We start from the raw sequence: 71,250 nt of genomic DNA on the forward strand, positions 1-71,250 counted from the left end.
CCAGTGCCCCAGGCTGGTCCTGGGAAGAGGGGCTTGGGTTGCTGGAGATGCCAATTTTTAGATGAAATACAAAACTGCTACTCTCGAGGAGCTTAAAGATGCCAGGACACTTTGTGCACATTGGCCAGATCTCGGGTTGTGCATACTCAGAAAGTCTTTTCAGCACCTTGCTGTTCTGTCCTTCTGAACGCACCAGCCCACATCAAAATGTCTCTGTTAGGTGGCTTGGCTGCTCTGCACGTGCCAGATGGTGCAGGGCATCACGCCGCCCCACGCACTTGCAGGATGGTCCTCCTTTTGATGGAGCTGCGGTGGGAGTGCATTTAACTACCGACATTTGCTTGATTCCTGACATGGCTGGAAGCTGGATCAGGGTTGGTGGTGGGGGAGAAGCCACAGCAGCTGCAGGTGCTATACAAAGCCGGATGAGAGAATTCCCCAGCCCCCAGATGAGCTGGGCTCTTGGCAGCACGAGAGAGCGCTCCAGGGACGTAGGTGTCTACATGGAAGTTATAAGTCCCTAAACTCTTGAATGGGCTCCCTGACACCCAGCCTTCATGTTGCAAAGTTTGGGAATGTGGATAATAGCTCTGTTCAGACACAAAGAGGGGAGCTCCAGACTTAAGGATGCTTGCTGGGTAGTTACCTGTGCCTGCAAGCCACCACGTTTTACTCCCCCCAACACCGAAGCACGTCTGTGACTGACACCACACCTCGGGCAGGCACGAGACTGACCCATCATCCCTCCGCAGGCCCAGCAGCAGCTGCGTTGGAATAGCTGGGAGTGGGAAGGCCACTGCAGAGTTGATCTGCGAGAGGATCCTAAATACTGGGAAGCAACAAGTTGACCGAAGCGATCCCAGAATTGCACTGAATATATCCATGCTGAACACTGGCTGGTTTAACTTTTAGATGTTTGTGGCTAGTCTCATTCCTTAGAGCCACCTCTGAACGTGCTTGATCTTCCCTCTGTCTGAACCCCGTCCTCAGACTGGCCAGCCGGGAGAAGCGATATGGAAACGTGTCTGTTCTCAGGCCTGCTAATTCCTGCAGGCTGCCAGGAATTTAAGCCTCTCAGACCCCTTTTAAAAACCTCAGCCCTTTTACTGAGACTGCCAGCAAAGGGCAGGCATAGATGGTGAAGGCAGTTGGTGTAATATTAACACTATATGCTAGACAGAGATGCCCAGCTCTTTTCCTAAAGGCAGCTGAGCAGCTGTCAGATTGGTTGTGAATAAAAGACTGGCATTGTGGTCAGACCTGACCCAGAGGCGAAAAGTTCGACTTTCTGTTACCAAACCCCTGAGCCAGCTGCTTTCCCCCTGGACCTTGGGGTGAAAAAAACCCAAACCCTCAAGACCTTTGCAGGGTTTCTCAATGTGGAGTATAAATGCCACTGCCTCAGAGGGCTTCAACCTTTGGCTGGATTGTCAGGAGTGGGAAATGCATGTGAAGGGCTCTCTCAAAAGTCTCCTAGAAAAGAGTTTTGCACATGTCCTCACTTGCCTAGGGGCTCTTTTACCAGAACCAACCCACGTGAGGGTTGAAAGAAATAGATGTACATCGTTAACTCAAGCTATGGGAAATCAAGTCTACCTCCAGAGCCCTGGCCGTGTATGAAGCAGAAGACAGAACATGCAAACCTCCAAGGTGTTAAAATGCATGATTGAGGAAGAGATGAGGGCAAGAAGAACAAAAGACGTCAGTAAGAAAAACAAGTGCTTCTCTTCCAGGATGACCTCTCCTGCTCCTTTCCCCCCCACCCCAGCTCCCAACTTTTGCCTGAGAGCTGATGAGTACTGCGGTTCTTCATCCAACGAGGGGGAGCATTCATGGTTCACTATTGCAGGGAAAGAAGAAGGGTGTGTGAGCATGTCTAGGTGGGGTGAGTTGCTGCCAGGTAGCTGCAAAGAAGCACTTGAACTTTAGTAAATCTCAAGCCCTGTCTTCCAGCCTTCTGCAGCTTGGGCCCTGGGTGGATCCTCCCGGTTTGCTCCTCTTAAACAACTACATGCCAAGAGGGAGGAGAAATAAATGGGGGGAAAGGAAAGGAGATAAGTGAGAGCACTGCCTCCTGCAAATATTGACACAGCCATTATAGGCACGTATAAAACTCCCATTTGTGTTATGCAAGCGTTATATTCTTTGAATACTTCTGTCTTGAGGAATTCTTTATTTCGCTATAGAAGAAAAATGTTTTCAGATTCTCTCCTGCCGTTCAGACCTGCAACCCAGCGAGCCCTTTTGCCCTTGAGAGCCTTAACATTATTTGTTAACATTTTTATGATGCCAAATGGTCTGTGCTAGAACGGGTGCCATTCTTTAGCTGGGAAACCATATGGCATGCCGAGTAATAAATAAGGTATTGTGATAGTTAATGAACCTAATTGCTAGCAACGGCTTTAATACAAAGAATGTGCTGCTGAGAATTTAGCACCACATTAGAGATGCCGCAGAGCTCCTCTGACTTCTGAGGCTTAATTTAAGTTCTATATTGCAAACTCCAGAAAATAATTCCAAACCCTCCTGCTGGAAAAGCAACCTGCTGGTAGACTGTGATTATACTGAATTACTAAAATCGCAATCAATTTTATACACACAGTTAACCCTTGCTAGGGACTTCTCCTCTCAACGGTCCGATATTAAGCCACTTAAAGATAGATGGAGTCCAGCTGAGTAAAAGCATCGCTGTCATCGGCACGCACATTTCTCTTTTGGTCACATCTCCCTCGGCCAGAAATGTCCCCTCTTTAAGGATCTCTCCGTGTCCGAGTCAGCCTGGCTAGAAGCAGGATGATAAGGGCAAGAGGCGATTCTCAACAACCGTTGCTATTTTGTGCAATAACTCAAGGTTATGAAGTAGCAGGGAGCAAACCGTGGCAGTCGAGTAGCCATGCATGGCATAGAAAGCAAATGCTGAGCTGGTGATTGGGCTCTTGTGAAATATTTCCTCACTCAGAAATGGCACTGCTAGAAGCATGGCAGAACAAGGAGCAATGGGCTCAAGTTGCAGCAAGGGAAGCTGAGGTTGGATATTAGGGGAAACTTTCTCACTAGGAGGGTGGTGAAGCACTGGACCAGGTTACCTAGAGAGGTGGTAAAGTCTCCATCCTTGGTGGTTTTTAAGACCCGATTAGACAAAGCCCTGGCTGGGATGATGTAGCTGGGGCTGGTCCTGCTTGGAGCAGGGAGTTGGACTAGATGTGACCTCCGGAGGTCCCTTCAACCCTCATTGTCTATTGCTCTATATGCATGATGCCATGGGAGGCCTTTGGCCCCTGGCTGCCCGAAGGCCCGGAAAGGCTCCTGGCCTTGAGGGCTGAAGGAAACCTGAGCATGGCTTCAGACTCTATTTTTAAAAGTAGGACACCAGTGACAGCCAAAGGAAATGGTGTATGACCATTGGGCCTGAGAAAGGCTGCCTGGTTTTGCCCAGAAGTCATCTGTGGAGCGTGGCGGGTATGGGCAGCTGCACAAAGACTTGCTCTGCCTTCCCAAAGGTGTCCTGAAAGGTGCACGGGCAGGTGCCAAAGCTGACCGGTGGGCCCAAGTCCAAGCCCACTGAGGTCGATGGAAAGATGAGTAAGCCAGCATTTGGGGAGGGCTGTAATCCCTCCAGGTCCAGGACACAAGTTAAATCTGAATGCCAGGAAGAGGCTTCCTCAGGGCACAGCTCACTCCAGGCTGCGGGATTTCTTCTGCCTCTCCCTGAGAGGGCTGGCATGGGCCATAACAGGCAAGACAGCTCTGACCCAGCCAGATAGTCTCTGCCTTCCTCTGCTTTGTGGGAGCCATCAAATGGTCTCTAATGGGCCACCCCAAGGGATGCAGGGGTGGGGGCAGAGAAGGGGTCAGGAAGTGAGTTTGTGCTGGGCCACTATTTGCTTGAGGATAGCTGAACATGCACCCCTGGTGCCAGGGGGCATGTGATGTCTCCCTGGTGGCACGGAGGCCCTTGCACTCCCAGCTGCTGTGCTTGCAACAGGGCCCTTCACCCCCGAGGTAGATGCCAGGACTCAGAGGGTCACCTGCAGCACCTCATGCCTCAAGTCAAAGCAAGGCTGGGGCCGACTGCATAGCTCCCCTCCCTGGACTCTTCACCTGCAAGGGTTGGCTGCAACCCACAGCCCCTCCGGCTGTATCAGGAACAGCGTCAGGAACAGACGAGAGCCAAGGTGTGACTCGGACCTCATCCATGCATGCTTGCATGGGAGAAGTAGGTCATGCCTGTGAGGCAAGACTCAGAAAAGCAAGGAACAGGGCAGGGAGGTTTCACACCTGGGGCCTTTTTTCTCCCCAGAGAAAGGACAGACAGTACGTGCCCTCTCTGGGAACCAGCGTGGTGCTGGTAGGTGTCATTGCTGCTTGCCAGGGTGAATCTTGGAGTGGGAGCCATCTCCAGATGAAGCACTGTGGCTTTCCCCATATGGGCAGCTGACCAGGACAGCTTGATCCTGCCTCCATACGCATCTCTTGTAGCTTGGCCTCACTGCTGTCCTTCACGCTGAGCACATGGGATGTTATCAGTAGGGATGTGCAGCTGAGTGAGGCACAGCTCTGTTCCTCTGGGATGTGTTCCCAGCCCTCGCCATTGGCATCAAAGTGGGGTCATCAAGAGAAGCTATGCAAGTCTGTGACCCGTCTCAGGCCACAGCATACCTGTACAGTAGTGGCTGGAAGTCCAGGGCTCAACATACACCGTTATAACCCACACAGCCAGCTTATTGCCAGGGCATCCCAAAAAGCAGAGAAGAAGTGGGGGGGACCATTATTTATTACTCCTTAAACTCCATCTCTAGTGCCACAGCATCTGCAAAGCCTGCCATGTCTAGGACCAAAGGAATGAAATAATATATAAAGGGAAGAGAGGTGGGTCTGGAAGAAGACTGAGCAGCGAGCTTCCCTCCTTGGAAAACGTGGCACCTATGAAAGAATAACTGAGTAACAGCCACTGCCACTACCTTCAGGTGGGGTTGGCTTATGAGAGTTTGTTGGCAGAGTAGTCCATCCAGTTTTTCTTATGGTCAGCATCACCATGGCAGAGAGGAGGATCACACACAGACCCATGGATTGGGATAGACCCAGCCTGCTCAGAGCTGGGAGAGCTTTTCTTTTTACTATAACGTCCTGGCTGAAAATGGGGGCTTTGCCAAAAATAACTTATCAGGGCAATGGAAAACAATGGCAAACATTTGGGTTTTCATACATAGCCAAAAATATCTTGATTTGGCGCAATCAAAACTGTCCAGCTTTAAGTCAACAACTTCAGAGCTCTGAGTGAGACCTCTCCACAGCTCACAGAATAAAAGCAAGCTCCAAGCTGCAATAATTATCATGCAGGTCGGAGAGAGGCTGCAGGCTGGGTGCAGGGGCCTTGGCTCCTGTTGAGGATTGCTTGCTCTGCCTAGTGATGCCAGTGGTCCCCAGGGCTGGACACAGGTGTGGATGAACTGGGCAGCTGCCCAGGGTCCAGACAGAAAGGGTGAAATTATTATTATCATTATCTCTGCTGAAGGGGGGCCCAATATTAAAAGTTCACCCATGCTGCAAGGAGTCTAGGCACACTGCTGGTGGTCCCGTGCGTGTGATCAATGGTGTATCAGCATCAATAAAGGTAGTGGTGCAGCACTGGCTCAGGGATTGCACGGTGCTGCAGCCACCAGACTCCTTGGCTGGGCACGTAGCACTGGGGCTCAGCTCTCTGAGGGTCTGTCCCATCTCCTGCCCCCAAGCAAAGTGGCTGTGAAATGTGGTGTTCAGACCCAGTAGCATTTTCCACCCAACTCCTCACCTCCTCCATGGAAAAAATTAGCCACGCCACTGACCTATGGCACATGGGATGCACATGGAGTCCAACCAGCATGGCTTATCCCAAAGTCGGCTGCCCTGGAGTCAAGGTCTGGGTTAGGAAAGGGAGCTCCCTTGGCTCTTAGTGCCTCCACCCACCCTTGGGAGCTCCCCAGTATCCCCACAGCTGGGATTGCTGTATTTTCAGGGATCAAAGTGACCAGCACCAAGCCCCGAGATGGACCCCAGAGGGAAGCATGGTCTCAGTCTGGCAACCTAGCAGCTCAGGGTGGTTGGTGCCCAGCACCCAGGATGGGGAAGAGATGCGAGTTTTCCTCCCTCCTCTCTCTCCAACTTGCTGTACCACCTCAAGCTAGTCCTGCCTGCACCCTGCTTCATGGGGCTGCAGGGATTCAATGCCCATCTGTCAAGCACTTGGGGTCTGCAGAAAACCACTCAGTGCAAACTGTACTCCATGTTTTATTTGCACCACAACCTTTGTGTAAGTGAAACGGATTCAGCGCATGTGCTAATTACGCCGGGTATTATGGCTGAGAAGGAAGGTGGTGGGGGCCAGTGCCGATGGTACAATCAAATGAGGAAAGTGCCAAGATAAAGAGTCTCATCGTGTGGATTTAATACTGTACATAAATACACTTTACAATCGCAGGAAGGCTCTGTGCTAGGAGGAAACCATTGGAATATTTTATAGTGATGCAGATCGAGTGAAAAGACTGTGAATAAATAAAAGGGAAGATAATTATTTGATGGAGTTCTCTTAGGATATGCCACAGCAGGGAATAGTTACGGAGAATACATATTACTAGAGAGACACAGCTATTAAAGCATCAACTAACCTACCCCATCCATTCCTCTCCTCCAATTTTCTCCTGTGACAATTTATAGGTTAGATTGAAATCTATGAAATCTATGAAATGTGCAGAACTAGAGCGAGCTAGCATGCCAACACCTATTCTCAATGACTGAAACCCTCTTTGCATGACATTTATACTCCATTGCCTGTCCAGCCCTCATCCTGCAATTTTAGATTTAGTTTACTATAAATGAAGAGTCAGTGGGTGCATCTACATCTGCGCTTTACTGCTGAATAGACTAATTAGCTCTGTAGTAAAGTGTCACATGGTGTGTGTAGACAAAATGGGGGGCCTAAATTGAAGTGGTGGGTTTAATCACACATCCTACTGACTAAGCTGCCTCTCTGGTGGGGAGGGGAGGGTGAGCTGCTGGCAGGCAGAGCGGTCCCTGGGCTGCGGGTGGTGGGGGGTGTTGGTGCTTCCATCCGCAACAGCAGCAGCTTCCCACGCCAGGCAGCACATGCCTGCAGGCACCCGGCTCGAGCACTTCTAGGGGCACCACAGCTGCAGAGGGAAGCACCAGGCCTCCTCCATGCAGCTTAGGCAGGCTCTAGGGAGTGGGGGGCAGAAATCAGGCTTGCTGCTTTTCTTGGGCAGAACCTGCTTCCCGGGGCTGCTGCCAGGCTGCCTGCAGGGCTTCCTGCAGAGCCATGGGGCTGCATGGAGCCCAGTGCTTTGCTCCGCAACAGTAGGGGCAGCAAACTAAAACTCCTTGAAGGAGTTTTAGTTTGCTGTGCCCCAAGTCATTTAAGGTTCATTACACCGGCAAATTTCCTACGGTGGGCAGAATTAATGCACTATATGTCACTGAGGCATGCAAACACCAACACCATTTAAGTCATGCAAAAGCATTTAGCCCACTTTAAAGTGTTGTGCACACATGCCTCTTGTTTCGTCTACACATGGCCCCAGTCTACATGTGTACCAGTGCTAAGGCATAGTAAACTTCTTATCTCTGCCATAGGATAACACTGTCAGGGACAGTACAAGCTTATGGCAGAGTACTTTACTGTGCTAAAAGCCATGTGCAGATGCTGATGGCAGATATACATTGTACCAGGTCATCCCAGCCAGCCAGGGGCCCACTATGCCCTGGCTCAAACTGCTGCTGTCCCAGGATCATGTGTAAATGCTGTTCTCAGGAGCAGTTGACTCTGGCTCAAACTCCTCTGGAGTTTCTTGTGTTGCATTAATTGCATGTGTAGATGCACTCACTGAGCATTAGCTGGGTGGAAGACAAATTGCTTCTCTACCATCGGGATAAATGTCACATCTACTTTGTATTACCAGAAACAAGAGGCAAGGCCAAATTGCACTTTCCAGACTAACCAGAGTTGATATAGCTATATAGCACAAGCTTTTGTGAGCTGTAGCTCACTTTATCACATGCAGGTCATGAAAGCGTATGCCTTATATGTATATCTATTTTGGTTAGTCTATAAAGTGCAAATCTACCTTGTCTTTTACTTGACTTGAGACTAACACAGCAAACTATGTCTCTCTGCTCAGACATATGAGGTCAGCTATGTGCTAATGGCTTATAGCTTGGGCAGCATGGTCACAATCTATTGCACTTCTCAGACCCAAAATGTGGCTAGGCCATCAAGCATCCAGGAGGAAAAGCATCCTGACAAAAGAAGAAGGATAAACAGAGGGGTCCTGATGCTGTAGCTTAGAATGGTGGCTTCTTCCCTGGCCTAAAACGTGTGCATCTTCCCTGGAGTAATGGGATCTGAAAGAAGTGAAATGGATTCTAGTGTCTTGGTGGCCTCCTTATATTACTTCTGAGCATGCTTGGGATGGTAAGTTTAGATTGGAGATAATTTTTCAGGCTAAGATGGAGGCACCTCTGTGACACCTAAGAAATTTAGTCATCCCAAAAGGATTCAGAGTCTTTTTAGGTTACAGTAAAATGCTATTTCCAGGCTGTGGAGCATTAGAAGCATGATAGAAGTCCATCCTCAGTGTTTTGAATGGTAACAAGTATTGAACATCTTCCTGCACATCCTCTTTATTGGTTGATCTACTAGAAAATACAGTCAGTGCATTAAAAGTGACAAATTATACTCTTTCATTCCAGAAGGATATCCCACCCATATATATATACATGCCAGTTAGACACATGGGCCATATGTTGAGGGGATGCTTGGTTCCCCAGGGACAACTAGCGGGAGGGCACTTAGTTGTACCCAGGAAATGCCTCTACCATGCACACTGTGTCACACAGCAAGTTACCTCAAGCCGGGTACTGGAGGATGTGGCTAGCAGTCTTACCTGGGATCCTGGGGGATCTCTCGGGGCTGCAATCACATCACTCCTGCCATGCAGAGCCTGGCTGGCAGCAGAGTGTGGTTCCGGCCGTCAGGCTTCGGCTTTGGGCAGCACATGCTGCCATGGTGTGTGCCACTGTTTTTTAAGCAGGTTTTTTTGACCCCTTGATAGCCTGCTTTTTATGATTTGCATGTAAATCCCAAACTAATCACGCATCATTGTGCACAAGATGTCCTCTTCACCAGCCTCCAGTGCATATCTGGGGAAAAAGCCAGCTGTTTCAGGAATTTGTTCCATGTTTTCATGGATCGGCTAACTTTATGGTGTGACTTTTGTGGGCAAGGAAAATTCCTAGCACAGCTGGCCAAAAGTGAAAATGGTAGGATACAATGATATTTGCCACTGCGAAAGACTGAGCAGCCTCAGCACCTGATGGCGTACACTTGTCAGGCCCAGGAGGAAATGTATGATTCAAACAGATTCTTCATCAAGCAATACTGCAAATGCGGAGGATGCCTGTGATGTTCTGCCCAATGCTACATGAAAGTAAAGAGCTTGCAATACTGAGCACCTCAGACTTAAAATTGAAGTACATTTTTTATCATTATTATCATCAGGTGCCTGAGAAAATGGCCACAAGTACCTATGGGACAGATGCTAAGCAGAGGCAAGCTGAGAAGATGCTATCATAACAACGTGCTGTAACAGGGAAAGACTGTTGTAGTTCTAACACACGGTAAGCACTGGACATAGTTCTGGGCCCACTCATACCAGGCAGTAAATATATTAGCAGTAATAGTAACTTGTAAAGTTAATTGTTGTTTGGTAAGAAGTGCCACCCTTAAATTCTGGAATTATAAAAGAGGCAGAGTGGGGGAAAAAAAGATATTTAAGACTCTGTAATTTCTAGTCTAATGTTCAATATCCCTGCAAAGGATGCTGCCAGGTGAACATTCACTCATGCTCCTTTCTAGCCACACCATTTTGTTTAAGAAGGCTCTCAGAAATGCACACTGCTCTATAAGGCTGCAGTTTTCAAACAAAATATCCCATTCAAACAATGGAAGTGTTGGCTCCAGCCCCTTTCACATCTCAGACTGTTGTAACGAGTGATTTCCTTATTCATAATGGCCCAAATCCAATCACCCCTTAGGGCAGCTATGTAGTATTTATGTGGGAACTAGGAAAGTGCCATAACTACTTAAAAACTAGGCTGAAAGGAGGGGTTCCTCTGTCTCCCCAGTCATTGTTTTTTTCTGGAACTAATATATTGGAATGCCCCTGGGCACAATAAAATAACCAAAGCTCATATTTGGCTGAAGCAAATTCCTGTATTCATTTATAGTCATTAACATTCTGCAAAAACACAGTGCATAATTTAGCAATGCATAACTTAACAGGAATGGTCAGCCACGATCATAAAACTAATCCAACAAGATATGTTGTTGTGAAACATTTGCTGAAGAATTTAACAAAGTGCTTTCTTCATCAAGAATTCTGATTTTACCCACTAGTTAACATGGTATTTCTTGCTAAATGTGATTGTCATCTGTCAAGATCACATCCTACAGCCACATAAATGGCCAAAAAGGATGACTTCATTTTTTGGGTAATATTATCAATCTGCAAAGGCATAACGAAAATGCTTTAATGCAAGAGTTTGCAATACAAGGAAATAATACTTTAAAATCCAGGAATATTTCACCAAGCATGGTTGACATAAAAGGTCAGTTTTGTGATACATCTTATGAAGATGAGGTTTATAGTGCCTTGATTTTATTCACATGACATGACAGACTTAAAATAAGAGGCTTTCAGATGGCAGAACCTGGAATCTATTTTTTTTTTTTAAGTTCCAATAGAGTTGCAGTTTTTAAAGCTCTTTGGGTGGAAGGGAGGCAGGGAGAGGGGAGTTATGGGCTTTGTGTTGATCCACCGTGGCGTCCAACAAACACAGCAATACAACCGCAGCCAGTGATTCTCTTACGACTGCTGTGGAACCACAGTCCATCTATCAGAGAGGCATCCACTCAACTTAGAGCGTCTGTGGGATAAAGATTATATCACATTCATTTTGAAGTGGATTAGCGGATTATCTAGTATGGAATTGTTAATCTAAATATCGAATAATGATTACTCTCACTGAAAACCGTAGGACAATAGAAAGGAATCTTAGTTACAATTTCATGTTTGAAAACTTCTACTTCTAGCCCTTGGATCTTGTTACGAATTAGTTTGCTAAGTGAGAAAATCCATTTACTCTCAGGTCCTTACTCAGGACTATTTCAATAAAAATAGATGTGGCTGATTTAGTCTCTTGCTAGCATGTAATTCAGTTTTATAGCTAGATCTTGGCTCATTTTCTGCTTTCGAATCAGAAATGCTGATCCATTGAAAAGCAATCATTTTGGAGGATGAGGTCTATTCTTCTGGATGACTTCATTGGATTCAGGCCAGAGAGAAGGAAGGAAGGAAGGAAATTTACTCTTAGCTCCAGTAGAAAGGATACTGATATGAGGTATCAAGAACTGAATGGTTGTTTTTTCTGGATCGAAGCAAGTACTTGTAACTGGATTTAATTCTTTCCAGGGGAGTGCTTTAATAGCAATTCTGGGATGGTACTCTTTTTTTGGGGTCAATTATCAAAAACAAAAACCAATCAAACAAAAATTCTCTTTTCATCTTGGTAATCATTTGAAACAAGTTCTGAAACCACAACATTCCTTCAGAAATTCAAATTTTATTTCCCTACCACATCTGTAACATCTGTAACATCAATTCATATTTCATTGATTCCCCATTATACCCTATGGCTGGATCTCCGAGGTGGCTCCAAAGCTTCAGAGCCACTTCGGCCGGTTTGAAGTGGGAACCCTGTCCAGAGCTCTGGATCAGATCCCTGGCATCCAAAGTGCCTGGATCCGAAGCTGGATTGAATAGCTGCCTACTTGCACAGGCCTAATCTGTATCAGCGATATCACCTTCTATACTCTGCCCACATCTGGATAGCCATTGTAAAGCACTGAATACTCAATGACTCACATACTCATTGACTCAAATACTCAATGAGCACATCTATATGTCACCACATGGTGACTTTGCTATGGCATTGTGTTTTAGTACTTCATTTTGGAAGTACTAAAGTATGGCACAGTAACCTCCCATACTGCACCATGCGGGTAGCACACACTTTCATTTCCCCACTACATTGCCATAGTGATGTGCTATAAGTGGGGAGCGCACCACTATGACGATATAGCTAGCAGTCGCGTGTAGACCCATGCGATTGCTATGTCGCCATAGCACACCATACAGTAAAGTAGCACGTTGATACATCACCATAGGGCGATGTGTAGGTGTGCCCACTCTGCTTATATCTGTCTTGGGGTAGATACCCTGAGGCAAGGAGTGCTATCCAAGTCCTCAAGGACCCTGGCTATGGACTGGAGCACTTGGAAGGCATGAAGGACTCTGAGGGCACATGGCCAGGCCAGCTGCCTTGCCTGGAGCACTACCTTGAGGACTATGTAATAAGGTGAGAGCCCCAGATTGTTTATCTCCCTAGACCTGATGTTGTAGGCTGTGTTGGAACATCTTCCAAAGTGTCAGTGAGGAAGCTGGCATGTCGGCAGAGCTGGCCAAGAACTAAAAAGACGTGCTTCCCCAAGCTGGACTAGGTGGTTATGAAGCAAAAGAAAAACATTGTCTTTTCCTCCAGGTATCTGAGGTGGGTCCTTGAGAAGACTGTACACTCACGATCATTTTATGAGCATTGTACCCAACTTGGGAGCATGGGATATCTGATGTTGCTTATGACCTGCAGATGTAGGGGTGGGAAACAGCTTGGTCACAATTTCTGGATTCATGCTCACTCAGATACATTCATATGGGCTCACATACCAGTTCAGCCCAGGGGAGTTGCACCATACTAAACTTGCTCAGTAGTCACATAGATGTTTATGTATCTACACTGCACATAAGGAGGAATATCACCTATCCATAAGTACAAAAAGTATCATGGATATAATTGAATAACTGCCATTGGGGAATATAAAGTGAAATAAAGTTCTGCTCTTAGTATCTGGTCCACAAAAGGAGCAGCAAATTAAAACTTTAGCTTGAATGGTGGCGGTCCATGTGGAGGACCTGAAAGTCTAAGGTTCAAGCTCTGCTGAAGCGGCACTGAGAACATCACAAGATGGAACTTGATTAGCATATTTTCTATTGAATCAGATTCACTCAATGAAAATAACTGCTTCAAATAAATGGATATTTTAAATGCATTATAATTTATCCAGGACAGGCTCAATAGTAAAGCCTCATGCACTAATGGGCTGAAAGCCTGAAAGGTAATGCTGTGATGAAAAACAAAAATGACTAGTTATTCACTGTTACTGAGCAGATGTCATAATGTTTGGCACATAATATCACATCCCAAGGGTTTATCTATTATTATTATTATAACTTTGTCCCTACAGAGCGGGGCTGTTCATACTCCAAGAAGATACTAGCCTGTTCACCAGGAACAGGTAAAAGATTTTTCATTCAGGCATGTCGAAGCCAGTGTTAGCCATGATTGAACTTTTCAAAATTAACTAAGGGAGTTAGGCACCTAACTTCATTGATGGTTCAACAGATAGAAAATATTCAATGCATTACAATGATTTATAAGCTGTTGTAAAGTTTTGAACCTTTCATTTGGTTATTGTGTTGCTTCCATTTTACTATCTCCTTTAAACTGTCATTCCTCTTTTAAGTGTCACAGTTTTTTTTTGCCCTCTAGTCGCAAAAAAAATATTGTAGTGTAGTTTAGAGACAGCCAAGCTACTCTTAAGGATAAAAACAGATGTCAGATTTCTTCCGGGGTAAAGCCTTTTAATCTGATATCCTACACTTATACAAACGTGTTGTCCCACTTTAAGTACCTCTGAACTATTGGAGATAACACTTTTTTCCTAGGACAATCCTGACTAATTTAAGCCAAACCCCATTAATTCTAGGGATAAACTATGCATGAAAAGGGTTATGTTGGTTGCAGGCTCCGACTCTAATCAATCAGAACCACCTCAAATGTGTCTTCTTTTTTTAACATACGTGAATCAATTTAAATATTGGAAGTAAACTAGTCATAGCAGAGCAGAGGTCATCAGGGTCTGAATAATGTTAGTGAATTTAAGGCTGTATCAGGCATTTCTACTCTAAATGCAACAAAAACTATGTAGCTAAAGGTTACTGTTTTCTTCCTTTCTCTGTTTTCTGTAACATATGTTGTGAATGAAAACAGGGGGAATAAAGGATAATATCACAAGTCATTAAGGTCGTTAAACAGAGACAAGATATTTCAGGGCGATGTATTAGCTGTGTTAGTCTGAAGACATGTCTTATCAAGGTGGTATAGCTCATTTCAAAGCCACAAAATCTCTATTCTATTCTATTCAAAACCAGAAATTCTCTGAGAAATCTGAGCTTTTTACCTGATTCTGGAAATATTACTACAAAAACTAGTGTTAAGATTGTGAGGTTATAGTAAGTTATATAACGTTCCACTTAGAGACCATCACTGGCACATTTTGCTTATTGATTTCCTTATGTATTTTCATTTAGAAGTAAATGCTTATATTTTTATAGCAAAACATTGCCAAAAAGCAAGTAATTTTGTAGCTGATATCTACAGAATAGAAGGCTTATTTATTTCTATCTTTTTTTTCATGTTTTTATTTTTTGTCTGGAAAATATATAGTGGTCAAAACCACATGCAAAAACCATTTCCTTTATATTCAGCTCTTCATTTATTTGCAAATCAGGTTTTCCTACAAAATATGTCAGCAGAATTTCTGTAATGATCCATCATCACCTCAGTGCACTACAATAATCATTTCTGGTTTTAATAACTATTTGTTTGAAAATCTGTCTTTCTGACCTTTATAATTCTGTCTAAGAGCCCTTGACTAAAAATGTCTTCTAAAGGTGAGCAATAAGCTTTCATCTGATGTACCAGAGTCAATCAAAATAACAGAAGAATGGTCTTCATCCTTCAGACATTTGATACTGTACAAGGTAAGGTAATGAGTAGAGTTAATGACATAATGTGTCAGACAGCTTTAGCTTCTTTTTTTTTTCCTCAACTAATATCATTTAGTAGGACATATGCTGTATGGCTGGGGGTCCAGTCCCCTTCTCTGTCTGGTGGGTATGTATACCCAGATTCTCCACCTACTATGCAAACCAACTTACACTAAATTCATACTAAGGCAAATTGTGGAATAGACTACTATCAATCTTGTTTGATGCTGTTCCACTTTGTATAAAATAATTAAATCCTAAAAGACAGAACATGAATGACTCTAGAGTTGACGTTGAGACTACTCAAAAGGGTCATCCATCTTTCAGACCTGCTTTAATGAATATTTATGATTTGAATGCAAAATGGACAGTTCCTACAAATGAGAGTGAAAGCCAGCAGCTGTTAAATGCTCTATAGCATGGTGGTTCGGTTTTCCAGGGGAGGAGGCAGGACTTCTGAGAGAAATGTGGGAGACTTGTACATCTAGGTAAGCATAGAGCTGGTGTTTTTCCATTTCTTTACACTTCAGCCTGCTCCAGTGGACCAAAATGTTATTCCATCACGGTCTATCCATTTTATCCAAAGACTATTAAATCTAACTCGCAGAAAAGCCATTGGGAACAGGAGCCAAGCTAAGTCCTTCTTCCCCAGTACAGGACAGTTCATTGCACTGAATCATGTTTTCTTTGGCTTCCTCTTCTTTTGGCCCTACGTATTTTCCCATGTTTCTTTCTCAGTGAGTCAGTCTAAGAGGAGTCATGGAGATTACTCTGGGCAACATCTAGGTATGGCCCCAATTATTAGGGCACCTGGCTGAGACTGACAGGTGGAGCAGAAATGCGCCCTTACTGGCAGCAAAGGCTTTTGCATATGATTGTGAAGTTAAGTGATAATAAATAGTACCCTTCTGGTGTATATTTAGACAAGTATAAAATGTTTAAACATATCTTTCTTTCTTCCCAAATGTCACTTGTTATTTTTAATAACACTAAAGCTCTGGGCTGCTCCCGCTTAGGGTGGCCACCTATAACTTCACGTCATTCCAAAAATAGGACCACAGTACATATGTCTGTTCTCTTGTATTAAATAATCTCTATATTCAGTTACATGGCCATCAAAGAAGAGGACCAGAAAGACCAAAAGTGATCCATGATGGACACAGATATTCATCAGAGTCAAAAAAGACTCATGTATATCCAGCTCCTGAAAGGAAGGAGACAGAAGAGGGCATAGGGATTGGAAGGAAAGGGATAGAACGATGCCTTTCTGAGTCTGGGTCAGCCTGAGCAGCTCTCCCTACTAGTTTCTACTACTTACAGTATCATAAAATCTATGTTTTATTGGTTTCTCTCTTTTTTTAGGAACAAACATTGCCCTGAGGAGGTCAAGGCCTTCATGGAAAAAGAGAATCAGACGGTTATCCCAGAATTTGTTCTCCTGGGACTGTCTGGCCTTCCAGAACTACAGGCTTTACTGTTTCTTGTATTCCTAATGAGCTACATAACTGCACTGATGGGAAACTTTTTCATCTTCAGCTTGTCATTGGCAGATCCTGCCCTCCACACACCCATGTATTTTTTTCTTAGGAATTTGTCCTTCCTGGAGATCTTTTACATCTCTGTAACCCTCCCAAAGATGCTGGCCAACTTCATCTCAGAGGATAAAACCATCTCACTCATTGGCTGTGCCACACAGATGTATTTTCTTCTATTTCTTGGGGGAACAGAATGTTTCCTTCTGGGTGTCATGGCATATGACCGCTACGCCGCTATATGCCATCCCTTACGCTATTCATGCATCATGAACAACACAAGGTGCACAGTGATGGCTGCTGCGTCATGGCTCAGTGGTATATTCATGTCCTTTGGTGAAACCTCAGTCATATTTATCTTTCCTTTTTGTGGCTCCCATGAAATAAATCATTTTTTCTGTGACATCCCCCCAGTCCTGAAGTTGGCCTGTGGAGACACCTTTCTGAGTGAAATGGTAGTCTTTGTAGTTGCCCTGATATTCATAACTTTTCCCTTTGTCTTGATTCTGGTTTCCTACCTTCTTATCATCACTACCATCATGAAGATGCCCTCAGCTGAGGGCAGGCATAAAGCCTTTTCCACCTGCTCCTCACACCTGGTGGTGGTGACACTGTTCTATGGGACTGGCATTGTTATGTATCTGCGCCCTAATTCTGCATATGCCCCAGATATAGACAAACTGCTCTCTCTTTTCTACACAGTCGTTACCCCCATGTTAAACCCTATCATATACAGCCTGAGGAACAAGGAAGTGAAGGGTGCTTTGAGAAGGGTGATAGCCAGAAAGTGCTTTCTGAACTCAGGGCGTTAACAATAGTACAAATCAGGAGACTGATCAAAAGCCAGGAAATGTGAACATTTTTATTTTTGTTGTTTGGGGGTATTTTTCTATTAAAAATGACATTTTGCTTAAGATTTCTTTTTCCCCTCATGCTAAATTGGAAATGGTAGATGTTTACTCTTCTAGTGAAAACCATACAATCTAAAAACATTTCTGTAATCAAGACGTGGGTCATCAAATAGGTCTCCTTTTTATTAGCCAATGTATATATTTTTCAAAATCCTCCTAAATTGTGGCTTTAGGTTTGCAGTTTTTTGCTTATTTTCACTCCCCAACAAACTCCCAAACCAAACAACAATCTTTCATGAACATTAGATTTTTCTTTTCTGAGTTTTTAAGGGAAAAGTCAAATAGGATAGTTTGGACAGGAATGTAGAGAGATACCTGCAATGCCTATACACTAGTATCCATAATGGCTTGTCTTTATACACTTTACATACAAGTTCAGTCTCTTCTCTATTTTGAATACTGTGGAACCAAAGATTTGGGAAAAAGAGGGGATGGAAGACAAGAGGCAGATTTGCAATGTGTAATAGCTATTATACGTGCATCTTTCTGTAATTGTTTTTATGTTGTTTGTTTAATATTTATGTAGAAATGAGGATTTGGTGAATATTTCACAAACTATACTACCTGGAAATATGCAGGGAAAAAATATTAGTTGAAGAATTTGTAAATGCACAGAAAATATTAAGAAGATAGCAAATACATCATGTCAAACCAATCTCATCTCCTTGTTTGAGAGGGTCAGAGCCCTCCAGGGGGCAAGATATAAGTAGTAGATTTGATATAGTATGCCTTCCTGCAGACCCATCCTGTCTGCCTAGCTTTGTGCCCTACCTGTGTGGGTCCCAGCTTGTCTCCATGGATACCCCAGGATCTCTGGGCAGTGACAGTGTAGGGCCAGGCCCAGAGTTTGGGCCAGGGCCCAGGGGAGGGCTATGATCCACTCCCTACATGTCCCTGCCCATGAAACTGGCACCTGTTGCAGGGGCATGAAGGCAGCAGAACATGGGTCTGCTCCAGCCCCTGCCTTGCATTGTCATCATGACCACTATCATGATCCCAATCCCCAGCCCTGGACCTGCCAACTCATCCTCCTCCCAGATGCTCCCCACCTGCCCATGGCCCCACACTAGCCATTTAGTCATGTGTGGGGTCCACTTAGGAAATTTTGGAGAACTGGGCGGGGGGCTGACCCAGCCCACTAAAGCTCACTGAAACTCCCTAAGTGGCCCTCTGGACCTAGTAGCTAGGTCCTGGGTATTGAGCTGGTCCCTGAGTCCCTGGTCCCTGAGTGAATCATGATTGATTGATTGATAACTGGGAACACAGTAGCTCAGCAGCCAGGCCTGCAGCAGTGTCTGCCCTCCTGCCCCAAGCCAGACACGGTCAGTCCCACAAGCACCATGGCATAAGTTTTGCTTGTCCACAGCCTGAGGGGCAGTTTCCCCTAAATCCCTGCACCGATCTTCTTGAAACTTGTCAAGCTTTGTGGTCTCAGCATAGGCTATCACTCCTGCAGTTTTCACCCTGCTATGTTGTAATACCTATCTGTGACATGAGTTTTGCTTTCAAGAATTTGGGGTGCTGTTCCCCCCCCAATACCCTTATTGATCTTCTTGAAACTTGTCAGGTTTCATGCTCTCAGCAGAGTCTACCATCCCTGAAAATGTCATCCAAATCAGATCAAAAAACAACAAAGTTATAGGTATTTTATTGTTTCCCCATTATACCCTAAGGCCGGATCTTGGAGGTGGCTCCGAACCACTTCGGGAAGCCAAACAAGGAGCACTTTGACCCGGACGTGCTGCTTCGGTCCCCGAAGCATTTGAAGCTTCTCCGGATCTGCAGCTCTGCCCAAAGCTCGCACAGCCCTAGTACATGTGGATCCCAGGAGACCCTAAAATGATTCAGGGTAGAATCTGATGCACTGAAATTTGGAGGTTCCTGTGACTGTAAAAGGATTATGTAACATTAAATGCACACCCACACTAGGATCACTGTAGGGTGTGTGTATGTGGGGGGGGTGTATATAGATAGTTATATATTTTCTAGATATATATATTCTCGTACTGTGCCCTTTCTCATTAGAAGGGGCTATTAAGCATGCAATTTGGAGGTTGCTGTGACTGTAAAAGGATTATGTAATATTAAATGCATAACCACACTAGGATCACTGTAGGGGGGGGAGTGTGGGGGGGGTTTATATAGATAGTTACATATTTTCTAGACAATAACTTCTCGTACTGTGCCCTTTCTCATTAGAAGGGGCTATTAAGCATCCAACAGCTTCATATTTTGCACAATTAAAATAAACAACAGGAATGAAAGTGGAGGTCAAAGGTTAACAATGAGTGCCCCAAGGAGGGTCAGTGAGCGAGAGTCCCTCCACCCTTATTCCATGAGCCACTGGGGACCTCAGCTGGTGGTTCCCACACCATGGATATGTATCAGGATTTTATTAACACCTCTAAGACCTTCCCCCTTCTTGTCAGCAGAGGGAGACCCTGGTGTCCACCAACCTTGAATGTGCCAGTTTCAACCCCTTTAGCCCTTCTTCAGGAACCTCCTGCTGCAGTTCTGCCTGCACTACTCCCCACAAGTTTTGGTTTATGCACTTCCCATGTGTGGCTCCACCAAATCCTGGGATCTCCTTGTCAACCTCTCCCTGGACCTAGCACAGTTAGCCATTGACTTGACAAGGAAGAAGGCCTTGGCCAGGAGGACCCTCAGTGAGAGTGGGGCTGCCTTCTTGACCTTCATTCATACATGTCTCCAAGCAGAGTTTCTCTAGGCAGTTTCCACCCACTCCTTTGACTCATTTGGGATCAGTGTGGCTTGGATTATCCTCCCCTACTCTTTCCCCTTTCACCCTCACTATTCCCTTCTACATGAGCCACAGCAGATGGGCCTCAGTGATGTGTCACCCTCATACTTCTCACCTGGGGGGCGGGGGGGGGGAGGGGGCTGACCCAGCCCACTAAAGCTCACTGAAACTCCCTAAGTGGCCCTCTGGACAAATTAATTGCCCATTCCTGAGTCACATTAACTGTTCATCAGGAATGGCTTAATCCTGTCTCAAAGCCAAAATAAGGCACTCATGGAGGTTCTTACACTGTGTGCAGGACCTCCACCTAACCCAGGTTGTGTCTAGTCCAACCAGGGGTAGCGCTTTGCTTGACCTAGTCTTAACAACAGGGAATGATCTCATGGGAAACATGCGAGTTCATGGTAGCCTGGGAGATAGTGACCATCACTTGGTTGAGTTCACTATCCAGCGAAGGGTGGGTAAAGTAACTAGTGGGGCTAAGGTATTGGACTTCAGAAGGGCCAACTATAGCGAGCTTAGAAGGCTAGTTAGTGAGGGGATGCAACTCAAGAACATAGAGCACATGGGGGTCCAGGAGGGTTGGAGGTATCTCAAGGGAATGATCCTTGGGGCTCAAAAGGAGTCTATCCCACTACATAGGAAGGGAGGTAAGGGGGCAAAAAAGCCCCCTTGACTGAACAGGGAACTCCAGGAGAGTCTGGGGGCAAAGAAAGAGATGTATAGGCAATGGAAGCAGGGAGCAGCCACCAAGGAGGAATATATCTCCCTGGCGCACTATTGCAGGGAATAAGTTAGACATGCCAAGGCGGGGCTTGAGCTCAGGCTGGCTTTAACAATCAAGGAAAATAAAAAGTCCTTCTTCAGGTATATAGAGGGCAAAAGGAAAACTCAGAGCAACATAGGGCCCCTGCAAGACAGATCAGGACAGCTGGTGGTTGACACGGGGAAAAATGCAGAGCTCTTCAATGAGTTTTTCACTTCAGTATTTCTATGGACCAACCAAGCCAATTCCCCGACCATGATCATTGACGGATGTCCACATGGTACCAGTCCACCTACGGTTAGTAGCCCACCATTGTTTTACCTGCAACATAACTTGAACCTTGGCTACGGAACATGCAGGGCAATTTAGATGATTAATCCTGGGACAGTCTTCCTTCATACCTCACCTGTGGTTTATATTTAAAAAGCCCCCCAACACATTCTTCAAATATTGTTAAGTTGCCTATATAGGATGAGAGAGGGCTGGATATGGCAGAGATTCCACCCCCCTCTAATGCACCTCCAGTAAGTTTTATGTTCTTATGACTCACACGTAAATAGAAAGAAGTTTAATTCGTTTACGTTGGCATGATAAATAACGATCAATGAGAAACTAAAGTATGCATCTAGTTCATGGTTTCACCCATTGGATTAAAACAAATAGAATTATTTTTCAGTTGCCATGCCTACTTGTTTAGGAAAGATTAACACTGAGAAATGCTAATAAGATCATCCCTCTAAGGAGATACCAAGAAACATTTACTGCCACCTCCGCAAATGAACAGAGGCTCCACCTGGAGTCTGCAAAGATGATCTATACACAGGAGTGGATTCTCTGCTTCACAGGGACGTTAGAAGAAATTGAAGCTGTAGGAGACAATACCCCAAAATTTCTGTAAGTACAATTATTTTCTGTCCCGCGCTCTTTTCCATCCCACTTGTTGATCCTGCAATTGCACTATTACGGACTTTAAAATGATCTGAAATGGAAAAAAAACCAAACAACCCTCCTTCCCCAGAACAAGGCACATCACATTATTTTTGAGGTTGCCTTTATTTACACAAAGTTAGACTTGCTATACTGGTTTTCAGTAGAGATATGCAGAAGCTGAAAATGTTATTGCAAAAGTAGGTTTCGCCATCCCCTTAATTGTTGTGTGATCTGCACTCCATGGGAACATAGTGAACTTCTCTCCAAATGACTATTTTCAGAAAGAAACCCCCTCAGATCTGAAATTCAGTGTGTACCTGTCTCTGCGTTTATGTGTCTTCACTGCAACCCCTGAAATGCCTGCAGCTAGTGATGCATATGTAACCAACTTCAAAGTATGCAGGGAAATTCTGGCCGTGTGCCTGCAGCATCCGGGAGGTCAGTTCAAGCTGCAAAGCCTGCCTGGGAACCTGTGTACATATGCCTATGCTGAGCTCTGTGCTGGCATGGGCATACTGCTCCCAGGGACCAGGCTAATTTAAAGACACCTCAGGTCTCTCTACATTGAGACTGAAGTGTATCCCTTCTGTTTCTCACTGATTCTCTTCCCCTTTCTGATCAGAAATCATCAAAGCTCCCTGGAGTGAGCTCAGTCTCATTTACATGACAACTTTCCAAAGTCCCTTAATTTGGCAAAATATCTTTTAAGCAGAAATGTTCTGGCCTCCTCTGATTTTTAACAGTAAGTGCCAGAGTCAGGAAACTACTCAGAGCTACAAATGCAGTTCATATGCTGCAGGAGAACCATTAGATTTGCTTGTTATTTTTCTAGACATATGAGTTCATTCCCTGTCCCAGGGACTGCCAATAGATATCTGCAGTCCACACAGGTCTCAGTGGGTACCTGCTCCCGTCACGGGGGAAAGCTGAGGTAGCCAGTTGCATTGCCAGTCATAGCATAGCTCAGCGTGCTGTTTTCTGCAATACAGGGGTGCCCTTGATCACAGTCCCAAAAGGATGCCAGGCTTGGGTGCACGTGGCCAGAGTATAAGGATTGCTCTTAAAACAGTGAGAGAGTCAAGGACTTCTTAGAGTGCTATCTTTTGTTGGACCAACTACATAATGTCACTTGACTTAAACAAGCTGGTCTGACATGAAATATTGACATTTTTCATGTTCTTTTGTGGGGGAAAGAATGAAAGTAAGAAACAAAGAGAAAAAGGGAAATAGAGCTACATAAGATACTTTTGAGCAAAATGAAAACTGGTAATTTCACAGGCAGTCCTTGACTTACAATATTTCATGTTACAACGTTTGGCACTTACAACGTTTGTAAATTGACACCCTGTTTCAACTTTCTGATGGAAGTTTCGACTTCACAACACTGGATACAGCACAACGCCATGCCATGCCAGCAAACAAGTTCATGGCATCACCCATCTCCCTGGAGAACAGCTGTCCAAACTTCCTTGGACACTTTCTTTAAGAAAGCAGACAGGACTCCAGGAAAACCTGCAGCCAAGACTCCTGAGAAGACTCCAGCCAAGAACCCTTCACAAAGTCCAGCAAGGTCACCTCAAACAAGTCCTTTCAAATCAATATGATTGCTATTTACGATATAAATACGTTGGTGTAGCTATATTACTCATCTATAAGTGACTGAGTACTAAATTCTGGGTTATTTTTGGTGAAAAGAGGGTATCGGGCCTTGGTTCAGGAATCAATCCCCCATTTATAACATTGTTGTCTATGAGAAAATTGTTTCCGAGTTACATTTTGACTTAAGGAACCAATTGTGTCGTAAGTCCGAGGACTGCCTGTATTCCCCAGTCATTTGGATGATACATATACTGAACCAATATATTTACCAGCAATTAAGAGAAAAGAAAAACAATGAAAAAAAAAAAAACCTTTCACTGATGTTCCTCACTGTTTGCTCAATTCTTTCCTGATCTCTTTGTTTTATTCCTACTTCCTTTATTCTAGATAAGAAAGATGGAAAGAACACCAGAAGGAAACCACTCTGCACTGAATGAATTTATTCTCCTAGGTTTTTCCAACTTTCCACATCTCCAGTACTTGCTTTTTCCTGTGTTCTTTTCTACTTACTTGTTCACCTTAGCTGGAAACCTTCTCATCATTTTCCTTACCCATGTGGATGCTGCCTTGCAGACCCCCATGTATTTCTTCCTCAGGATCCTGTCCTTCCTGGAGATCTGCTACACAACTGTGAACATCCCTAAAATGTTGGCCAGTCTCCTAATGGAGGACAAAAGAATATCTTTCCTTGGCTGTGCTACACAAACCTATTTCTCCTTTACTTTTGGAGGGTCAGAGTGCTTCCTCTTGACCTCCATGGCTTATGATCGTTATGTTGCTATCTGCAATCCCCTGCATTATTTTGTACTTCTGAACAAGAAGACATGCAATGCACTGGCTGCAGGGTCCTGGCTCAGTGGGATAGCTATGTCCTTTGGTCTCACAAGCATGGTGTTTACTTTACCCTTCTGCAGATCCAATGTCATCAATCATTACTACTGTGACATCCCCCCACTGCTGAAGCTGGCCTGTGTGGACACTTCCCTCATCGAGTTTTGTATATTGATGTTGGCTTTGATTTTTCTTGCCTTCCCCTTTGTGCTGGTCTTCCTGTCATACGTACGCATTGTCTCCACTATCCTGAAGATTGCCTCAACTGAGGGCAGAAAGAAAGCCTTCTCCACCTGCTCCTCTCACCTAATTGTGGTGATATTATTCTATGTCTCTGGCTCTGTTATGTATCTGAAGCCCAAAGCAGACTATTCTCCAGACACAATCAAGTTTTTTTCTTTGTTATATACATTCCTCACACCCATATTAAATCCTATCATTTATACTTTGAGAAATAAAGAGGTGAAAGGTGCCTTCTGGAGAGAGCTCAGGAAAAAGAGAAATGCTTGAATAAAGGAAGGGATTCCCTGTACACATCTCAAGCTCAGTTCCACCTTTCTAACTAGGATATTTATGCAGGTCCAGCCTCTGGTCTGATGCTGATGATTGCTCTTTATGAGAGTTATGCTCATTCTAAAATTAGTGTAAATGTATTAGTGTAACCTTGCATTGACACAAGCATTTGGTGAAAAAGGGAGGAGTCCTTCCAGAAAAAGTCAACACTGGTGTTCTCAATCTTGAGCACCACTGATTCAGCAACAGCCACGAGGTGAGTTTTGTGGCTATTTTTGGAAAGGTTCATAGATTCATAGATTCATAGATGTTAGGGTCGGAAGGGACCTCAATAGATCATCAAGTTTGACTCCCTGCATAAGCAGGAAAGAGTGCTGGGTCTAGATGACCCCAGCTAGATACTCATCTAACATCCTCTTGAAGACCCCCAGGGTAGGGGAGAGCACCACCTCCCTTGGGAGCCCGTTCCAGACCTTGGCCACTCGAACTGTGAAGAAGTTCTTCCTAATGTCCAGTCTAAATCTGCTCTCTGCTAGCTTGTGGCCAGTGTTTCTTGTAACCCCCGGGGGCGCCTTGGTGAATAAATCCTCACCAATTCCCTTCTGTGCCCCCGTGATGAACTTATAGGCAGCTACAAGGTCGCCTCTCAACCTTCCCTTGCGGAGGCTGAAAAGATCCAGTTTCCCTAGTCTCTCCTCGTAGGGCTTGGTCTGCAGGCCCTTAACCATACGAGTGGCCCTTCTCTGGACCCTCTCCAGGTTATCCGCATCCCTCTTGAATTGCGGTGCCCAGAATTGCACGCAGTACTCCAACTGCGGTCTGACCAGCGCCCGATAGAGGGGAAGTATCACCTCCTTGGACCTATTTGTCATGCATCTGCTGATGCACGATAAAGTGCCATTGGCTTTTCTGATGGCTTCGTCACACTGCCGGCTCATGTTCATCTTGGAGTCCACTAGGACTCCAAGATCCCTTTCCACCTCTGTGCCACCCAGCAGGTCATTCCCTAGGCTGTAGGTGTGCTGGACATTTTTCCTCCCTAGGTGCAGCACTTTGCATTTCTCCTTGTTGAACTGCATCCTGTTGTTTTCTGCCCACTTGTCCAACCTATCCAGGTCTGTCTGCAGCTGTTCCCTGCCCTCCGATGTGTCCACTTCTCCCCATAGCTTTGTGTCATCTGCAAACTTGGACAGAGTACATTTCACTCCCTTGTCCAAGTCGCTGATGAAGACATTAAAGAGTATCGGTCCAAGGACCGAACCCTGCGGGACCCCACTGCCCACACCCTTCCAGGTCGAGACCGACCCATCTACCACGACTCTTTGGGTGCGACCCTCTAGCCAATTTGCCACCCACCGGACTGTGCAGTCATCCACATCACAGCCTCTTAACTTGTTCACCAGTATGGGGTGGGATACCGTATCGAAGGCCTTCCTGAAGTCTAAGTATACGACATCCACCCCTCCTCCTGTGTCCAGGCGTTTCCTAACCCGGTCATAGAAAGAGACTAGGTTGGTCAGGCACGATCTGCCCGCCACAAACCCATGCTGGTTTCCCCTCAGCATAATTTGCCCTGCCGCGCTCTCACAAATGTGAGCCTTGATAATTTTTTCAAAGACTTCAAAGGTTCTTTTTGAGTTTCTCCTTCCAAGAGCAGTTTTCTAGCTCTAACAAATACTAATGTAATCTCTATGGCTAGGTCCCATTGCAATGTCTGTACAATAATGATGATAATAATAAGAAGAAGAAATTAAGGAAGTGAGAATATATTTTTGTTTTACTATTTATTGTTTATAGTTATTTCCCCTGCACCTTCTGTTTTTCTTTCCGTACACACTTCTTCTACCTTCTTTTCATTCTACTTTCTTTAATATCTTTCAGGAAAGGTTACCTGGGTACTGGATGTAGATATTTAGATGAAAGAAAAGATTTAGTTTGGTGTTGCTTTGCCCTCAAATACATGAATGTACAACTGGTCAAATACATGAATGTACAACTGGAGCACTTCAGTTCATTTCAGTAATAATGAGGTGTAAATGTTAGGCCTGTGCGAGTCAGCAGTGATTTGATCCAGCTTTGGATCTGGCTGCTTTGGATGGCTGCGATCTGATCTGGAGCTCCGGACGGTTTCCTCCTTTATCTGGCCGAAATCTCGGAGCCGCCTCGGAGATCCGGCCATAGGGTATAATGGGGGAATCAATGAAATATCTATAACTTTGTTGTTTTCTGTCCAATTTACATGAAACATGCGGGGCTGGTAGCCGCTCCTGATAGAATGAAGCTTGCCAAGTTTCAAGAAGATAGGTGCAGGGTTTTGGGGGGAACTGTACCCCAAATTCTTGAAAGCCAAACTCATGTCATGGCTGTGTGTTACAGCATGGGGGGGTCAACGCTGCACGGCTGGTAGCTCTTACTGAGGCCACAAAGCCTGCCAAGTTTCAAGGAGATCGGTGCAGGGGTTTGGGGGGAACTGCCCCTCAAGATGGGGACAAGCAAAACTCGTGCCATGGGTGACACTGTGTGTGTTAAGGCGCAGCAGGGTGACAGCTGCAGGGATGGTAGTCCCTGCTTGATGCCTGCCAGCTGTGGAGGAGATGGGTGCAGAGGGGTGCTGGGGCCCTGCACCCCTAGCTGCTGACAGACAAAACTCGTGCCAAGACTGTGTCTGTCCTGGGGCAGTTGATGAAAATCTTAGAAATTCAACTTAGCCTTCAACTACCTGAAGGGGGGTTCCAAAGAGGATGGAGCTAGATGGGCTTCAAGCAGAGGTGCCAAGGACATAGGGGCCTGAGGTTCCCGCCCCGCATCAGGAAGAGGGCTGTCACCTATAATGCATAACATTTTCCACATGTCCATCATCTTAGGCCCTGCCCTGGCAAAAATAAAAATCAGCACCTATGGATTTAAACCCAAGCCCTGTTACTGTAAAAGAGTTGCATATAAAGAAAAATCTGTGAGGTGCCTTAAGGAAGAGGATTTCTGTAGCCCAGAGGGCAAAAGCTCAGAAAGAGGGCAATGCAGCTCCAAAAGGAGTCACACACAAACTGCTAGTCCCCTTTCTCATTAGAAGGGGCTATTAAGCATGCAACAGCTTCATATTTTGCACAATTAAAAAAAAAACAGGAATGAAAGAGGAGGTCAAAGTTAACAATCAGTGCCCCAAGGAGGGACAGTGAGCGAGGGTCCCTCCACCCTTATTCCATGAGCCACTGGGGACCTCAGCTGCTGGTTCCCACACCATGGATATGTATCAGGAGCATTTTATGAACACCTCTAAGACCTTCCGCCTCCTTGTCAGCAGAGGGAGACCCTGGTGTCCACCAACCTTGAATGTGCCAGTTTCAACCCCTTTACCCCCTCTTCAGGAACCTCCTGCTGCAGTTCTGTCTGCACTATTCCCCACAAGTTTTGGTTTATGCAGTCCCCATCTTTGGCTCCACCAAATCCTAGGATCTCCTTGTCAACCTATTCCTGGACCTAGCAAAGTTAGCCATTGACCTGACAAGGAAGGAGGCCTTGGCCAGGAGGACCCTCAGTGAGATTGGGGCTGTCTTCTTGCCCTTCATTCATACATGTCTCCAAGCAGAGTTCCTCTAGGCAGTTTCCACCCACTCCTTTGACTCATTTGGGATCAGTGTGGCTTGGATTATCCTCCCCTACTCTTTCCCCTTTCACCCTCACTATTCCCTTCTACATGAGCCACAGCAGATGGGCCTCAGTGACGTGTCACCCTCATACTTCTCACCCACCTTCTTCAGTTCCTTAGAGCTTGTGTTTCGAGTGAGCCCAATCTTGAAACTCACCTCTTCTTCTTCTTCCTCCACCTCCTCTGGGCTTAACACCTCTGCTTCCTTGGCCATGTCCACATCCTTACCCTGAGGAATTGTGTATGGCATGGCTTTGTTATGAAAGGGGCAACCTGCCATGAGAATACCATTCTCCTTCATCAGGGCAGGATAACAGTATGCCTAGACTATAGTAGAAACAACATATATTTATTTAGGAGGCAGAATGGATCTGGTGATTTTTGTGTGCATGTCTTTCTATTTCTCAATAGCCTCCATTATGTTACATTATGACGAGTGGGAGGAATCATGTCTGGAAGTGATATCAACTGTCACCTGCACAAGGACAAAGTAGATGAAACTCTTCCACCAGGGTCAAGTTGAATTTGGTGGTTTTACACATTCTTTTCTCTCTTGGCTCAACCCCACTTCCCTCCCCACCTGCACCAGACATGGGGAAATAAAGGAGACCTGGTGCTCCAATGTGAATGAACTACCCCACACCCAAACAACTTTATATTATAACATGGTTTATTGAAGGGGGCAGGTAAATGAGAGAAGCAAACACGACTGGGAAATAGTGAATCGCTCACCTCAACCAACTATTAACAGTGTATCACAGTCAAAATGTTCAAAGTACTTAGGCCCGCATGGGGTGAACTTGGTAGCTAGTGGAGGCAGTGTACCTGTTCGCTCAACCTTGTCCCTCGTTTCACCATCACTGGAGTGTGCTGCTCTACCACTGCTGACAGTCCTCAGTGTCACAGGGTGGGGAGTTGGCACTGCTCCACCACTGCACACCCCAACCAGGAGGACACTAGTAGACAGAAATGAACCACCACCCAGGGGCTCTTCTCTGCCACTGAACACTGCTACTGAGGGGACAGTGGCTCCACTTTTGCTCACTGCCACCACCAGACACCACTTCTCCGTGCTGCTGCCAAGGGATGCTGGGCCAATTTAAGGCTTTGAGCAAGCTCAAGTTCTAGCTTTTCGAGAATGGAGAAGGCACAGGACTCAAAATGACCAGGTACTCCAAGGGTTTTAGCTCTTCTGCAAACAAGTGGGCAAAGCATCATAACTTCAACCTTACAACATCAGTACCTTGTAAACTTCAATTTTGGAAGGAAGAGCCAATGAACACAAACCTGACTCAACTGGCCTCCTGCAATCAAACCATGGAAATGCAATTAAAATGAGTTAAGAAAGTTGTGATGTGTCCCACTTCCGAATGTAGCCTGGTTGTGCCTTTGAGACACACTCCCAGGGCACTTCCACAGCTGTAGGGTCTCCTTCTGCCTGCAACTCCTGTCTCTGCTGTCTGAGGCTTGACCACTGAAAACAATGAGATGCGTCAGAGTCCAACTCCTTGACCTGTGGACACCTTACCAATCTCACCCAGGCCCAGCTCTTAGCAGAGGAGATTTTGCCAGCTGGAAAGATCAAACCCTATTTGTTAATGTTTACGGCCTGCTAATGTTAATTGCCACCTGTCCTTTTCTGCCTTGGACCTTGCCCACAACAACTTGCACTGTCTATTCAGTAGACACATCCAAGGAGAGCAGGGAAGCAGAATTCATGGCCCAGTGTCCCTCTCTTGCAACCTTTGTCTGCTCCAGTGTCCACATGGACTTACAGTGCCCACACACATGCAGAGGTCTATTAGTGGGTCTAAATGGGGAAGAGCCTCTCTACCAGTTTATCTTTCACCTTATTCTGTGTCACAGTAGTGGGGGGAATGGAAATATGGTTTAGGAGTTCCCACCAGGGATGTCCTTCATTTTCCTATAGGGCCCTGGTATGATACATTCAAATTTAGTGGAGGCAAGCAGAGCAGAACATCTACAAGTGGCATCACGCTGGCTGGGTAATTGGGACAGGAAGGAGGGCAGCTTTTCTGACATTGCTGGAGGCAGTGATAAGGAGGCTGTTTGGGCTGCTGTGGGCTAGGAGTCTGGGGGTTCAGGAGCCTGGTTATCGTTATGTTGGACAGGTAGAACATCAAGGACATAGGCTACCTGGAAGCCTTTGAGCAGTCACTGTCCATTTCCGTGTCTGTCTCAATGTTCATTGCAGCTCAGGAAAGCCAAGGAGTCCTCTCTCTGGTCATTTCCTGGGTAGGCATGGCAGTTGGCAGCAATGATGGTGTGGCCCACCACACATTCTTTTACCTGCAGCATGACTTGAGCTTTGGCCATAGAACATGCTGGGAAATGTAGATGATTAATCCTGGGGCAATCTTCCTTCATGCCTCATCTGTGGTTTATAAATAAAAGCCCTCCAACAAATTCTTGAAAGGTTGGCAGAGAGTCCCATCCCTAAATAATGTATGTCAGCACAAGTAATATGTTCTTATTTATCACACATAAATAGAATCAAATTCGATTTGTTTAATTTGGAATGATAAATAATAATCAATGAGGAATGACGATATCTATCTAGTTCATGATTTTACCCATTGCTTTTAAAATAATGGAATATTTTTTGAGCTGCCTTCTTGTTCACAAAACAGTGACCATGGGAAATCCTACTAATGTCATACCCCTAGGGAGATGCACATAAATATTTACTTCCACCTTGACAGATGAACAAAGGCTCCACTTGCAGTCTGCAAAGATGTTCCACGTAGACGAATGGATTTTTTAGTTTTTGAGGTCTGAAGAAATTCAAGCTGAAGAAGAAAATACCCCAATATTTGTGTAAGTACACTTACGTTCTGCCTAGTGTTCTTCTCCTTTCCACTTTTGGATCTTGCAATTGCATTTCTAGGGATTTTAAAAGGGTCTGATCTGGCCCAAAAAAGGCATGTCACATTATTTCTGGAGTTGCCTTTACTTCAAACTGGTATTACAAATCTAACTTTTTGTAAATAGAGGTATGAAAAAACTGAATTTTCTATTGTAAAAAGGGATTTTACCATCCCTTCTGTTTTGTTTGGTTTTTTGGGGGGTTTTTTGATCTGCAGCTCATAGAAGAATACCAAAACCTCTGCAAAATAAGTGTACCTTCAAATGATTATTTTTAGAAAGAAAACCCCTCCGACTCTTAAGTGAAGTGTTCTTCCTCTCTCGGAATATAGTTCTCTTCCCTGCAGCCTCTGTCATGACTGAAGCTAGTGATGCATGTGTAATTTAGCTTTAAATTAAGGAGGGAAATTCTGTCAGTGTGCTTTCAGCCTCCTGGAGCGCAGTTCAAGTCGCAAAGCCTGCCTGAGAAACTGAGTAAATTTGCATCAACTGAGATCTGTCCTGCCATGGGAATGCTGTTCCCAGGGACCAGACTAGATTAAAGACACCTCAGGTCTCCCTACATGGAAACTGAAGTGTACTGATTCTCTTTCCCTTTCTGATCAGAAATCATGAAAGCCCCTGGAGCAAGCTCAAAACCATTTCCATGACAACTTTCCAAATTCCCTTAATTTGGCAAAATAGCTTTTAAACAGAAGTGTTCTGGCCTCCTCTGATTTTTAACAGTAGGTGTCAGAGTCATGAAACCCCTCAGAGCTACAGATGTGGTTTGTGTGCTGAGAGACAACTGTGAGACTTGCTGGTTATGTTGCTAGATGCATGAGTTCATGCCCTCTCAGCGACTGCCAATAGCTGTCTCCAGCCCACACAACTCTAAGTGGGTATCTGCTCCTGTTGGTTGGGGAGGGAAGAGGGAAGGAGATCGAAGGTGGCAAGGTGGTTTTCCAGTCATAAAATTGCACCGTATGCTGTTACCTGATAATGCAGGGGTGTCTTTAATCACAATATCCCAAAAGGATGCCAGGCTTGGGTACGCTTTTGACTACAGTATAAGGCATTTTCTTGAAATATTGTGAGAGGTAAGGACTTCTTAAGATGCAGTCCTTTAATGGACCAACTACATCATTCGTAGGGCTGTGCAAAACAGCACTGTTCCAGTCCAACTTCAGTTTCGTGGTCTGGATGGAACGGTGTTTTGTATCGAATTTCATTTCGGATCAAAACAGCCTCACTGTTTTGCTTTGCTGAAATAGTGAGGCTGTTTTGACGCTTCGCCCAACCATGGGTCTGGGGAAAGAAACTCAGCCCCAGCCCCATGATCAGGCTGGGGAAACTCAGCCCAGCTGGGCTGACTTCCCACCCTTTGCTGGATCATGTGCCGGGGATGGGAAGTCAGCCCAGCTGGACGGACATCCTATCCCCAGACCTATGGTCAACATGTTTCAATTTCTGAAACGTTTCGACTAGCCTCCTTTTTGTTTTGAGGCTGTTTTGACACCCTTTGTTTCACTTTGATTTTGCTGTTTTGACCTTGAAATGAGTTGAAACAGTGTCAAAATGAAATGTCCAGCAACATTTCACATAGCCCTAATAGTTTGGGTAGAGTTAGGCAAGCTTTTGAATGAAAGACATTCTTCATCTGGTGCTTACATTTTTTCATGTTTTTAGGGAAGGAAAGAAAGTAAAAAAAAAAAGGGACAGAGAAATAGAAAAGGGAGAATAGCAGATGCATGAGATATTTTTGAGCAAAACGAAAACTCAATTTTATTCCCCATTTATTTGGATAATACTTATACTGAAATGATAACTTTACAAGCAGTTAAGAAAAGAAAAGAAAAGAAAAGAAAATTAGTCTCACTGGTGTTCCCCACCCCTTGTTTGATTTTCTCCTGATGTCTTTGTTTGATTCCTATTTCCTTTCTTCTAGATGACAAAGGAAAGAATGCCAGAAGGAAACCACTCTGCACTGAGTGAATTCATTCTGCTGGGGTTCTCCAACTTTCCACATCTTCAGCACTTACTTTTTTCTGTGTTCTTTTCTACCTACTTGTTCACCTTAGCTGGAAACCTTCTCATCATTTTCCTTACCCATGTGGATGCTGCCTTGCAGACCCCCATGTATTTCTTCCTCGGGAACCTGTCCTTCCTGGAGATCTGCTACACAACTGTGAACATCCCTAAAATGTTGGCCAGTCTCCTAATGGAGGACAAAAGAATATCTTTCCTTGGCTGTGCTACACAAACCTATTTCTCCTTTTCTTTTGGAGGGTCAGAGTGTTTTCTCCTGGCCTCCATGGCTTATGATCGTTATGTTGCTATCTGCAATCCCCTGCATTATTTTGTACTTCTGAACAAGAAGACTTGCAATGCACTGGCTGCAGGGTCCTGGCTTAGTGGGATACTTATATCCTTTGGTCTCACAAGCATGGTGTTTACTTTACCCTTCTGCAGATCCAATGTCATCAATCATTACTACTGTGACATCCCCCCACTGCTGAAGCTGGCCTGTGTGGACACTTCCCTCATCGAGTTTTGTATATTCATGTTGGCTTTGATTTTCATTGCCTTCCCCTTTGTGCTGATCTTCCTGTCATATGTTCGCATTGTCTCCACTATCCTGAAGATTGCCTCAACTGAGGGCAGAAAGAAAGCCTTCTCCACCTGCTCCTCTCACCTAATTGTGGTGATATTATTCTATGTCTCTGGCTCTGTTATGTATCTGAAGCCCAAAGCAGACTATTCTCCAGACACAATCAAGTTTCTTTCTTTGTTATACACATTCCTCACACCCATATTAAATCCTATCATTTATACTTTGAGAAATAAAGAGGTAAAAGGTGCCTTCTGGAGAGAGCTCAGGAAAAAGAGGAATGCTTGAATAAAGGAAGGGATTCCCTGTACATGTCTCATGATTGCTCTTTATGAGAGTTATGCTCATTCTAAAATTTGTGTAACTATATTAGCGTAACCTTGCATTGACACAAGCATTTGCTGGAAAAGGGAGGAGTCCTTCCAGAAAAAGTCAACACTGGTGGTCTCAATCTTGAGCTCCACGAATTCAGCAACAGCCACTAGGTGCGTTTTGTGGCTATTTTTGGAAAGATTATTTTGAGTTTCTCCTTCCAAGAGCAGTTTTCTAGCTCTTACAAATACTAATGTAATCTCTATGGCTAGGTCCCATTGCTATGTCTGTACAGTAATGATGATAATAATAAGAAGAAGAAATTAAGGCAGTGAGAATATATTTTGTTTTACTATTTATTTTTTATATCTTTTTCCCCTGCACCTTCTGTTTTTCTTTCCGTACACACTTCTTCTACCTTCTTTTCATTTTACTTTCTTTAATATCTTTCAGGAAAGGTTACCTGGGTACTGGATATAGATACTTAGATGAAAGAAAAGATTTAGTTTGGTGTTGCTCTGCCTTCAAATACATGAATGTACAACTGGTCAAATACATGAATATACAGCTAAATCACGTTAATTCATTTCCGTAACAATGAAGTGTAAATGTTAGGCCTGTGCGAGTCAGCAGCAATCCAATCCAGCTTCAGATCTGGCCACTTTGGATGGCTGCGATCCGATCTGGAGCTCCGGATGGTTTCCTCCTTGATCCGGCCGAAGCCTCAGAGCTGCTTTGGAGATCCGGCCATAGGGTATAATGGGGGAATCAATGAAATATCTATAACTTTGTTGTTTTTTGTCCAATTTATATGAACCATGCAGGGCTGGTAGCCTTTCCTGTTAGCATGAAACTTGCCAAGTTTCAAGATGATAGGTGCAGGTGTTTGGGGGAACTGTACCCCAAATTCTTGAAAGCCAAACTCACGTCATGACTGTGTGTTACAGCACAGGAGGGGGTCAAAGCTGCAGGGCTGGTAGCTCGTAGCGAGGCCACAAAGCCTGCCAAGTTTCAAGGAGATTGGTGCAGGGGTTTGGGGGAGCTGCCCTTATTGATCTTCTTGAAACTTGTCAGTTTTCATGCTCTCAGCAGAGTCTACCATCCCTGAAAATGTCATCCAAATCAGATCAAAAAACAACAAAGTTATATTGTTTCCCCATTATACCCTATGGCTGGATCTCGGAGGTGGCTCTGAACCGCTTCAGGAAGCCAAACAAGGAGCACTTTGACCCGGACGTGCTGCTTCGGTCCCTGAAGCATTTGAAGCGTCTCTGGAGCTGAAGCTCTGCCCAAAGCCTCGCACAGCCCTAGTACATGTGGATCCCAGGAGACCCTAAAATGATTCAGGGTAGAATCTGATGCACTAAAATTTGGAGGTTCCTGTGACTGTAAAAGGATTATGTAATATTAAATGCACAACCACACTAGGATCACTGTAGGGTGTGTGTATGGGGGGGGGGGGGATGTATATAGATAGTTATATATTTTCTAGATATATATATTCTCGTACTGTGCCCTTTCTCATTAGAAGGGGCTATGAAGCATGCCACAGCTTCATATTTTGCACAATTAAAATAAACAACAGGAATGAAAGTGGAGGTCAAAGGTTAACAATGAGTGCCCCAAGGAGGGACAGTGAGCGAGGGTCCCTCCACCCTTATTCCAGAGCCACTGGGGACCTCAGCTGCTGGTTCCCACACCATGGATATGTATCAGGTGTATTTTATGAACACCTCTAAGACCTTCCGCCTCCTTGTCAGCAGAGGGAGACCCTGGTGTCCACCAACCTTGAATGTGCCAGTTTCAACCCCTTTACCCCCTCTTCAGGAACCTCCTGCTGCAGTTCTGTCTGCACTACTCCCCACAAGTTTTGATTTATGCACTTCCCATGTGTGGCTCCACCAAATCCTGGGATCTCCTTGTCAACCTCTTCCTGGACCTAGCACAGTTAGCCATCGACCTGACAAGGAAGGAGGCTTTGGCCAGGAGGACCCTCAGTGAGAGTGGGGCTGTCTTCTTGCCCTTCATTCATACATGTCTCCAAGCAGAGTTTCTCTAGGCAGTTTCCACCCACTCCTTTGACTCATTTGGGATCAGTGTGGCTTGGATTATCCTCCCCTACTCTTTCCCCTTTCACCCTCACTATTCCCTTCTACATGAGCCACAGCAGATGGGCCTCAGTGATGTGTCACCCTCTTACTTCTCACCTGGGGAGGGGGTAAGAGGGGGGGCCTGACCCAGCCCACTAAAGCTCACTGAAACTCCCTAAGTGGCCCTCTGGACAAATTAATTGCCCATTCCTGCGTTACATTAAGTGTTCATCAGGGATGGCTTAATCCTGTCCTGTCTCAGAGTACAGCGATGAAAGAGGTGACCTACTGAATTCTCTCTGTTCTCTTAATTGGTGGAATAACCTGGTTTGACCAGGTTCAAGAGACATAGAAAGTGTTGGGAAACAGACTAAACCCTCATTTCAGAAGTATGGATTTCAGGACATGTTGGATCTGCCTAACTTTCAAGTACAACATGTATCTGTGTCTTGTTTCTTAAGGCTGGCTTCCAGCTGAGGTTAAACTATTCTTCATTTTTAATAGATTAGTTTATGCCATATTATTAATAGCTGGGGTAAAATAGATATCTATTTTTGGCTCAACAGCAACACCATTGGATGTAAAAATCATATTGGGTATGAGCTAAAACTAAGGATTCTTACACTTACAAGTTACATTTTTCATGTACCTGGCCCCTGAACATGCTCTACAGCCTTGACTTAGCACACATGCATGGCTGCAGAGCACTTTTAACATACCCAATTGCACAAAAAATTAACCCTAGCCAAATGAATTTGGATGGAGCCCTTTACCTCACAGTCCCCACAGTTACCCCATCTGGGGTATTGATGAGAGCCAGGCCAGGCCCACTAGGTGAGGGGTTTCCGTTCCACCCTGGCCCCTGGCCCTGCTCAGATCTGGCCATGCAAAAAACGCTGGGAGCTCTATGCTGCCATTGTCAAGAGGCCCGGGTGTGTCTTGGGGGAATGGAGCCCTCCCCCACCATCCCTGGCTCCCCTAAATACAGGCAGTCCTTGATTTACAGTGTTGTGAGTTACAACGTTTCACACTTGCAACATTTATAAATTGACACCATTTCAACTGTCTGACATCAGTTTCAAGTTTACAACACTTGACCCGATACAACATCACACCAGCAAACAAGTTCACTGCGTCACTCATCTCCCTAGAGAACATCTGTCCAAATTTCCTTGGACACTTTCTTTAAGAAAGCAGCCAAGACTCCAGAAAATTTGCAGACAAGACTCCTGAGAAGACTCCAGCCAAGAACCCTTCCAAAACTCCAACCAAAAGCCTTTCAAAAAGTCCATCAAAGTCACCTCAAACAAGTCCTTACAAATCAATATGATTGGTATTTACAGTATAAATACATTAATGTTGCTCTATTACTCATCAAGAATTGATTGAGTACAAAAGTCTGGGTTATTTTTAGTGAAAATAGGGTATCAGGCCTGGGTTCAGGAACCAATCCCCTACTTATAACATTGTTTCTTATGAGAAAATTGGTTCCAAGTTACAACGTTTTGACTTAAGACGTGCTTTTCAGGAACCAATTGTGTCATAAGTCCGAGGACTGCCTGTACTCCAGCCAGGATGAACCAAGACATGGTGGGATTCTACACATGACTGGGCACTGGGCATTGAGGGGTACAGGTTGTGTAGGTGTGACAGAGTGGGGAAAAAAGATGGAGGGGGTAGCACTCTATGTTAAGGAGCAGTATACGTCTTCCACCTTTAAGGCGGGGGTGGAGGAGGGGAACATCGAGGCATTGTGGGTCAGGATCCAGGGAAGGCCAGGGGAAAATGACTTGGTTGTGGGGGTCTACTACAGGCCTCCTCATCAGGATCAAGAGCTAGACGATGTATTGTCCGGGCAGCTAGCAGATGCCACACAGGCGAGGGAGGCTGTGGTCATGGGAGATCTAAACTACCCAGATATCTGCTGGGAGGAGCAGACAGCCAAAACAAGCCACTCATAGAGGTTCTTACACTGTGTGCAGGACCTCCACCTAACCCAGCTGGTGTCTAGTCCCACCAGGGGTAGCACCTTGCTTGTCCTGGTCCTAGCAACAGGGAATGATCTCATGGCAACCATGCGAGTTCATGGTAGCCTGGGAGATAGTGACCATCACTTGGTCAAGTTCACTATCTAGCGAAGGGTGGGTAAAGTAACTAGTGGGGCTAAGGTATTGGACTTCAGAAAGGCCAACTTTAGCAAGCTTAGAAGGCTAGTTAGTGAGGGGATGCAACTAAGAGAACATAGAGCATATAGGGGTTCAGGAGGGTTGGAGGTATCTCAAGGGAGTGATCCTTGGGGCTCAAACGGAGTCTATCCCATTATGTAGGTAGGGAGATAAGGGGGCAAAAAAGCCCCCATGGCTGAACAGGGAACTCCAGGAGAGTCTGGGGGCCAAGAAAGAGATGTATAGGCAATGGAAGCAGGGAGCAGCCACCAAGGAGGAATATATCTCCCTGGTGCGCTATTGCAGGGAATCAGTTAGACATGCCAAGGCGGGGCTTGAGCTCAGGCTGGCTTCAACAATCAAGGAAAATAAAAAGTCCTTCTTCAGGTATATAGAGGGCAAAAGGAAAACTCAGAGCAACATAGGGCCCCTGCAAGACAGATCAGGACAGCTGGTGGTTGACACGGGGAAAAATGCAGAGCTCTTCAATGAGTTTTTCACTTCAGTATTTCTATGGACCAACCAAGCCAATTCCCCGACCATGATCATTGACGGATGTCCACATGGTACCAGTCCACCTACAGTTAGTTTTGAAATAGTTAAGGAGCTTCTGGAGGAGCTGGATGGATACAAGTCAGCAGGCCCGGATGACCTCCATCCATGGCTGCTGAAAGAATTGGCCAGTGTCATAGCTGAGCCGCTGGCACAGCTGTTCAAGCACTCGTGGTGCTCCGGCCAGGTCCCTGAGGACTGGAAAAGGGCTAATGTGGTACCCATATTCAAGAAAGGGAGGAGGGATGAGCCGGGTAACTTTAGACCAGTCAGTCTTACCTCTATTCCTGGGAAAATGCTAGAGAAAATAGCCTTCTATTACCAGGTCACACACTGCCTGGACACAGGAGCTGTCTTCCTGGACTTTAGGAAGGCCTTCAACACAGTTTCACACCCTATCCTCATTGGGAAGCTAGCAGACTGTGGAGTGGATGCCTACACGGTCATGTGGGTGGCCAACTGGCTTAGGGACCGCACCCAGAGAGTGGTGGTGGATGGTTCCTTCTCGGCCTGGAGGGAGGTGGGCAGTGGGGTCCCGCAGGGTTCGGTCCTCGGACCGATATTATTCAATATCTTCATTAGTGATTTGAACGAATGTGTGGAGAGCACCCTCTCCAAGTTCGCTGATGATACCAAGTTATGGGAAAAGTTAGTACACTGGAGGGCAGGAAGCAGATTCAGGCTGACCTGGATAGGCTGGATCAATGGGAAGAGACAAAGAGGATGCAATTTAATAAAGATAAATGTAAGGTACTCCACCTGGGAAGGAGGAACACCCAGCACACCTATAGGTTGGGAAGTGTCCTTCTCGGCAGCTCAGAGACAAAGAGGGATCTTGGAGTCATAATTGACTCCAAGATGAACATGAGCCGGCAGTGTAACGAGGCCATCAACAAGGCCAATCGCACCTTGTCGTGCATTAGCAGGTGCATGACTAATAGATCAAAGGAGGAGATGCTCCCCCTCCATGCGGCACTGGTCAGGCCTCAGTTGGAGTACTGTGTCCAGTTTTGGGCGCCGCACTTCAAAAGAGATGCGGGGAATCTGGAGAGGGTCCAAACGAGGGCCACTTACATGATTAGTGGCCTTCGTGATTGACCCTACGGGGTGAGGTTGAGAGAGCTGAATCTCTTCAGCCTTCACAAGAGACGGCTGAGGGGAGATCTTGTGGCCGCCTATACATTTATTAGGGGAGGTCAACGGGGAATAGGGGAAGCGCTGTTTACTAGGGCGCCCCAGGGAGTGACTAGGAATAACGGGTATAAACTAGTTGAGAGTGGATTTAGGTCAGATATTAGGAAAAAAATTTTCCCAGTAAGGGTGGCCAGGATCTGGAATGGGCTTCCAAGAGAGGTGGTGCTATCATTTAGCTTGGAGGTCTTCAAGAGGAGGCTAGATAGTCACCTGGCTGGGGTCGTCTGACCTCGGTCCTCTTTCCTGTCAGGGGCAGGCGGTCGACACGATGATCCATTGTGGTCCCTTCCAACTCCACAATCTATGAATCTATAAATCTGTTAGGTTGGGGGTGGGGGGGAGAGGGAGGGGTATGTAGAGCCCTGAACATCTGTAGGCACCATTAAATACTTTGCAGATTTTTTTTAAAACAGGAAATTATAGGAAAAAATGTTTTTTGGTTAACTAATTTGTTTTGCTTTATCCCCTAAAATATTTTATAAATACACATAAAAGTTTTTAGGAAATGGTGAGCCAAAAGGTATCTTTTTCTAATTGTCAAAATGAACCACTTCAGGGTTTAGAAAAAGGAAACCAAACTATTTTGACACTTCTTGAATTTCTGCTCTTCCTTTCTGTCCCCTTCCCCCTCCCTCAACACTTCACTGAATTCAATGCTGAAACATTCAAGACAGTCTGCTGTGACATGTTCTAATCAGGATGCATCGGAGCATGTGTGTAGGTGAGGTTTGTGATGTCACACCTGCTGTACAAAGCATGAATCAACACAAGCACATGGCACTTCCCATTGAGATCAGAGGAGACAAGTACATTAGTATCCCAGCCCAACCACCCCTGCCTTACTCATCACTTGGAAGCCTGGTTCAGGAGTTCCCACCAAGGGTGTCCTTCATTCCTCTCCATGGCACTGGCGTGACGCCTTCAACTGCAACTCAGGAAAGCCATGGAGTCCTCACCTTGGTCTTTCCTGAGTAGGAACGGCAATTGGCAGTGATGACTAAGTAGCCCACCATTGTTTTACCTGCAACATAACTTGAACCTTGGCTATGGAAAATGCAGGGCAATTTAGATGATTAATCCTGGGACAATCTTCCTTCACACCTCACCTGTGGTTTATATTTAAAAAGCCCCCCAACACATTCTTCAAATATTGTTAAGTTGCCCATATAGGATGAGAGAGGGCTGGATATGGCAGAGATTTTCCCCCCTCTAATGGACCTCCAGTAAGTTTTATGTTCTTATGTCTCACACGTAAATAGAAAGAAGTTTAATTTGTTTACTTTGGCATGATAAATAACAATCAATGAGAAACTAAAGTATGCATCTAGTTCATGGTTTCACCCATTGGATTAAGAAAAATAGAATTATTTCTCAGCTGCCTTGTCTACTTGTTTAGGAAAGATTAACACTGAGAAATGCTAATAAGATCATCCCTCTAAGGAGATACCAAGAAACGTTTACTGCCACCTCCGCAAATGAACAGAGGCTCCACCTGGAGTCTGCAAAGATGATCTATACACAGGAGTGGATTCTCTGCTTCACAGGGACGTTAGAAGAAATTGAAGCTGGAGGAGACAATACCCCAATATTTCTGTAAGTACAATTACTTTCTGTCCCGCGCTCTTTTCCATCCCACTTGTTGATCTTGCAATTGCACTATTACGGACTTTAAAATGATCTGAAATGGAAAAAAACCAAACAACCCTCCTTCCCCAGAACAAGGCACATCACATTATTTTTGGAGTTGCCTTTATTTACACAAAGTTAGACTTGCTATACTGGTTTTCAGCAGAGATATGCAGAAGCTGAAAATGTTATTGCAAAAGCAGGTTTCGCCATCCCCTTAATTGTTGTTTGATCTGCACTCCATGGAAACATAGTGAAACCTCTGCAAAGTGAACTTCTCTCCAAATGACTATTTTCAGAGAGAAACCCCCTCAGATCCGAAATTCAGTGTGTACCTGTCTCTGCGTTTATGTGTCTTCACTGCAGCCCCTGAAATGCCTGCAGCTAGTGATGCATATGTAACCAGCTTCAAAGTATGCAGGGAAATTCTGGCCGTGTGCTTGCAGCATCCGGGAGGTCAGTTCAAGCTGCAAAGCCTGCCTGGGAAACTGTGTACATATGCCTATGCTGAGCTCTGTGCTGGCATGGGCATACTGCTCCCAGGGACCAGGCTAGTTTAAAGACACCTCAGGTCTCTCTACATTGAGACTGAAGTGTATCCCTTCTGTTTCTCACTGATTCTCTTTCCCTTTCTGATCAGAAGTCATCAAAGCTCCCTGGAGTGAGCTCAGTAGCATTTACATGACAACTTTCCAAAGTCCCTTAATTTGGCAAAATATCTTTTAAGCAGAAATGTTCTGGCCTCCTCTGATTTTTGACAGTAAGTGCCAGAGTCAGGAAACTACTCAGAGCTACAAATGCAGTTCATATGCTGCAGGAGAACCATTAGATTTGCTTGTTTTTTTTCTAGACATATGAGTTCATTCCCTGTCCCAGGGACTGCCAATAGATATCTGTAGTCCACACAGGTCTCAGTGGGTACCTGCTCCCATCACGGGGGAAAGCTGAGGTAGCCAGTTGCATTGCCAGTCATAGCATAGCTCAGCGTGCTGTTTTCTGCAATACAGGGGTGCCCTTGATCACAGTCCCAAAAGGATGCCAGGCTTGCGTGCACGTGGCCAGAGTATAAGGATTGCTCTTAAAACAGTGAGAGAGTCAAGGACTTCTTAGAGTGCTATCTTTTGTTGGACCAACTACATAATGTCACTTGACTTAAACAAGCTGGTCTGACATGAAATATTGACATTTTTCATGTTCTTTTGGGGGGAAAGAATGAAAGTAAGAAACAAAGAGAAAGAGGGAAATAGAGCTACATAAGATACTTTTGAGCAAAATGAAAACTGGTAATTTCACAGGCGGTCCTTGACTTACAACCTTTCAAGTTACAACGTTTGGCACTTACAACGTTTGTAAATTGACACCCTGTTTCAACTTTCTGATGGAAGTTTCAACTTCACAACACTTGATACAACGCAACACCATGCCATGCCAGCAAACAAGTTCATGGCATCACCCATCTCCCTGGAGAACAGCTGTCCAAACTTCCTTGGACACTTTCTTTAAGAAAGCAGACAGGACTCCAGGAAAACCTGCAGCCAAGACTCCTGAGAAGACTCCAGCCAAGAACCCTTCACATAGTCCAGCAAGGTCACCTCAAACAAGTCCTTTCAAATCAATATGATTGCTATTTACGATATAAATACGTTGGTGTAGCTATATTACTCATCTCTAATTGACTGAGTACTAAATTCTGGGTTATTTTTGGTGAAAATAGGGTATTGGGCCTTGGTTCAGGAATCAAACCCCCATTTATAACATTGTTGTCTATGAGAAAATTGGTTCCGAGTTACATTTTGACTTAAGGAACCAATTGTGTCGTAAGTCCGAGGACTGCCTGTATTCCCCAGTCATTTGGATGATGCTTATACTGAAATGATATGTTTACCACAAATTAAGAGAAAAGAAAAGCAATGAAAAAAAAAAAAACCTTTCACTGATGTTCCTCACTGTTTGCTCAATTCTTTCCTGATCTCTTTGTTTTATTGCTACTTCCTTTATTCTAGATAAGAAAGATGGAAAGAACACCAGAAGGAAACCACTCTGCACTGAGTGAATTTATTCTCCTAGGTTTTTCCAACTTTCCACATCTCCAGTACTTGCTTTTTTCTGTGTTCTTTTTTCCTTACTTGTTCACCTTAGCTGCAAACCTTCTCATCATTTTCCTTACCCATGTGGATGCTGCCTTGCAGACCCCCATGTATTTCTTCCTCGGGAACCTGTCCTTCCTGGAGATCTGCTACACAACTGTGAACATCCCTAAAATGTTGGCCAGTCTCCTAATGGAGGACAAAAGAATATCTTTCCTTGGCTGTGCTACACAAATCTATTTCTCCTTTTCTTTTGGAGGATCAGAGTGCTTCCTCCTGACCTCAATGGCTTATGATCGTTATGTTGCTATCTGCAATCCCCTGCGTTATCCTGTACTTCTGAACAAGAAGACATGCAATGCACTCGCTACAGCATCCTGGCTCAGTGGGTTAGTTATGTCCTTTGGTCTCACAAGCATGGTGTTTACTTTACCCTTCTGCAGATCCAATGTCATCAATCATTACTACTGTGACATCCCCCCACTGCTGAAGCTGGCCTGTGTGGACACTTCCCTCATCGAGTTTTGTATATTCATGTTGGCTTTGATTTTCATTGCCTTCCCCTTTGTGCTGATCTTCCTGTCGTACGTACGCATTGTCTCCGCTCTCCTGAAGATTGCCTCAGCTGAGGGCAGAAAGAAAGCGTTCTCCACCTGCTCCTCTCACCTTATTGTGGTGATATTATTCTATGTCTCTGGCTGTGTTATGTATCTGAAGCCCAAAGCAGACTTCTCTCCAGACACAATCAAGTTTCTTTCTTTGTTATACACATTCCTCACACCCATATTAAATCCTATCATTTATACTTTGAGAAATAAAGAGGTGAAAGGTGCCGTCTGGAGAGAGCTGAGGAAAAAGAGAAATGCTTGAATAAAGGAAGGGATTCCCTGTACACGTCTCAAGCTCAGTTCCACCTTTCTAACTCGGACATTTATGCAGGTCCAGCCTCTGGTCTGAGGCTGATGATTGCTCTTTATGAGAGTTATGCTCATTCTAAAATTAGTGTAATTGTATTAGTGTAACCTTGCATTGACACAAGCATTTGCTGCAAAAGGGAGGAGTCCTTCCAGAAAAAGTCAACACTGGTGTTCTCAATCTTGAGCACCACTGATTCAGCAACAGCCACTACGTGAGTTTTGTGGCTATTTTTGGAAAGATTATTTTGAGTTTCTCCTTCCAAGAGCAGTTTTCTAGCTCTAACAAATACTAATGTAATCTCTATGGCTAGGTCCCATCGCTATGTCCGTACAATTATGATGATAATAATAAGAAGAAGAAATTAAGGAAGTGAGAATGTATTTTGTTTTACTATTTATTGTTTATATCTTTTTCCCCTGCACCTTCTGTTTTTCTTTCCGTACACACTTCTTCTACCTTCTTTTCATTCCACTTTCTTTAATATCTTTTAGGAAAGGTTACCTGGGTACTGGATATAGATACTTAGATGAAAGAAAAGATTTAGTTTGGTGTTGCTCTGCCTTCAAATACATGAATGTACAACTGGATCACTTCAATTCATTTCAGTAAGAATGAGGTGTAAATATTAGGCCTGTGCAAGTCAGCAGCAGTCTGATCCAGCTTCAGATCTGGCCACTTTGGATGGCTGCGATCTGATCTGGAGCTCCAGACGGTTTCCTCCTTGAACTGGCCGAAGCCTCGGAGCCGCCTCGGAGATCCGGCCATAGGGTATAATTGGGGAATCAATTAAATATCTATAACTTTGTTGTTTTTTGTCCAATTTATATGAAACATGCAGGGCTGGTAGCCTCTCCTGATACCATGAAACTTGCCAAGTTTCAAGAAGATAGGTGCAGGGGTTTGGGGGGAACTGTACCCCAAATTCTTGAAAGCCAAACTCATGTCAGGGCTGTGTTACAGCATGGCGGGGGGGGGGGGGGGGGTCAAAGCAGCAGGGTTCATAGCTCATACTGAGGCCACGAAACCTGCCAAGTTTCAAAGAGATCGGTGCAGGGGTTTGGGGGGAACTGCCCCTCAAGCTGGGGACAAGCAAAACTCGTGCCATGGGTGACCATGTGTGTGTTCAGGTGCAGCGGGGTGATAGCTGCAGGGATGGTGGCCCCTGCTGTGACGCCTGCCAGCTGTGGAGGAGATAGGTGCAGGGGGGTGCTGGAGCCCTGCACCCCTAGCTGCTGACAGACAAAACTCATGCCAAGACTGTGTCTGTCCTGGGGCAGTCGATTGTCTGTATTGATCCTTTCCTCTCCTTCACCTGGTTTTGTAGGTGCTAATTGATGCTCGTTAAGTCACTATGTAGTAGCTAGGTCCTGGGTATTGAGCTGGTCCCTGAGTCCCTGGTCCCTGAGTGAATCATGATTGACTGATTGGTAACTGGGAACACAGTAGCTCAGCAGCCAGGCCTGCAGCAGTGTCTGCCCTCCTGCCCCAAGCCAGACACGGTCAGTCCCACAAGCACCATGGCACAAGTTTTGCTTGTCCACACCTTTAGGGGCAGATTCCCCCAAACCCCTGCACCTATCACCTTGAAATTTGTCAAGCTTTGTGGTCTCAGCATAGCCTATGTTGTACTGCCTATCTGTGACATGAGTTTTGCTATCTAGCAAAGGGTGGGTGAAGTAACTAGTGGCGCTAAGGTGTTGGACTTCAGAAGGGCCAACTTTAGCAAGCTTAGAAGGCTAGTTAGTGAGGGGATGCAACTCAAGAACATAGAGCATATAGGGGTCCAGGAGGGTTGGAGGTCACTCAAGGGAGTGATCCTTGGGGCTCAAAAGGAGTCTATCCCATTATGTAGGAAGGGAGGTAAGTGGGCAAAAAAGCCCCCTTGGTCGAACAGGGAACTCCAGGAGAGTCTGGGGGCAAAGAAAGAGATGTATAGGCAAGGGAAGCAGGGAGCAGCCACCAAGGAGGAATATATCTCCCTGGCGCGCTATTGCAGGGAATCAGTTAGACAGGCCAAGGTGGGGCTTGAGCTCAGGCTGGCTTCAACCATCAAGGAAAATAAAAAGTCCATCTTCAGGTATATAGCGGGCAAAAGGAAAACTCAGAGCAACATAGGGCCCCTGCAGCACAAATCAGGACAGTTGGTGGTTGACACGGGAAAAAAAGCAGAGCTCTTCAATGAGTTCTTCGCTTCAGTATTTCTATGTAACGACCAAGCCAATTCTGCCACCTCCATCATTGACGGATGTCCACGTGGCACCAGTCCACCTATGATTTTTTCTGACTTGTATCCATCCAGCTCCTCCAGGAGCTCCTTAACTAAGTCAGTAGGCCCGGGTGAGCTCCATCCACGGCTGCTGAAAGAATTGGCCAGTGTCATAGCTGAGCCACTGGCACAGCTGTTCAAGCATTCGTGGTACTCTGCCCAGGACCCTGAGGGCTGGAAAAGGGCCAATGTGGTGCCCATTTTCAAGAAAGGGAGAAGGGATGAGCTGGGTAACTTTAGACCAGTCAGTTTTACCTCTATTCCTGGGAAAATGCTAGAGAAAATAATCAAAAAACACATTTGTGCAGGCCCAGCAGGGGAAGCGATGCTGGGAAACCAGCACGGGCTTGTCACGGGTTTGTCACAGGTAGATTCTGCCTGACAAACCTAGTAGCCTTCTATGACCAGGTCACACACTGCCTGGACATGGGAGCCGAGGCTGATGTCATCTTCCTGGACATTAGGAAAGCCTTCGACACAGTGTCGCACCCTATCCTCATTGGGAAGCCAGCAGACTGAGGAGTGGACACTTACATGGTCCGGTGGGTGGCCAACTGGCTTAGGCACCGCACCCAGAGAGCGGTGATGGATGGTTTCTTCTCAGCCTGGAGGGAGGTGGGCAGTGGGGTCCCGCAGGGTTCAGTCCTCCGACCGATATTATTCAATATCTTCATCAGCAATTTGGACAAGGGTGTGGAGAGCACCCTCTCCAGCTTTGCTGATGATACCAAGTTATGGGGCAAAGTTAGTACACCGGAGGGCAGGGAGCAGATTCAAGCTGACCTGGACAAGTTGGCTCAATGGGCAGAGACAAATAGGATGCAATTTAATAAAGATAAATGTAAGGTACTTCACCTGGGATGGAGGAACCCCCAGCACACCTATAGGTTGAGGAGTGTCCTTCTCAGCAGCTCAGAGGCAGAGAGGGATCTTGGAGTCATAATTGACTCCAAGATGAACATGAGCCGGCAGTGTAACAAGCCCATCAACAAGGCCAATCGCACCTTGTCGTGCATTAGCAGGTGCATGACTAATAGATCAAAGGAGGTGATGCTCCCCCTCTATGCGGCACTGGTCAGGCCGCAGTTGGAGTACTGTGTCCAGTTTTGGGCGCTGCGCTTCAAGAGGGACGCGGGGAATCTGGAGAGGGTCCAGAGGAGAGCCGCTCGCATGATTAGTGGCCTTTGTGATTGACCCTACGGGGGGAGGTTGAGAGCGCTGAATCTTTTCAGCCTTCACAAGAGATGGCTGAGGGAAGATCTTGTGGCCGCCTATACATTTATTAGGGGAGGTCAATGGGAAATAGGGGAAGCGCTGTTTACTAAGGCGCCCCAGGGGGTGATTAGGAATAATGGGTATAAACTAGTTGAGAGTGGATTTAGGTCAGATATTAGGAAGACATTTTTCACAGTAAGAGTGGCCAGGACCTGGAATGGGCTTCCAAGAGAGGTTGTGCTATCACCTAGCTTGGAGGTCTTCAATAGTCACCTGGCTGGGGTCATCTGACCTCGGTCCTCTTTCCTGTCAGGGGCAGGGGGTCGACACGATGATCCATTGCGGTCCCTTCCGACTCTACAATCTATGAATCTATAAATCTGTTGGTTTGGGGGTGGAGGGGAGAGGGAGGGGTATGTAGAGCCCTGAACATCTGTAGGCACCATTAAATACTTTGCAGAATTTTTTTAAAAAAGGAAATTATGGGAAAAAATGTTTTTTGGTTAACCAATTTGTTTTGCTTTACCCCCTAAAATATTTTATAAATACATTTAAACTTTATAGGAAATGGTGAGCCAAAAGGTATCTTTTTCTAATTGTCAAAATGAACCACTTCAGGATTTAGAAAAAAGAAATCAAACTATTTTGACACTTCTTGAATTTCTGCTCTTCCTTTCTGTCCCCTTCCCCCTCCCTCAACACTTCACTGAATTCAATGCTGAATCATTCAAGACAGTCTGCTGTGACATGTTCTAATCAGGATGCATCGGAGCATGTGTGTATGTGAGGTTTGTGATGTCACACCTGCTGTACAAAGCATGAATCAACACAAGCACATGGCACTTCCCATTGAGATCAGTGGATACAAGTACATTAGTATCCCAGCCCAACCACCCCTGCCTTACTCATCACTTGGAAGCCTGGTTCAGGAGTTCCCACCAAGGGTGTCCTTCATTCCTCTCCATGGCACTGGCGTGACGCCTTCAACTGCAACTCAGGAAAGCCATGGAGTCCTCACCCTGGTCTTTCCTGAGTAGGAATGGCAATTGGCAGCGATGACTAAGTAGCCCACCATTGTTTTACCTGCAACATAACTTGAACCTTGGCTATGGAACATGCAGGGCAATTTAGATGATTAATCCTGGGACAATCTTCCTTCATACCTCACCTGTGGTTTATATTTAAAAAGCCCCCCAACACATTCTTCAAATATTGTTAAGTTGCCTATATAGGATGAGAGAGGGCTGGATATGGCAGAGATTCCACCCCCCTCTAATGCACCTCCAGTAAGTTTTATGTTCTTATGTCTCACATGTAAATAGAAAGAAGTTTAATTCGTTTACTTTGGCATGATAAATAACAATCAATGAGAAACTAAAGTATGCATCTAGTACATGGTTTCACCCATTGGATTAAGAAAAATAGAATTATTTCTCAACTGCTGTGCCTACTTGTTTAGGAAAGATTAACACTGAGAAATGCTAATAAGATCATCCCTCTAAGGAGATACCAAGAAACGTTTACTGCCACCTCCGCAAATGAACAGAGGCTCCACCTGGAGTCTGCAAAGATGATCTATACACAGGAGTGGATTCTCTGCTTCACGGGGATGTTAGAAGAAATTGAAGCTGTAGGAGACAATACCCCAATATTTCTGTAAGTACAATTACTTTCTGTCCCGCGCTCTTTTCCATCCCACTTGTTGATCCTGCAATTGCACTATTACGGACTTTAAAATGATCTGAAATGGCAAGGAAAACAAACAACCCTCCTTCCCCAAAACAAGGCACATCACATTATTTTTGGAGTTGCCTTTATATACACAAAGTTAGACTTGCTATACTGGTTTTCAGCAGAGATATGCAGAAGCTGAAAATGTTATTGCAAAAGCAGGTTTCGCCATCCCCTTAATTGTTGTGTGATCTGCACTCCATGGAAACATAGTGAAACCTCTGCAAAGTGAACTTCTCTCCAAATGACTATTTTCAGAAAGAAACCCCCTCAGATCCTAAATTCAGTGTGTACCTGTCTCTGCATTTATGTGTCTTCACTGCAACCCCTGAAATGCCTGCAGCTAGTGATGCATGTGAAGCTAACTTCAAAGTATGCAGGGAAATTCTGGCCATGTGCCTGCAGCATCCGGGAGGTCAGTTCAAGCTGCAAAGCCTGCCTGGGAAACTGTGTACATATGCCTATGCTGAGCTCTGTGCTGGCATGGGCATACTGCTCCCAGGGACCAGGCTTGTTTAAAGACACCTCAGGTCTCTCTACATTGAGACTGAAGTATATCCCTTCTGTTTCTCACTGATTCTCTTTCCCTTTCTGATCAGAAGTCATCAAAGCTCCCTGGAGTGAGCTCAGTAGCATTTACATGACAACTTTCCAAAGTCCCTTAATTTGGCAAAATATCTTTTAAGCAGAAATGTTCTGGCCTCCTCTGATTTTTGACAGTAAGTGCCAGAGTCAGGAAACTACTCAGAGCTACAAATGCAGTTCATATGCTGCAGGAGAACCATTAGAATTGCTTGTTTTTTTTCTAGACATATGAGTTCATTCCCTGTCCCAGGGACTGCCAATAGATATCTGCAGTCCACACAGGTCTCAGTGGGTACCTGCTCCCGTCACGGGGGAAAGCTGAGGTAGCCAGTTGCATTGCCAGTCATAGAATAGCTCAGCGTGCTGTTTTCTGCAATACAGGGGTGCCCTTGATCACAGTCCCAAAAGGATGCCAGGCTTGGGTGCACATTTGGCCAGAGTATAAGGATTGCTCTTAAAACAGTGAGAGAGTCAAGGACTTCTTAGAGTGCTATCTTTTGTTGGACCAACTACATAATGTCACTTGACTTAAACAAGCTGGTCTGACATGAAATATCTACGCTTTTCATGTTCTTTTGTGGGGAAAGAATGAAAGTAAGAAACAAAGAGAAAGAGGGAAATAGAGCTACATAAGATACTTTTGAGCAAAATGAAAACTGGTAATTTCACAGGCAGTCCTTGACTTACAACCTTTCAAGTTACAACGTTTGGCACTTACAACGTTTGTAAATTGACACCCTGTTTCAACTTTCTGATGGAAGTTTCGACTTCACAACACTTGATACAACGCAACGCCATGCCATGCCAGCAAACAAGTTCATGGCATCACCCATCTCCCTGGAGAACAGCTGTCCAAACTTCCTTGGACACTTTCTGTTAGAAAGCAGACAGGACTCCAGAAAAACCTGCAGCCAAGACTCCTGAGAAGACTCCAGCCAAGAACCCTTCACATAGTCCAGCAAGGTCACCTCAAACAAGTCCTTTCAAATCAATATGATTGCTATTTACGATATAAATACGTTGGTGTAGCGATATTACTCATCTCTAATTGACTGAGTGCTAAATTCTGGGTTATTTTTGAGGAAAAGAGCGTATCGGGCCTTGGTTCAGGAATCAAACCCCCATTTATAACATTGTTGTCTATGAGAAAATTGTTTCCGAGTTACATTTCGACTTAAGGAACCAATTGTGTCGTAAGTCCGAGGACTGCCTGTATTCCCCAGTCATTTGGATGATGCTTATACTGAACCAATATATTTACCAGCAATTAAGAGAAAAGAAAAACAATGAAAAAAAAAAAACCTTTCACTGATGTTCCTCACTGTTTGCTCAATTCTTTCCTGATCTCTTTGTTTTATTGCTACTTCCTTTATTCTAGTTAAGAAAGATGGAAAGAACACCAGAAGGAAACCACTCTGCACTGAGTGAATTTATTCTCCTAGGTTTTTCCAACTTTCCACATCTCCAGTATTTGCTTTTTCCTGTGTTCTTTTCTACTTACTTGTTCACCTTAGCTGGAAACCTTCTCATCATTTTCCTTACCCATGTGGATGCTGCCTTGCAGACCCCCATGTATTTCTTCCTCAGGGTCCTGTCCTTCCTGGAGATCTGCTACACAACTGTGAACATCCCTAAAATGTTGGCCAGTCTCCTAATGGAGGACAAAAGAATATCTTTCCTTGGCTGTGCTACACAAACCTATTTCTCCTTTTCTTTTGGAGGATCAGAGTGCTTCCTCCTGGCCTCAATGGCTTATGATCGTTATGTTGCTATCTGCAATCCCCTGCGTTATCCTGTACTTCTGAACAAGAAGACATGCAATGCACTGGCTGCAGGGTCCTGGCTCAGTGGGATAGCTATGTCCTTTGGTCTCACAAGCATGGTGTTTACTTTACCCTTCTGCAGATCCAATGTCATCAATCATTACTACTGTGACATCCCCCCACTGCTGAAGCTGGCCTGTTGGGACACTTCCCTCATCGAGTTTTGTATATTGATGTTGGCTTTGATTTTTCTTGCCTTCCCCTTTGTGCTGGTCTTCCTGTCGTACGTACGCATTGTCTCCGCTCTCCTGAAGATTGCCTCAACTGAGGGCAGAAGGAAAGCCTTCTCCACCTGCTCCTCTCACCTAATTGTGGTGATATTATTCTATGTCTCTGGCTGTGTTATGTATCTGAAGCCCAAAGCAGACTACTCTCCAGACACAATCAAGTTTCTTTCTTTGTTATACACATTCCTCACACCCATATTAAATCCTATCATTTATACTTTGAGAAATAAAGAGGTGAAAGGTGCCTTCTGGAGAGAGCTCAGGAAAAAGAGGAATGCTTGAATAAAGGAAGGGATTCCCTGTACACGTCTCAAGCTCAGTTCCACCTTTCTAACTCGGACATTTATGCAGGTCCAGCCTCTGGTCTGAGGCTGATGATTGCTCTTTATGAGAGTTATGCTCATTCTAAAATTAGTGTAATTGTATTAGTGTAACCCTGCATTGACACAAGCATTTGCTGCAAAAGGGAGGAGTCCTTCCAGAAAAAGTCAACACTGGTGTTCTCAGTCTTGAGCACCACTGATTCAGCAACAGCCACTACGTGAGTTTTGTGGCTATTTTTGGAAAGGTTCTTTTTGAGTTTCTCCTTCCAAGAGCAGTTTTCTAGCTCTAACAAATACTAATGTAATCTCTATGGCTAGGTCCCATCGCTATGTCTGTACAATAATGATGATAATAATAATAAGAAGAAATTAAGGAAGTGAGAATATATTTTTGTTTTATTATTTATTGTTTATAGTTATTTCCCCTGCTCCTTCTGTTTTTCTTTCCGTACACGCTTCTTGTACCTTCTTTTCATTCTACTTTCTTTAATATCTTTCAGGAAAGGTTACCTGGGTACTGGATATAGATACTTAGATGAAAGAAAAGATTTAGTTTGGTGTTGCTCTCCCTCAAATACATGAATGAACAACTGGTCAAATACATGAATATACAACTAAATCACTTCAATTCATTTCCGTAATAATGAGGTGTAAATGTTAGGCCTGTGCGAGTCAGCAGCAATCCAATCCAGATTCGGATCTGGCCACTTTGGATGGCTGTGATCCGATCTGGAGCTCCGGACAGTTTCCTTCTTGATCTGGCCGAAGCCTCCGAGCTGCTTCGGAGATCCGGCCATAGGATATAATGGGGGAATCAATGAAATATCTATAACTTTGATGTTTTTTGTCCAATTTATATGAAACATGCAGGGCTGGTAGCCTCTCCAGATAGCATGAAACTTGCTATCAAGATGATAGGTGCAGGGGTTTGGGGGGAACTGTACCCCAAATTTTTGAAAGCCAAACTCACGTCATGGCTGTGTGTTACAGCACAGGGGGGTCAAAGCAGCAGGGCTGGTAGCTCTTACTGAGGCCACAAAGCCTGCCAAGTTTCAAGGAGATTGGTGCAGGGGTTTGGGGGGAACTGCCCCTCAAGCTGGGGACAAGCAAAACTCGTGCCATGGGTGGCCCTGTGTGTGTTCAGGCTCAGCGGGGTGACAGCTGCAGGGATGGTAGCCCCTGCTGTGACGCCTGCCAGCTGTGGAGGAGATGGGTGCAGGGGGGTGCTGGGGCCCTGCACCCCTAGCTGCTGACAGGCAAAACTCATGCCAAGACTGTGTCTGTCCTGGAGCAGTTTACTGTCTGTATTGATCCTTTCATCTCCTTCGCCTGGTTTTGTAGGTGCTAATTGATGCTCCTTAAGTCACTATGTAGTAGCTAGGTCCTGGGTATTGAGCTGGTCCCTGAGTCCCTGGTCCCTGAGTGAATCATGATTGATTGATTGGTAACTGGGAACACAGTAGCTCAGCAGCCAGGCCTGCAGCACTGTCTGCCCTCCCGCCCCAAGCCAGACACGGTCAGTCCCACAAGCACCATGGCACAAGTTTTGCTTGTCCACATGCTGAGGGGCAGTTTCCCCCAAACCCCTGTACCTATCACCTTGAAATTTGTCAAGCTTTGTGGTCTCAGCATAGGCTACCACTCCTACAGTTTTCACCCTGCTATGTTGTAATGCCTAGATGTGACATGAGTTTTGCTATCCAGCAAATGGTGGGCGAAGTAACTAGTGGCGCTAAGGTGTTGGACTTCAGAAGGGCCAACTTTAGCAAGCTGAGAAGGCTAGTTAGTGAGGGGATGCAACTCAAGAACATAGAGCATATAGGGGTCCAGGAGGGTTGGAGGTATCTCAAGGGAGTGATCCTTGGGGGTCAAAAGGAGTCTATCCCATTATGTAGGAAGGGAGGTAAGGGGGCAAAAAAGCCCCCTTGGCTGAACAGGGAACTCCAGGAGAGTCTGGGGGCAAAGAAAGAGATGTATAGGCAAGGGAAGCAGGGAGCATCCACCAAGGAGGAATATATCTCCCTGGCGCGCTATTGCAGGGAATCAGTTAGACAGGCCAAGGCGGGGCTTGAGCTCAGGCTGGCTTCAACCATCAAGGAAAATAAAAAGTCCTTCTTCAGGTATATAGCGGGCAAAAGGAAAACTCAGAGCAACATAGGGCCCCTGCAGCACAAATCAGGACAGTTGGTGGTTGACACGGGGAAAAAAGCTGAGCTCTTCAATGAGTTCTTCACTTCAGTATTTCTATGTAACGACCAAGCCAATTCTGCCACCTCCATCATTGACGGATGTCCACGTGGCACCAGTCCACCTATGCTTTTTTCTGACTTGTATCCATCCAGCTCCTCCAGGAGCTCCTTAACTAAGTCAGCAAGCCCGGGTGAGCTCCATCCACGGCTGCTGAAAGAATTGGCCAGTGTCATAGCTGAGCCGCTGGCACAGCTGTTCAAGCATTCGTGGTACTCCGCCCAGGACCCTGAGGGCTGGATAAGGGCCAATGTGGTGCCCATTTTCAAGAAAGGGAGAAGGGATGAGCCGGGTAACTTTAGACCAGTCAGTTTTACCTCTATTCCTGGGAAAATGCTAGAGAAAATAATCAAAAAACACATTTGTGCAGGCCCAGCAGGGGAAGCGATGCTGGGAAACCAGCACGGGCTTGTCACGGGTTTGTCACAGGTAGATTCTGCCTGACAAACCTAGTAGCCTTCTATGACCAGGTCACACACTGCCTGGAAATGGGAGCCGAGGCTGATGTCATCTTCCTGGACATTAGGAAAGCCTTCGACACAGTGTCGCACCCTATCCTCATTGGGAAGCCAGCAGACTGAGGAGTGGACACTTACATGGTCCGGTGGGTGGCCAACTGGCTTAGGGACTGCACCCAGAGAGCGGTGATGGATGGTTTCTTCTCAGCCTGGAGGGAGGTGGGCAGTGGGGTCCCGCAGGGTTCAGTCCTCCGACCGATATTATTCAATATCTTCATCAGCAATTTGGACAAGGGTGTGGAGAGCACCCTCTCCAGCTTTGCTGATGATACCAAGTTATGGGGCAAAGTTAGTACACCGGAGGGCAGGGAGCAGATTCAAGCTGACCTGGACAAGTTGGCTCAATGGGCAGAGACAAATAAGATGCAATTTAATAAAGATAAATGTAAGGTACTTCACCTGGGAAGGAGGAACCCCCAGCACACCTATAGGTTGAGGAGTGTCCTTCTCAGCTGCTCGGAGGCAGAGTGAGATCTTGGAGTCATAATTGACTCCAAGATGAACATGAGCCGGCAGTGTAACAAGCCCATCAACAAGGCCAATCGCACCTTGTTGTGCATTAGCAGCTGCATGACTAATAGATCAAAGGAGGTGACGCTCCCTCTCTATGCGGCACTGGTCAGGCCGCAGTTGGAGTACTGTGTTCAGTTTTGGGCGCCACACTTCAAAAGAGATGCGGGGAATCTGGAAAGGGTCCAGACGAGGGCCACTTACATGATTAGTGGCCTTCGTGATTGACCCTACGCGGCGAGGTTGAGAGAGTTGAATCTCTTCAGCCTTCCCAAGAGATGTCTGAGGGGAGATCTTGTGGCCGCCTATACATTTATTAGGGGAGGTCAACGGGGAATAGGGGAAGCGCTGTTTACTAAGGCACCCCAGGGAGTGACTAGGAATAATGGGTATAAACTAGTTGAGAGTGGATTTAGGTCAGATATTAGGAAAAACATTTTCCCAGTAAGGGTAGCCAGGATCTGGAATGGGCTTCCAAGAGAGGTGGTGCTATCATTTAGCTTGGAAGTCTGCAAGAGGAGGCTAGATAGTCACCTGGCTGGGGTCATCTGACCTTGGTCCTCTTTCCTGCCAGGGGCATAGGGTCGACACGATGATCCATTGTGGTCCCTTCCGACTCTACAATCTATGAATCTATGAATCTGTTGGTTTGGGGGTGGAGGGGAGAGGGAGGGGTATGTAGAGCACTGAACATCTGTAGGCACCATTAAATATTTTGCAGATTTTTTTTAAAACAGGAAATTATAGGAAAAAATGTTTTTTGGTTAACCAATTTGTTTTGCTTTATCCCCTAAAATATTTTATAAATACAATTAAAGTTTATAGGAAATGGTGAGCCAAAAGTTATCATTTTCAAATTGTCAAAATGAACCACTTCAGGATTTAGAAAAAGGAAACCAAACTATTTTGACACTTCTTGAATTTCTGCTCTTCCTTTCTGTCCCCTTCCCCCTCCCTCAATACTTCACTGAATTCAATCCTGAATCATTCAAGACAGTCTGCTGTGACATGTTCTAAACAGGATGCATCGGAGCATGTGTGTATGTGAGGTTTGTGATGTCACACCTGCTGTACAAAGCATGAATCAACACAAGCACATGGCACTTCCCATTGAGATCAGAGGATACAAGTACATTAGTAACCCAGCCCAACCACACCTGCCTTACTCATCACTTGGAAGCCTGGTTCAGGAGTTCCCACCAAGGGTGTCCTTCATTCCTCTCCATGGCACTGGCGTGACGCCTTCAACTGCAACTCAGGAAAGACATGGAGTCCTAACCCTGGTCTTTCCTGAGTAGGCACGGCAATTGGCAGTGATGACTAAGTAGCCCACCATTGTTTTACCTGCAACATAACTTGAACCTTGGCTATGGAACATGCAGGGCAATTTAGATGATTAATCCTGGGACAATCTTCCTTCACACCTCACCTGTGGTTTATATTTAAAAAGCCCCCCAACACATTCTTCAAATATTGTTAAGTTGCCTATATAGGATGAGAGAGGGCTGGATATGGCAGAGATTTTCCCCCCTCTAATGGACCTCCAGTAAGTTTTATGTTCTTATGTCTCACACGTAAATAGAAAGAAGTTTAATTTGTTTACTTTGGCATGATAAATAACAATCAATGAGAAACTAAAGTATGCATCTAGTACATGGTTTCACCCATTGGATTAAGAAAAATAGAATTATTTCTCAGCTGCCATGCTTACTTGTTTAGGAAAGATTAACACTGAGAAATGCTAATAAGATCATCCCTCTAAGGAGATACCAAGAAACATTTACTGCCACCTCCGCAAATGAACAGAGGCTCCACCTGGAGTCTGCAAAGATGATCTATACACAGGAGTGGATTCTCTGCTTCACGGGGATGTTAGATGAAATTGAAGCTGTAGGAGACAATACCCCAATATTTCTGTAAGTACAATTACTTTCTGTCCCGCGCTCTTTTCCATCCCACTTGTTGATCCTGCAATTGCACTATTACGGACTTTAAAATGATCTGAAATGGCAAAAAAACAAACAACCCTCCTTCCCCAAAACAAGGCACATCACATTATTTTTGGAGTTGCTTTTATTTACACAAAGTTAGACTTGCTATACTGGTTTTCAGCAGAGATATGCAGAAGCTGAAAATGTTATTGCAAAAGCAGGTTTCGCCATCCCCTTAATTGTTGTGTGATCTGCACTCCATGGGAACATAGTGAAACCTCTGCAAAGTGAACTTCTCTCCAAATGACTATTTTCAGAAAGAAACCCCCTCAGATCCGAAATTCAGTGTGTACCTGTCTCTGCGTTTATGTGTCTTCACTGCAACCCCTGAAATGCCTGCAGCTAGTGATGCATGTGGAGCCAACTTCAAAGTATGCAGGGAAATTCTGGCCGTGTGCCTGCAGCATCCGGGAGGTCAGTTCAAGCTGCAAAGCCTGCCTGGGAAACTGTGTACATATGCCTATGCTGAGCTCTGTGCTGGCATGGGCATACTGCTCCCAGGGACCAGGCTAGTTTAAAGACACCTCAGGTCTCTCTACATTGAGCTTGAAGTGTATCCCTTCTGTTTCTCACTGATTCTCTTTCCCTTTCTGATCAGAAGTCATCAAAGCTCCCTGGAGTGAGCTCAGTAGCATTTACATGACAACTTTCCAAAGTCCCTTAATTTGGCAAAATATCTTTTAAGCAGAAATGTTCTGGCCTCCTCTGATTTTTAACAGTAAGTGCCAGAGTCAGGAAACTACTCAGAGCTACAAATACCGTTCATAAGCTGCAGGAGAACCATTAGAATTGCTTGTTATTTTTCTAGACATATGAGTTCATTCCCTGTCCCAGGGACTGCCAATAGATATCTGCAGTCCACACAGGTCTCAGTGGGTAACTGCTCCCGTCACGGGGGAAAGCTGAGGTAGCCAGTTGCATTGCCAGTCATAGAATAGCTCAGCGTGCTGTTTTCTGCAATACAGGGGTGCCCTTGATCACAGTCCCAAAAGGATGCCAGGCTTGGGTGCACGTGGCCAGAGTATAAGGATTGCTCTTAAAACAGTGAGAGAGTCAAGGACTTCTTAGAGTGCTATCTTTTGTTGGACCAACTACATAATGTCACTTGACTTAAACAAGCTGGTCTGACATGAAATATTGACATTTTTCATGTTCTTTTGGGGGGAAAGAATTAAAGTAAGAAACAAAGAGAAAGAGGGAAATAGAGCTACATAAGATACTTTTGAGCAAAATGAAAACTGGTAATTTCACAGGCAGTCCTTGACTTACAACATTTCATGTTCCAACGTTTGGCACTTACAACATGTATAAATTGACACCCTGTTTCAACTTTCTGATGGAAGTTTCGACTTCACAACACTTGATACAATGCAACACCATGCCATACCAGCAAACAAGTTCATGGCATCACCCATCTCCCTGGAGAACAGCTGTCCAAACTTCCTTGGACACTTTCTTTAAGAAAGCAGACAGGACTCCAGGAAAACCTGCAGCCAAGACTCCTGAGAAGACTCCAGCCAAGAACCCTTCACATAGTCCAGCAAGGTCACCTCAAACAAGTCCTTTCAAATCATTATGATTGCTATTTACGATAGAAATACTTTAGTGTAGCGATATTACTCATCTCTAATTGACTGAGTACTAAATTCTGGGTTATTTTTGGTGAAAATAGGGTATCGGGCCTTGGTACAGGAATCAGTCCCCCATTTATAACATTGCTGTCTATGAGAAAATTGGTTCCGAGTTACGTTTCGACTTAAGGAACCAATTTTCAGGAACCAACTGTGTTGTAAGTCTGAGGACTGCCTGTATTCCCCAGTCATTTGGATGATGCTTATACTGAAATGATATATTTACAACAAATTAAGAGAAAAGAAAAGCATTGAAAAAAAAAAAACCTTTCTCTGATGTTCCTCACTGTTTGCTCAATTCTTTCCTGATCTCTTTGTTTTATTGCTACTTCCTTTATTCTAGATAAGAAAGATGGAAAGAACACCAGAAGGAAACCACTCTGCACTGAATGAATTTATTCTCCTAGGTTTTTCCAACTTTCCACATCTCCAGTACTTGCTTTTTCCTGTGTTCTTTTCTACTTACTTGTTCACCTTAGCTGGAAACTTTCTCATCATTTTCCTTACCCATGTGGATGCTGCCTTGCAGACCCCCATGTATTTCTTCCTCAGGAACCTGTCCTTCCTGGAGATCTGTTACACAACTGTGAACATCCCTAAAATGTTGGCCAGTCTCCTAATGGAGGACAAAAGAATATCTTTCCTTGGCTGTGCTACACAAACCTATTTCTCCTTTTCTTTTGGAGGATCAGAGTGCTTCCTCCTGGCCTCAATGGCTTATGATCGTTATGTTGCTATCTGCAATCCCCTGCTTTATCCTGTACTTCTGAACAAGAAGACATGCAATGCACTGGCTGCAGGGTCCTGGCTCAGTGGGATACTTATATGCTTTGGTCTCACAAGCATGGTGTTTACTTTACCCTTCTGCAGATCCAATGTCATCAATCATTACTGCTGTGACATCCCCCCACTGCTGAAGCTGGCCTGTGTGGACACTTCCCTCATCGAGTTTTGTATATTCATGTTGGCTTTGATTTTCATTGCCTTCCCCTTTGTGCTGATCTTCCTGTCGTACGTACGCATTGTCTCCGCTCTCCTGAAGATTGCCTCAGCTGAGGGCAGAAAGAAAGCCTTCTCCACCTGCTCCTCTCACCTAATTGTGGTGATATTATTCTATGTCTCTGGCTGTGTTATGTATCTGAAGCCCAAAGCAGACTACTCTCCAGACACAATCAAGTTTCTTTCTTTGTTATACACATTCCTCACACCCATATTAAATCCTATCATTTATACTTTGAGAAATAAAGAGGTGAAAGGTGCCGTCTGGAGAGAGCTCAAGAAAAAGAGGAATGCTTGAATAAAGGAAGGGATTCCCTGTACACGTCTCAAGCTCAGTTCCACCTTTCTAACTCGGATATTTATGCAGATCTAGCCTCTGGTCTGATGCTGATGATTGCTCTTTATGAGAGTTATGCTCATTCTAAAATTAGTGTAATTATATTAGTGTAACCTTGCATTGACACAAGCATTTGCTGCAAAAGGGAGGAGTCCTTCCAGAAAAAGTCAACAATGGTGTTCTCAATCTTGAGCACCACGAATTCAGCAACAGCCACGAGGTGAGTTTTGTGGCTGTTTTTGGAAAGGTTCTTTTTGAGTTTCTCCTTCCAAGAGCAGTTTTCTAGCTCTAACAAATACTAATGTAATCTCTATGGCTAGGTCCCATCACTATGTCTGTACAATAATGATGATAATAATAAGAAGAATAAATTAAGGAAGTGAGAATATATTTTTGTTTTACTATTAATTGTTTATAGTTATTTCCCTGCACCTTCTGTTTTTCTTTCCGTACACACTTCTTCTACCTTCTTTTCATTCTACTTTCTTTAATAGTTTTCAGGAAAGGTTACCTGAGTACTGGATATAGATATTGAGATGAAAGAAAAGATTTAGTTCGGTGTTGCTCTGCCTTCAATACATGAATGTACAACTGGTCAAATACATGAATGTACAACTGGATCACTTCAGTTCATTTCAGTAATAATGAGGTGTAAATGTTAGGCCTGTACGAGTCAGCAGTGATTTGATCCAGCTTTGGATCTGGCCGCTTTGGATGGCTGCGATCTGATCTGGAGCTTCGGACGGTTTCCTCCTTTATCTGGCCGAAATCTCGGAGCCGCCTCGGAGATCCGGCCATAGGGTATAATGGGGGAATCAATGAAATATCTATAACTTTGTTGTTTTCTGTCCAATTTATATGAAACATGCAGGGCTGGTAGCCTCTCCTGATAGCATGAAACTTGCCATCAAGAAGATAGGTGCAGGGGTTTGGGGGGAACTGTACCCCAAATTCTTGAAAGCCAAACTCATGTCATGGCTGTGTGTTACAGCACAGGGGGGTCAACGCTGCACGGCTGGTAGCTCTTACTGAGGCCACAAAGCCTGCCAAGTTTCAAGGAGATCGGTGCAGGGGTTTGGGGGGAACTGCCCCTCAAGATGGGGACAGGCAGAACTCGTGCCATGGGTGACACTGTGTGTGTTCAGGCGCAGCGGGGTGACAGCTGCAGGGATGGTAGCCCCTATTGTGACGCCTGCCAGCTGTGGAGGAGATGGGTGCAGGGGGGTGCTGGGGCCCTGCACCCCTAGCTGCTGACAGACAAAACTCGTGCCAAGACTGTGTCTGTCCTGGGGCAGTCGATTGTCTGTATTGATCCTTTCCTCTCCTTCACCTGGTTTTGTAGGTGCTAATTGATGCTCGTTAAGTCACTATGTAGTAGCTAGGTCCTGAGTATTGAGCTGGTCCCTGAGTCCCTGGTCCCTGAGTGAATCATGATTGACTGATTGGTAACTGGGAACACAGTAGCTCCGCGGCCAGGCCTGCAGCACTGTCTGCCCTCCCGCCCCAAGCCAGACACGGTCAGTCCCACAAGCACCATGGCACAAGTTTTGCTTGTCCACAGCTTGAGAGGCAGTTTTCCCCAAACCCCTGCACCTATCACCTTGAAATTTGTCAAGCTTTGTGGTCTGAGCATAGGCTACCACTCCTGCAGTTTTCACCCTGCTATGTTGTAATACCTATCTGTGACATGAGTTTTGCTTTCAAGAATTTGGGGTGCTGTTCCCCCCCCCCAATACCCTTATTGATCTTTTTGAAACTTGTCAGGTTTCATGCTCTCAGCAGAGTCTACCATCCCTGAAAATGTCATCCAAATCAGATCAAAAAACAACAAAGTTATAGGTATTTTATTGTTTTTCCATTATACCCTATGGCCAGATCTCGGACATGGCTCCGAACCGCTTCGGGATGCCAAACAAGGCAGCACTTCGACCCGGACGTGCTGCTTCGGACCCCGAAGCATTTGAATCTTCTCCAGATCTGCAGCTCTGTCCAAAGCCTCACACAGCCCTAGTACATGTGGATCCCAGGAGACCCTAACATGATTCAGGATAGAATCTGATCCACTGAAATTTGGAGGTTCCTGTGACTGTAAAAGGATTATGTAATATTAAATGCACAACTACACTAGGATCACTGTAGGGTGTGTCTGTTGGGGGGGGGTGTATATAGATATTTATATATTTTCTAGATATAGATTTAGATATAGATATAACTATACCAGCAGCATCTGGTATGGGGTACATGGCATTCAATTTATCGCAATTTTATAATAAAGGATTTTGAAATGTTCACATTTATCATTTCACTTCAATAACAAATATCATTAAATGCATAGCAAACAATAAATGAAAATCTTAAAAATTCAACTTAGCCCTCAACTACCTGAAGGGGGGTTCCAAAGAGGATGGAGCTAGATGGGCTTCAAGCAGAGGTGCCAAGGACATAGGGGCCTGAGGTTCCCACCCCATCAGGAAGAGGGCTGTCACCTATAATGTATAACATTTTCCACATGTCCACCATCTTAGGCCCTGCCCTGGCAAAAATAAAAATTGTCACCTATGAATTTAAACCCATGCCCTGTTACTGTAAAAGAGGTGGATAGAAAGAAAAATCTATGAGGCACCTTAAGGAAGAGGATTTCTGTAGCCCAGAGGGCAAAAGCTCAGAAAGAGGGCAATGCAGCTCCAAAAGGAGTCACACACAAACTGCTAGCCCCCTTTCTCATTAGAAGGGGCTATTAAGCATGCAACAGCTTCATATTTTGCACAATTAAAATAAAAAACAGGAATGAAAGTGGAGGTCAAAGGTTAACAATGAGTGCCCCAAGGAGGGACAGTGAGCGAGGGTCCCTCCACCCTTATTCCATGATCCACTGGGGACCTCAGCTGCTGGTTCCCACACCATGGATATGTATCAGGTGCATTTTATGAACACCTCTAAGACCTTCCCCCTCCATGTCAGCAGAGGGAAACCCTGGTGTCCACCAACCTTGAATGTGCAAGTTTCAACCCCTTTAGCCCTTCTTCAGGAACCTCCTGCTGCGGTTCTGGCTGCAATACTCCCCACAAGTTTTGGTTTCATAGATTCATAGATGCTAGGGTCAGAAGGGACCTCAATAGATCATCAAGTCCGACCCCCTGCATAGGCAGGAAACAGTGCTGGGTTCAGATGACCCCAGCTAGATGCCCATCTAACCTCCTCTTGAAGACCCCCAGGGTAGGGGAGAGCACCACCTCCCTTGGGAGCCCGTTCCAGACCTTGGCCACTCGAACTGTGAAGAAGTTCTTCCTAATGTCCAGTCTAAATCTGCTCTCTGCTAGCTTGTGGCCATTATTTCTTGTAACCCCCGGGGGCGCCTTGGTGAGTAAAGCCTCACCAATTCCCTTCTGTGCCCCCATGATGAACTTATAGGCCACCACAAGGTCGCCTCTCAACCTTCTCTTGCGGAGGCTGAAAAGCTCCAGGTGCCCCAGTCTCTCCTCGTAGGGCTTGGCCTGCAAGCCCCTAACCATACGAGTGGCCCTTCTCTGGACCCTCTCCAGGTTATCCACATCCCTCTTGAAGTGTGGCGCCCAAAACTGCATGCAGTACTCCAACTGCAGTCTGACCAGCGCCCGATAGAGGGGAAGTATCACCTCCTTGGACCTATTCGTCATGCATCTGCTGATGCACGATAAAGTGCCATTGGCTTTTCTGATGGCTTCGTCACACTGACAACTCATGTTCATCTTGGAGTCCACTAGGACTCCAAGATCCCTTTCTGTTTCCGTGTCACCAAGCAGGTCATTTCCTAGGCAGTAGGTATGTTGGACATTTTTCCTCCCTAGGTGCAGCACTTTGCATTTCTCCTTGTTGAATTGCATTCTGTTGTTTTCTGCCCATATGTTTATGCACTTCCCATCTGTGGTCCACCAAATCCTGGGATCTCCTTGTCAACCTCTTCCTGGACCTAGCAAAGTTAGCCATTGACCTGACAAGGAAGGAGGCCTTAGCCAGGAGGACCCTCAGTGAGATTGGGGCTGTCTTCCTGCCCTTCATTCATACATGTCTCCAAGCAGAGTTTCTCTAGGCAGTTTCCACCCACTCCTTTGACTCATTTGGGATCCATTTGGCTTGGATTATCCTCCCCTACTCTTTCCCCTTTCACCCTCACTATTCCCTTCTACATAAGCCACAGCAGATGGGCCTCAGTGATGTGTCACCCTCGTACTTCTCACCCACCTTCTTCAGTTCCTTAAAGCTTGTGTTTCGAGTGAGCCCAATCTTGAAACTCACCTCTTCTTCTTCTTCCTCCACCTCCTCTGGGGTTAAAACCTCTGCTTCCTTGGCCATGTCCACATGCTTACCCTGAGGAATTGTGTATGGCATGGCTTTGTTATGAAAGATGCAACCTGCCATGAGAATACCATTCTTCTTCATCAGGGCAGGATAACAGTATGCCTAGACTATAGTAGAAACAACATATATTTATTTAGGAGGCAGAATGGATCTGGTGATTTTTGTGTGCATGTCTTTCTATTTCTCAATAGCCTCCATTATGTTACATTATGACGAGTGGGAGGAATCATGTCTGGAAGTGATATCAACTGTCACCTGCACAAGGACAAAGTAGATGAAACTCTTCCACCAGGGTCAAGTTGAATTTGGTGGTTTTACACATTCTTTTCTCTCTTGGCTCAACCGCACTTCCCTCCCCACCCGCACCAGATATGGGGAAATAAACGGTACCTGGTGCTCCAATGTGAATGAACTACCCCACACCCAAACAACTTTAAATTATAACATGGTTTATTGAAGGGGGCAGGTAAATAAGAGAAGCAAACACGACTGGGAAATAGTGAATCGTTCACCTCAACCAACTATTAACAGTGTATCACAGTCAAAATGTTCAAAGTACTTAGGCCCGCATGGGGTGAACTTGGTAGCTAGTGGAGGCAGTGCACCTGTTCGCTCAACCTTGTCCCTCGTTTCACCATCACTGGAGTGTGCTGCTCTACCACTGCTGACAGTCCTCAGTGTCACAGGGTGGGGAGTTGGCACCGCTCCACCGTTGCACACCCCCACCAGGGGGACACTAGCAGACTGAAATGACCACCGCCCAGGGGCTCTTCTCTGCCACTGAACACTGCTACTGAGGGGACAGTGGCTCCACTTTTGCTCACTGCCACCACCAGACACCACTTCTCTGTGCTGCCGCCAAGGGATGCTGGGCCAATTTGAGGCTTTGAGCAAGCTCAAGTTCTAGCTTTTTGAGAATGGAGAAGGCACAGGACTCAAAATGACCAGGTACTCCAAGGGTTTTAGCTCTTCTGCAAACAAATGGGCAAAGCATCATAACTTCAACCTTACAACATCAGTACCTTGTAAACTTCAATTTTGGAAGGAATAGCCAATGAACACAAACCTGACTCAACTGGCCTCCTGCAATCAAACCATGGAAATGCAATTAAAACGAGTTAAGAAAGTTGTGACATATCCCACTTCCGAATGTAGCCTGGTTGTGCCTTTGAGACACACTCCCAGGGCATTTCCACAGCTATAGGGTCTCCTTCTGCCTGCAACTCCTGTCTCTGATGCATCTCATTGTTTTCAGTGGTCAAGCCTCAGACAGCAGAGTCCAACTCCTTGACCTGTGGACACCTTGCCAATCTCACCCAGGCCCAGCTCTTAGCAGAGGAGATTTTGCCACCTGGAAAGATCAAACCCTATTTGTTAATGTTTACGGCCTGCTAATGTTAATTGCCACCTAGCCTTTTCTGCCTTGGACCTTGCCTGCATCAACTTGCATTGTCTATTCAGTAGACACATCCAAGGAGAGCAGGGAAGCAGAATTCATGGCCCGATGTCCCTCTCTTGCAACCTTTGTCTGCTCCAGTCTCCACAGGGATAGACAGTGCCCTCACACATGCAGAGGTCTATTAGTGGGTCTAAATGGGGAAGAGCCTCTCTACCAGTTTATCTTTCACCTTATTCTGTGTCACAGTAGTGGGGGGAATGGAAATATGGTTTAGGAGTTCCCACCAGGGATGTTTCCTCACGCAGGTTTCTAACCTCACGCAGGTTTCTAACCTGTGTACAGGACCTCCACCTGACACAGGAGGTACACGGTCCCACTAGGGGGAATGCCATACTGGATCTGGTATTGGCAATGGGGGATGACATGGTAGGGGACCTACAGATCGGTAGCCATCTGGGGGACAGTGATCACCTAATAATAGAATTTACCATAAGATGTCGAGTGGGTAAGGTAACTAGTAGGGTGAAAGTGCTAGACTTTAGGAAAGCTGATCTCAATGCACTCAGGCAATTAGTCAAGGACGCACTGCAGAGTAGGAGTTTTGAAGTGATGGGAGCCCAAGAAGGGTGGCTGTGCCTTAAGGAAACGATCCTTCGGGCGCAAAGCAAGAAGGTAAAAGTGCGAGGTAAAAGAGGGAAAGGAGCCAGGAGGCTTCCCTGGCTGACCAGAGAAATCCAGGGCAGCCTAAGGGCCAAAAGGGGAGCACATAAAAAGTGGAAACAGGGTGAGATCACTAAAGATGAATATACCTCCTCTGCTCGTGCTTGTAGGGAGGCAGTTAGGTGGGCCAAAGCTACCATGGAGCTGAGGATGGCAACCCAAGTAAAAGACAACAAGAAATTGTTTTTTAGATATATTGGGAGTAAAAGGAAGGCCCAGGGAGGAATAGGACCCCTGCTAAATGGGCAGAAACAATTGGTGACAGACAGGGGGGACAAGGCTGAACTCCTCAACGAGTTCTTTGCCTCAGTGTTCCTAAGCAAGGGGCACGACAAGTCTCTCACTGGGGTTGTAGAGAGGGAGCAGCAAGGTGCCAGACTGCCATGCGTAGACCCTGAGATGGTGCAGAGTCACTTGGAGGAATTAAATGCGTTTAAGTTGGCAGGCCCGGATGAGCTCCATCCGAGGGTGCTGAAGGCACTGGCCGACATCATTGCAGAGCCACTGGCGGGAATATTTGAACACTCATGGCGCACGGGCCAAGTCCCGGAGGACTGGAAAAGGGCCAATGTGGTCCCCATTTTCAAGAAGGGGAGGAAGGAGGACCCGGGCAACTATAGGCCAGTCAGTCTCACCTCCATCCTTGGCAAAGTCTTTGAAAAAATTATCAAGGCTCACATTTGCGAGAGGCCGGCAGGACAAATTATGCTGAGGGGAAACCAGCACGGGTTCGTGGCAGGCAGATCGTGCCTGACCAATCTAGTCTCTTTTTATGACCAGGTTACAAAACGCCTGGACACAGGAGGAGGGGTAGATGTTGTATACTTAGACTTCAGGAAGGCCTTCGATACGGTATCCCACCCCATACTGGTGAACAAGTTAAGAGGCTGTGACTTGGATGACTACACAGTCCGGTGGGTGGTGAATTGGCTAGAGGGTCACACCCAAAGAGTCGTGGTAGATGGGTTGGCTTCGACCTGGAAGGTTGTGGGCAGTGGGGTCCCGCAGGGCTTGGTCCTTGGACCGATACTCTTTAATGTCTTCATCAGTGACTTGGACGAGGGAGTCAAATGTACTCTGTCCAAGTTTGCAGATGACACAAAGCTATGGGGAGAAGTGGACACGCCGGAGGGCAGGGAACAGCTGCAAGCAGACCTGGACAGGTTGGACAAATGGGCAGAAAACAACAGGATGCAGTTCAACAAGGAGAAATGCAAAGTGCTGCACCTAGGGAGGAAAAATGTCCAGCACACCTACAGGCTAGGAAATGACCTGCTGGGTGGCACGGAAGTGGAAAGGGATCTTGGAGTCCTAGTGGACTCCAAGATGAACATGAGCCGGCAGTATGACGAAGCCATCAGAAAAGCCAATGGCACTTTATCGTGCATCAGCAGATGCATGACGAATAGGTCCAAGGAGGTGATACTTCCCCTCTATCGGGCGCTGGTCAGACCGCAGTTGGAGTACTGCATGCAATTCTGGGCGCCACAATTCAAGAAGGATGCGGATAACCTGGAGAGGGTCCAGAGAAGGGCCACTCGTATGGTTAAGGGCCTGCAGACCAAGCCCTACGAGGAGAGACTAGAGAAACTGGACCTTTTCAGCCTCCGCAAGAGAAGGTTGAGAGGCGACCTTGTGGCTGCCTATAAGTTCATCACGGGGGCACAGAAGGGAATTGGTGAGTATTTATTCACCAAGGCGCCCCCCGGGTTACACGAAATAATGGCCACAAGCTAGCAGAGAGCAGATTTAGATTGGACCCGAGGGAGGTGGTGCTTTCTCCTACCCTGGGGGTCTTCAAGAGGAGGTTAGATGAGTATCTAGCTGGGGTCATCTAGACCCAGCACTCTTTCCTGCTTATTCAGGGGGTTGGACTCAATGATCTATTGAGGTCCCTTCCGACCCTAACATCTATGAATCTATGAATCTATGTCTTTCATTTTCCTATAGGGCCCTGGTATGATACATTCAAATTTAGTGGAGGCAAGCAGAGCAGAACATCTACAAGTGGCATCACACTGGCTGGGTAATTGGGACAGGAAGGAGGGCAGCTTTTCTGACATTGCTGGAGGCAGTGATAAGGAGGCTGCTTGGGCTGCTGTGGGCTAGGAGTCTGGGGGTTCAGGAGCCTGGTTATCATTATGTTGGACAGGCAGGACATCAAGGACATAGGCTACCTGGAAGCCTTTGAGCAGTCACTGTCCATTTCCGTGTCTGTCTCAATGTTCATTGCAGCTCAGGAAAGCCATGGAGTCCTCTCTCTGGTCATTTCCTTGGTAGGCATGGCAGTTGGCAGCAATGACGGTGTGGCCCACCACACATTCTTTTACCTGCAACATGACTTGAGCTTTGGCCATAGAACATAGTGGGAAATTTAGATGACTAATCCTGGGGCAATCTTCCTTCATGCCTCATCTGTGGTTTATAAATAAAAGCCCTCCAGCAAATTCTTGAAAGGTTGGCAGAGAGTCCCATCCCTAAATAATGTGTGTCAGGGCAAGTAATATGTTCTTATTTATCACACATAAATAGAATCAAATTCAATTAGTTTAATTTGGAATGATAAATAATAATCAATGAGGAATGACGATATCTATCTAGTTCATGATTTTACCCATTGCTTTTAAAATAATAGAATATTTTTTGAGCTGCTTACTTGTTCAGAAAACAGTGACCATGGGAAATCCTACTAATGTCATACCCCTAGGGAGATGCACATAAATATTTACTTCCACCTTGACAGATGAACAAAGGCTCCACTTGCAGTCTGCAAAGATGTTCCACGTAGACGAATGGATTTTTTGGTTCTTGAGGTCTGAAGAAATTCAAGCTGAAGAAGAAAATACCCCAACATCTGTGTAAGTACACTTACATTCTGCCTAGTGTTTTTCTCCTTTCCACTTCTGGATCTTTTAATTGCATTTCTACGGATTTTAAAAGGGTCTGATCTGGCCCAAAAAAGGCATGTCACATTATTTCTGGAGTTGCCTTTACTTCAAACTGGTATAACAAATCTAACGTTTTGTAAATAGAGGTATGAAAAAACAGAATTTTCTATTGTAAAAAGGGATTTTACCATCCCTTTTGTTTTGTTTCTTTGGGGTTTTTTGATCTGCAGCTCATAGAAGTATACCAAAACCTTTGCAAAATGAGCTTACTTCCAAATGATTATTTTTAGAAAGAAAACCCCTCCGACTCTTAAAATAAGTGTTCTTCCTCTCTTGGAATATAGTTCTCTTCCCTGCAGCCTCTGTCATGACTGAAGCTAGTGATGCATGTGTAATTTAGCTTTAAATTAAGGAGGGAAATTCTGTCAGTGTGCTTTCAGCCTCCTGGAGCGCAGTTCAAGTCGCAAAGCCTGCCTGAGAAACTGAGTAAATTTGCATCTACTGAGATCTGTCCTGCCATGGGAATGCTGCTCCCAGGGACCAGACTAGATTAAAGACACCACAGATCTCCCTACATGGAAACTGAAGTGTACTGAT

At 45.4% G+C, this 71,250-nt stretch overlaps 6 protein-coding genes and 1 pseudogene across 6 annotated transcripts in view; all 7 read left to right on the forward strand.

Moving 5' to 3' along the window:
• The first annotated feature begins 16,383 nt into the window (after window positions 1-16,383).
• LOC106740413 (olfactory receptor 10A4-like) lies at window positions 16,384-17,340 on the forward strand. The gene has a single exon (XM_014610823.2). It carries the CDS (start codon window positions 16,393-16,395, stop codon window positions 17,338-17,340), a length of 948 nt encoding a protein of 315 aa, XP_014466309.2. The 5' UTR covers window positions 16,384-16,392.
• Window positions 17,341-23,891: 6,551 nt separating this feature from the next.
• On the forward strand, window positions 23,892-24,836 carry LOC132251746 (olfactory receptor 10A7-like). Its single transcript, XM_059731674.1, has one exon. The coding sequence runs from the start codon at window positions 23,892-23,894 to the stop codon at window positions 24,834-24,836; it is 945 nt and encodes a 314-aa protein (XP_059587657.1).
• An 8,462-nt stretch (window positions 24,837-33,298) lies between these two features.
• LOC102570992 (olfactory receptor 10A7-like) lies at window positions 33,299-34,271 on the forward strand. Its single transcript, XM_006260024.3, has one exon. It carries the CDS (start codon window positions 33,299-33,301, stop codon window positions 34,247-34,249), a length of 951 nt encoding a protein of 316 aa, XP_006260086.3. The 3' UTR covers window positions 34,250-34,271.
• Window positions 34,272-43,885: 9,614 nt separating this feature from the next.
• LOC132251747 (olfactory receptor 10A7-like) lies at window positions 43,886-44,857 on the forward strand. The gene has a single exon (XM_059731675.1). The coding sequence runs from the start codon at window positions 43,913-43,915 to the stop codon at window positions 44,855-44,857; it is 945 nt and encodes a 314-aa protein (XP_059587658.1). The 5' UTR covers window positions 43,886-43,912.
• Window positions 44,858-52,089: 7,232 nt separating this feature from the next.
• On the forward strand, window positions 52,090-53,034 carry LOC132251748 (olfactory receptor 10A7-like). The gene has a single exon (XM_059731676.1). It carries the CDS (start codon window positions 52,090-52,092, stop codon window positions 53,032-53,034), a length of 945 nt encoding a protein of 314 aa, XP_059587659.1.
• A 5,105-nt stretch (window positions 53,035-58,139) lies between these two features.
• The window catches only part of LOC132251652 (olfactory receptor 10A7-like), a 15,847-nt gene continuing 2,736 nt past the window's right edge, over window positions 58,140-71,250 (forward strand). The window contains exons 1-2 of the mRNA XM_059731608.1: window positions 58,140-58,266; window positions 70,509-70,623. The gene's annotated coding sequence lies outside the window, so the exon portion shown is untranslated. The remainder of the gene's footprint in view (window positions 58,267-70,508; window positions 70,624-71,250) is intronic.
• LOC132251653 (olfactory receptor 10A7-like) lies at window positions 60,298-61,357 on the forward strand (annotated as a pseudogene).

The sequence above is a fragment of the Alligator mississippiensis genome, chromosome 7 (assembly GCF_030867095.1).
Source record: "Alligator mississippiensis isolate rAllMis1 chromosome 7, rAllMis1, whole genome shotgun sequence".
Taxonomy (NCBI): Eukaryota; Metazoa; Chordata; order Crocodylia; family Alligatoridae; genus Alligator; species Alligator mississippiensis.

Coding starts and splice junctions, on each gene's coding strand:
- LOC106740413 (XM_014610823.2), top strand. CDS start 16,393: ATGGAAAAAGAGAATCAGACGGTTATCCCAGAATTTGTTCTCCTGGGA.
- LOC132251746 (XM_059731674.1), top strand. CDS start 23,892: ATGGAAAGAACACCAGAAGGAAACCACTCTGCACTGAATGAATTTATT.
- LOC102570992 (XM_006260024.3), top strand. CDS start 33,299: ATGACAAAGGAAAGAATGCCAGAAGGAAACCACTCTGCACTGAGTGAA.
- LOC132251747 (XM_059731675.1), top strand. CDS start 43,913: ATGGAAAGAACACCAGAAGGAAACCACTCTGCACTGAGTGAATTTATT.
- LOC132251748 (XM_059731676.1), top strand. CDS start 52,090: ATGGAAAGAACACCAGAAGGAAACCACTCTGCACTGAGTGAATTTATT.